Below are 72089 nucleotides of genomic sequence, written 5' to 3'. Positions count from 1 at the left end.
CCAGGATGGGATAATCCTCAATCCAGGCAGAAATGCAGAAACTCTGAAATAACCATGAGACAGGAAAAAGGTTTTGCTCAACAGTTGATGCTTATGAAATAGCTTAAAGTGCTGCTTTGTCCTGGTACGCATGCGTAACATATTTCACAGTGGATTTGAAGACCTGCATCAGTATGAATTCCTGACATTTTATTTAATTTACTGAAATCTCATGGGATAAATCTCGTAACAAATACCACATGGGTGCTCCTGGCTTGCTGAAGAAGTGCATTTCATAACTGAGCTGCTGGACAGCGGTGGCCTGTGGGTGCAGGGGGGGAGGGGGGGGGGGGGTGCGGGTCCAACTCGTCTACATTCATGCCAAACGAGACCACTGTGAGCCCAGACTCTGACAGGAGGCAAGGCACTCGACACGGCCGGGCAGGGGTAACAAACATGGCTGTGGTACGCACAGGGCAGCGCTGAATGGAGCCTGCTGTGCCTCCTTATGGTTAATGGTGGAAAAGCACTGGGGTCAAGTGTGACTCTCACCCAACAAGTGCGTTGCTGCAGCGTGCTTGTGTACTGTACTACTCAAGGTTTCAGCACAGCGTTCCACTTCACTGCGTTAGCGGAGATAATGTGGTCGGAGGCCTCAGCTGCAAATCATTGTTCTCTTTGCAGGAACTGCGATACCTGTTACGTAATAGTCCATGTTTGAAATGGCACTAGTTAAGTCACTGTCTACTCCTGGTATCCATAGTCACAATAAATCGGTTCATATAAATAAAAGTAATATAATACAACAACAGTGATAGTTTTCTTTACTTTTTGAAAGATAATAGATGTATTATTGTGTTCACTCAACTGCATATGATGGATTTGTGTAATTAAAGGCCTTTCTCTCTCTCTAGTTCTAGTTCATGCACTGACAAGAGTATTGCTGATTCAGGCCGGGTATTGACCTTGCGACCATTTTGAAAAAGGACAGACAAACACGAAGACAGCACCTCATATGACTCCAGAATGAAATGAAGGTCAAATATGTCTCTCTGTGAAGGAAAGGTATATTAAAAAAAACCCTGTGGCAATGCAGTACAAGCTCCTCTAAATGCTGAGTATCCTGAAACAGAACAGGCTAGATCTTTGTAAAAATATACACAATAGCCTGCGGCACAGTTCCACAACTTAGTCTGCAAATCTTTTCACCATTACGGTTCTTTGCAGCATGATGACGCAGGCACTGTTGCAGGTGATGATGTCCCATTTCACGCAATGGCTCACGTCAGGAAGTTGGAAAAGCCAAAAACATGTTTGCTAGGCTACTCAAAGCTCCAGGTTTAATTGTATGTGTGATTGCAAAATAAATCCGACCTAAATTGTTCCAGCTGTATAAATAGATAGGGGAGTCTGCCGACTAAAAATGCACAACCAAGCATGTTATGAAACATGTTACTATTATTCTGTGTGGAGCATTCAATTTACCTATATTATATAATTGGTATTGACCAAGATCACTGGATTTATAGGACTATGGAAAAATCCCAAAGCCTTTGGAAGCCAAAAGGTTTGAAAACCCGAATATATTTCCACATTTTTGTATAGGTGTTTATGTATTACTCAGCAGCTTGTATAACATGTGCACGCCATACACCTGTGAATAAAACAGTGTTTTACTGTGCAATATGTAGATATTATATGAGTGGTATTGCTAATGCTACAGGATCACTGTAGCTTTTCCAGAGGATACAAATGAAAATATTGACAGTAATATACTGTAGCATATCGAAGCTGTGCTGTGTGCTCCAGCCAGTAATGAGATGGGGATCAAGGGTCAGCCACAACCAATAATCTTCATTTTGAGCATGGAGGGGGACCTCATCCCAATATGCACTCAAATAAAGGGTTCATGAAATGAAATGGAAAAACAGTGGCACAGCATGTACAGGACTCAATAAATCATGAATATAAAAGCAAGGTGGTTTTGCACATGGTATGGTCGAGCCACCCTTTGCCTTCTGTGGAAGGGAAGGTTGCGTTTCTATGTCTTCTGAAGATTAAATGAGAGCTATAACTGAAGGGTCTGTGGGAACAGATGCTAAATGGCAATGAAGCCCTGCCCGCGACTGTTTCAGTCCACACTGTGCTGCACTCTCTGCTTGAATGTAATTTAGCAGAAAGCCCCTGGAGAGGAGCTCTTATATCAAAAGAAGAAGCCCCATGGTGTGAAGTGGTCTGAAAACCCTTCTCACGTGCACACACACACACACACACACACACACACACACGTGCAACAGTGGTGTAGTCATAATAAAAGTGGGTTTACTATAAATCTGGGCCAGCTGGCAAGCCTAGTCACCATAATGCAGGGATGGACAGGAAAAGTTAAATGTGGAAACAAAATGTTTGGAATATATGCAGACATCCATTTGGCCAAGTCCCTTATGAATAATGTTAGTTATTTGCATGTCAGAGGGCAGTCTCAACGTACCTCCAACCCATTGGTGGTGCTAGAGTGCTCGGGTGGAGACATCTTGGTGAAAAGACTCAATCAGTGTGTGAAATTTCTAAACTTTTTTCCATACGGTTCTAGTGGCTGCCATAGACACCCTAGCCAGAAGAGATGATGATGAATAATAATAATAATAATAAAAGAAGAAAAGGTAGAAACACACTGTATGGCTACGCAGCTTTGCTTCTTGGCCCCCAGTAAGAACACAATACTGCCGACTACTGGTGGGGCTGCAAAAAATGCACCTGCTGAATGAAGTGCATGATGAATATATTATATGAAGCCTAATTTAGTCTATGTTTTTATTCAGAAATTCTCTTTTTGAGCTTGGTGGTGTTCTGATCTTCAAACTTGCCACAGTATGACATCAAAGAAGCCTTTTTGGCTCATTTCTGCTTAGCAAAAGCTTTTGGCTCACTCTGATGCTGTGAGAAAGCTGCTACCGGTCCTTAAAATGACTCTCAGAGACTGCCAGCCAAGACTGAAATTAGGCGAAGGTTGATGTGTTTTTATACCTTCCTGTAGATATAAATCTTCATCAGGCATTGGGCTGCATCTCATGTCCTCTTGCCACTTGTAAATCCATCCAAGAAATGTTGCAGAGATCCATTCTCATCTTGGGCAGTGTTTGTCAGCTATGGCTTCTATAAGTGGCAGCATCCATGTGAATAGTTTTCTGTGGCTCTGAGCAGGTCACTGTTCAGAACCTACATGGACTATGAGACATTAGATCACTCCACAGACATTATACATGCTCGGTATATAGACACCTGAGTGGCAAGCTCATTTCACCTTGTTAGTTCTGAGTAATGAATTTTGAATTTGTCATTCACTCCCTGGCAAAACACACATTCCCTCTCCCTCCCCCACACCTTGCATCTCTTTCTATTTTTGCCACACATTTTCTATCAGAGAAAGCATTCCATTCTATTTGATATTTAGCAGACACTTATCTAGTATCTATCTTACACAAGGCCAACTGTATAGTGTGTGTGTCCGCACCCATGAGTCTGAGTGTGGGTGTGCGTGGTGTGTTTGTGTGTGTGTTTGTGTGAATATAGCATTTTCATAGCATATAGTATTTTTGGCTCATAGATGTTACAGTAAATTTCACCATGTGCCTGCTTCCTCACCATCATGTAAAATTCATAACCTGTTATTACATATTTTAATGCTGGGAACAAAATAATTATTTAGATTGATCTATGTGATTAGCAACTCCTGCGTTAAGATCTTCATGCAATATGCAGGAGACCATAAGAGCTAAATCTCATTAAATTTGACTTACAGTAAGAACAGTGAGGGAATAAAGCAGTCGGCTCGTGAGTGGCTCTGAATTCAGTGGGTTCTACGGGCCAGAATCACAACCTGACCATGCAGACAGGGGGCGCCACTGCCCAATGCATTATCAGCCATACTGGAGCATTGCAGCCAGTGAGGGTTTCAGTAGGGAGGATACTCTCAGGCTCAGTATTTATACCCCCGGTCCTTCAAACTGGTCCCTTGCTGTCTGCCTGCTTAAATGATGGATTCCTGCCAAACAGTACCTGCCCAAATCGACCAGAGAAGTGCAGAATTAAAGCAAACTACTAGTTGCAGAGAATGTTGTAATGTAATGTCTTAGCGCTAGCAATTAGCCACACTTTTGTACTGCATATATATATGTGGCAACACATTTCATTCCACCTAATAAGAAGTGTGATGGAGTTCTAGTCTGTGAGTCGTGAGACCCTTCCCACTGCTCAATGATAGGGGCAATGTCTGATCCACGTCTACCTAGCTCCATGAGCACTAATTTAACTGTACCTTGCACACCACTGAGTAAACCTGATGCTATTTCAGCTCAAGATTCCTGTTGAAAATAAATAACAGCTCAACAACTGCTTTGTTCACCAGTGAAACCATGCAGTGAAACAGTGCCAAACCCTTTGTACATGCTAGTGTGTAGCCGACTAAATGTATAATATTGCAGCACTGGGAAGGGCCTATAATTATTACAGGGCTTTTGTGGATAAAAAGTAGTTCCAAAACCATTCCACTACCAGAGCCCAGCAGAATATTGTTTTCTAACGGCATACAGTACATGCCCTTTCAGACACACATACAAATATACAAGAGAAAAAAGACTCACTAATAATTTATACGAAAGCAAATCATTTGTTGCCAGTAATTGTGCTATTATGAAATACATCAGTAGAGCAGACGTGTTACAAAACATTTATTTGGCACATCAACTATAAGCATTTCCATTAAAGTGCCAACGTGATCAAAGACACAAATGTTTCAACAACCGATTAAGCTCATTAAGTTAATTTTCTAGTTCATGAAACATATTCACAAACAATGACCTTTTTTTACCTCCAATTTGGAAAATGTTTCCTAATTCTGAAAAGGCATGTACTTGTACATCAGATACCCATTATATGTAAAAAAAAAACAAAAAAAAAACACACGTAAGCATACACACAAAAAAAACTGCTTTTAAACAATCCAGTAACATCTGTCGCCTCTATTTCTGTGTGTCCTTCAATGCACATCAAAATGCAATGGTAACTAAGCATGCTCTTCTGGTCTTTTAAATGCAATGACCTGCTGAATCTTAATGTGTGGTACGTTTCTGTCAGCGAGGAGCCAAACTGACACTTATCACAGTCATTTAATGACTGCTCATTAAAAGCTGAAAGAGTAAAACCAACAGGCAGGTGTTGCATGCTGTCAGCAATATGTGTGTTCCCATGCCAGTAAATACATGTCATTTGGATGACGCTTTTATCCAAAGGGACTTACAGTTGATTAGACTAAGCAGGAGACAATCCTCCCCTGGAGCAATGCAGGGTTAAGGGCCTTGCTCAAGGGCCCAATGGCTGTTATTATGGCCACGTACCTTAACCACTACACAACAGGCCGCCCCACAATAAGTAATACGACAACATAAGTTTACATAAATTGTTCTTTTTTGTCATAGTAATGGGGCAATATGTTGGATGTGGTGTTGTATACAAGTGCATCTGTCAGATCATTTTGACTTTTTTGTTTTATTTATTTATTTATTTTTCTGACATATTATACTCTAATGCTGGTGTATACTGCTTTATTTATTTTATTGGGTGTTTGTTAAATAGTGATATTTCTGTAAATGTCACCACACAGTATGTATATTCATATAGAAAACAACTTCATCACTAGTAATTAGTCTGCACTGCCTAAGTGAATACAGGTGGAAAATCCAGGTCCAATCCAAGTCCTCCACCTTTTTTGTTCCAATCACCTGAAGTACCACAATTTTTCAGCCAGGGGGTATAACTAATTAGTGAAATTGGCTGGCTGAGTTCATGGGTGGATGACCTCTGGACTGTCCACCTCTACTACAAACCCTTGAAAAGAGATTTAATTCAGGCCAGCCCCCAGGCCCTAGTCCTCCACATGCTCTGGTTCAGGGCCACTAATTGCTTTGGCACTCAGGAGGCGAGCAGTGACGGCCCGGTCTTTAAACAGGAGCTTTCCACTAGATCATCAGCACCTGCTTAACCCAGGGGTCCTTTGGGTTTGAGAGCATGTATACAGTATGTTCCAATGAAGTGCATTTCACCTCTGGGAAAACATTATGATTGAAAATGACGCTTTTTTACAGATTAAATGTTTTCTTTATTCATTTATAATTTTTTCCTGCTTGGAAATGTAAATGTCTTGGCTGTGTACTTTGCATCAAGACCTTGGCAGGCATTGATTTTCTTATTTTTATTTTTCTGAACACTGTCCAATGTTTTTTTAATTATTATTTTCTATATGTTTTCATCAATCATTATCCATTTCCTATCACACTACTTTATAGGCAATTACAAACTGTAAAAAGAAGATGTATTTCTATAGTTTATACAGTTTGAAGATTGTTCTAATTATCGTAATTGGGTGTTCTTTTAAGATAAATGCATATTCCCGGAAAATAGTTAGCACATAGTTAGCTCAAAAGGGGGTTAAAAGTTGTTAAATGACAACATACATTAATTTGCATGTTACAATGTCATCACAGACTAAATTTACATTATATTACATTACATTATAGTCATTTAGCAGACACTCTTATCCAGGGCGATGTACAATAAAATAAGATAAAAACTTGAACCCTTGCAGAGTAGCAATACCACTCTGTCCAGTCGATTTACATATGAAAACATGTGTTATATGAAGGAGGGAGATTTTCTGAAAACATACCTGGGGGCGACATGGCTCAGGCAGTAAGCGCAGTTGTCTGGCAGTCGGAGGGTTGCCGGTTCGATCCCCCGCCTGGGCTGTGCCGAAGTGTCCCTGAGCAAGACACCTAACCCCCAAATGCTACTGACGAGCTGGTAGGGGCCTTGCATGGCAGCCAGTTACCGTTGGTGTGTGTGTGAGTGTATGGATGAATGGATGAATGGATGAATGGGTGAATGGAGTAGCATCAATTGTACAGTGCTTTGGATAAAGGCGCTATATAAATTCCTGCCATTTGGAATAGAATATTTTTATTTTACTTTATACATTACAGATTATTACATTATTTTACATACTGTATGTTGCAAGAATTGTCGTTTGGTTCTTTTTTAAAGCAAAGTAGCTAAAGGGGTCTGATAAGTTGCTAAAACTACAAAGTCACCAACTTGGCAACAGTGCAAATGTCTTGGGACGCAGCACATTGGCTCAGACTGAATCATACTGAATCTTGACAAGTTTGCATATTTTCCATTTAAATATACTTATCAAAATAAGCATCAATATCGGGATAAAAAAAGATCACGTTAGCCTCATATTAATAACAATTAGAAGACAAAGTGTTTTTAAACGTGCTATATTTTTCCATCACACTAAACTTCAACTTCAACTTTTTTTACAGGAGCTGCCCATTCGTAGTCCATCGACCCTCAAGCCTTCTATCTCACAGGCTCCTAAGATTTATAATCCCCCATTTATTTCTGTAATGCGGCCCCCACATAACATAAGCACAATCATTCAGGCATGATGCCGTTTAATCAATAGCTTTTAATATTACTCTATTTCAAAGTGTGCCTCCTCCAGAGACCCTCCTGCAATGCAGTCCAGTCAGCATGAATCTCTTCCCTCTTGTCAGCAGAGACAGCCAAATAAAAAAAGTTTGAGTACTCTCTCCCCTTGCCTCTCTTTCTTTTTTTGATACCTGTAAATTATTTATAGCGTGTTTATAAATGATGCACAGTACAACTCCGGAGACTAAAATCTTCTCCCAGATAAGGAAGAGAAGCCGACTCTCATCTCTGTACAGTGTGTAGGCCTTAAGGCCTTCTGTCAGAAACCCCACAGACAACAGGGCAGCTCAACAGTGCTTACAGTATTCAGCTCTGCAAACCTGAATCCTGACTTCTTCCCCACCACACACACACTCCTGATAGTGATTTTACAGGTAAAACCTAATTACCCTACAAACTACCCCTGGTACTACTGCAACTACAGTGGGGGAAAGGGGGGTAGGTGCATCAGCACTAGCCTCCATCTGGGATACCTGATGTACAACACTGCTTTACTATATGCTTCTGCAGTGCAGAGAGGGGTTTGTCATTTGGCTGATCATTTGAGGATGATTCAATGGTGAGATTGAGACCACAATAATGATAGCCTATGCGAAGACTACAGACTACAGCCACCCAGGCTATAGACTGTTCTCACTGCTGCCGTCTGGCAGACGTTACCGGAGCATCCGGGCACGGACTACCAGACTCACAGACAGTTTTTTCCCCCAGGCCATCAACCAGCACATGTAGGATTCCTATGTACATTTAATATACATCACTACAATATAATATACATATCCATCACTTTATATTTATAATAGTTGATATTCTTATTCTTACTGCCCATATTCCCCATCTGTCTGCTATTCTTGCCATTGTTATGTACATTAAAAAATATATATATTTTTATGTCTACTACGTAGCTGTTGCCGGACATGTCCCAAGAATTTCATTGTTCAGAACGAACTTGTGTTATGCTGTGCACTTGATAAATAAAACACTTTGACTTTGACTTGGTAAGTCACCTGGACCTCATTAGGTTTGTCTTGAGATGTGTCTGGAATTTTCAATTTGAAGAACAAGAATTGGCTCTTCATGCAGTTTTCAATTATTGAAACTCTTTATTCACATGCTTGTGGGAGCCTGACTGTAAATAACTATAATGCAGGTGAAAGTTAAAGACTTATGGTTAAGTCATTGCCACGTGCTACAAGACATTATATTATATATGCTATATTATATACATTATATTATGTTATATATGGCATATTCATCGGACATAATGAGCTACGGACTGAATGGCAACCTGGGATTTGCTTACAATAATATTATTAGGGGTATTTCTATATATAACATCAATGCAGAACAAATTCCTTTCATTTTATCACTAAAAATGTGTTTTCTAACAAGCTGTTACGCACTTCAGAAACAAAAACCTCCAAAGCAACGATGAGCTCTGCAATCATGTGCAATAGGAGCAGTGCAGAGGACCACATTTATCACGGGAGGAAATACAAGCCATCTATGTAATTATTCACACAGCACAGAGCTGGCAAATCCCATTTTATTTTCAAGTGGATTTTAGAAAATGGATCTGAGTGGGTAGTTAACTCAAATTCCTAAAAAAGAGCAGCGTATGGCTGCTGAATTTCTAACCTTAACCATAAGGAGCTGTGTGCACATTCCAACATACCACGTAAGATCTTGTATATTTCATCTTTAAAAAAATTAATTAAATTTGGTCTTTGTGCATTGCTTTGAAAAGCATGTGCAATATATTTTGACATTTCTCAGAAAGGCAGTACAGTAGCCAAGAGCCGGAACAGGACCCCGAGGCAATACGGTTCTACTGTGAGGATAAGAGGGCGTGTGAGTAGAATACAATCCTGCAGCCATCTAGAACACAAGGCCTGTATCTCTGTCGCGCGAGATGTGCGCAGCCATTCTCTCCTGGGGTTAAGCACACCACAAACGCATGAGACTCTTCAGAACTGAGAGGTTCAGAGGTTGGATTATGAAATATTTTTCCAATTTAATTTTAGTCTGCATGTGGAAGACTGTTTTGTTTTTTCAGTAGAAAGAACTCATACATCATACATATACAACATCACATCATCTCTGGAGCTAGCTTTAGATGTCAAACATTGTCACTACAACACTATATCCAAATCCAGTTGCTTCATTTGGGATTTCTGAAAAATTAATAAAATACTTTAGTCTTTGGCACCTTCTTATTTTGAGAATCTCACCCAAAAATGTGTAGGCTAAAGGACGTAACAAAGAATGTAACTATATGTTTAGGCCTACAATAAACGCTTGCTCTCTCCATGACTCATTGCGATTGGCTCATTGTTCCAGGGTTCCTAGGTTGGCAGAGCGAGTTTATAACTAGAGTTATGACACCTGTCATCTGTGATTGCCATATTTAGGATTTGCCGACCCGCCTGTGTTGGATTTTGCTTGGCGGAGATACTTTTATGATACAGGCCCCTGGTCTTGTGTCTTCAGACATGAGAATATTTTGTCAATCCCCTCACATATGGAGATGCATGTGCCATTACACCACACATGCAGCAGAATTATTTATGTGGTAAGCACAGTGATATGCAATGCTGTGGGCCATTAACTTGCCAACTGCAGCACCGCTGTTAGTATTACCAAGTGTACAAACATTTATGAAAAATAAACACTTAATATGGTTATGGTTAAAATCCAAGCACAATGCAAATATTGCAATTGATAATATTGATTATATTGATTGATAAACAGAAATGGTATCTAGTTGAGAGCTATGTATATTAACAGCGAGCTTAATAAAGGGACTGTATTGAGAGCTGTCAGCGACAACTCCACTGACAAAAAAAAAATACAACAAATAAGCAATGCTGAAATGTATAAACGATCGCAAAATAAAGGAAACTGAATATGTAAAGGGCGAGATATTTGTCAATAGCTTTTTTACATTATGTGGTTTTACTGGGAGCAATTTTTCAGAAAACCAAAAATATTGTGGTAGTCTGACACCCGAATTTCAGTTGATCATTTCCCAACCACACGCGGCAAACTATAAGGAAGCAGGAAGGATCTCGCTGCTAGAACATAGGATCAGGAAACCAACAGGATGTGTAGGTTGCTGCCTCTCTTAAGCCCAAAAGAAAGGGTGTCGCCACACTCTGATTGGACAAGAAGGGAATGCACCAGGCTGCTTTCAATTACCAATTAAGAATCAGTGCTCACAACCTAAGCTACAGGTGAATCAAATCACCCTCCAATCAACCCAGTGGAAGTTGACCCTGCTGCAAATGAAAATCGAGGAAAAGAAATATCAAAATAAGCGCAAAAGTTAAACAACCCACTAACGCAGGGGTCGGCAACCCTGGCCCTGGAGAGCCGCAGGGTGTGCTGGCTTTCGTTGTTACTTGGCATTAATTGATCAATGAAAGCCGTTGATTACACAGTTAACTCACCTCACCTGGTTTCTTGGGTCTGAATCGGTTGCTTATTTTAAGGTGGAGACGAAAGCCAGCACACCCTGCGGCTCTCCAGGACCAGGGTTGCCGACCCCTGCACTAACGGAACTACTAGCCAGCATCAGCAAATGGGTGACTGCTACAATATAAGGACATTTCATTGTTCAGCAGGTAGAGTTAATAAACTTGTTTTAAACCTACTTACTTAATTTATAGATGAATCCAGCATGGGAAGGTTTTAGGAGCACTTATTTGTGTGCATGGACACATAGCAAACAATCGTACGATCACATTTAAGATCAATTCCAAGATTATATAAATCAGGCCCTAGGATCCTAATTAATTCACAAACCTGCTGAACCCAGTTCCATGCAATCTATCACACAGACATTTAATGAATTTTGCATCTCGGTATCGTAAGGATTTGTTCCAGAGGCTTTGTAAGAATGCAGGGACATCAAAGCAACCTGACAAATACAATGCAATACAAAAAAACACATACAAATCACACTCTCAATTTTGTGACACTGATTACATTTTTGGTGTGAAAAAGCTTTATTTTTTTAAATGACATCTGACCATGTTGTACTGACCACTTATAAATGGTAATACTGTATCTGTGTGCATGAAGGGCACAGTGGAATTTCTGTCTCTGAATTTGTTAATTCTTGAAACTTTTCAAGTAAAGTTAAACTCTTGTTATGTTTTTCTTCTACTCTACTTGAACTCACCCAGCTGATTTGACTAATTACTTCTACCTCCTGGCTGCAGAACTGTGCTAATGAGCAAATCCAGGTGATTGGAACAAAATAATGGGGAGGATTTTTATTTTCTGGACCAGGACTTTCCACCTTCTGGTTCAGCTGCCAAGCAGGTTGGCCCTCTGGTGTATGATTGTTGGGTTCTGTACTTTAACCTGTTTTTTGTTCAATTTAAAAACAAAACATTGGATGTGAATTAGCTGTGGCTGATTATTCAATCCCTTGTGCAGTAGTTTAGAGGTGCCTCTATCTGGAGATCGATCAGTTCCTCGATCTCAGGGGTCGGCAACCCTGGTCCTGGAGAGCCGCAGGGTGTGCTGGCTTTCGTTGTTACTTGGCATTAATTGATCAATGAAAGCCGTTGATTACACCGTTAACTCACCTCCCCTGGTTTCTTGGGTCTGAATCGGTTGCTTATTTTAAGGTGGAGACGAAAGCCAGCACACCCTGCGGCTCTCCAGGACCAGGGTTGCCGACCCCTGCTCTATCTGGAGATCGATCAGTTCCTATAAAGTAGTTTTTCTTTGATCTGATGCTTCTTTCATGTCCATTGATTATATGCTAATTCTATTCATGTACTCTATAAAAGGGTTTTGTCATATGACCAGACAGGTGACCATTTTGCACAGCTTAAATATTTGTGTTTCTTTTATTTGACAGTCAGTACATTTGGCACATGGGAGGATTTTGGCGTGTGTGGATTAATTTGCTATTCAGCTACAAAGCAGATCATAACCATGTGGCCCTTGTGGTGCTAACAGTGTAGAACAGGTCTCAAGTTGGATGTATAAGTCCTAGCAGAGGCCTGTGCACTTACAGGTTCCTCTGCCTATGACAGGGAGTTTGCAGCAGGGCATATTTGTCCATATCCCATTAGTTGGCAAGGTTTTTTAAATGCTAAAAACATAGAAATGTAATGATAGAATGTAAATGAACATGCTCCGTGCAGGTACTCTGCGTGGGGATGATATTCAGGTCCTGATGCGAAGGATACAGTGTCCTGATTCATGCTCATACAGTAACATACTAGTCTCATTGGTGGCTTGGCTTTCCTTCCCTTATATTTTTAATTAGAGAGAAACATTGGTACTTCAGAGAAGTATGTTGAATATATTAAGAACTTGCTGTATGTGTTCCACAATGCTCAGTGGACCCAGGGCGTTTAGGTACCGGCACTGGGGATAAACTGGGGTATATACTGACCCCTGGTGGTGAAACGGAGTAAGGTCTGTACCGCTAAATGCTCGAGAAGCAGGCACTGAATTATATAATTTAAAACGATGACAATTCTAAAATAGCCTAATGCAATGCAATAACCCACAGGTATGTGTGGGTCTGTGTGCACCTGTGCATGTGCATGGGTACGGACAGGAATGTTTTTTTTTTATGCCCAGCTCAAACAGTATGAGCAAAAGAAAATGTTGACATGATTAGATGGAGGAAAGATGAGTCAATGAGCTAACACCTTTATTTTGAACCTAGAATTTGATTGTCCTTTCAGTCACCACAGTGTTCTCAGTCTATCTCCAACAATTCCCTAGTCTGCTCTGAAGGCTGCTGATTCCTAGCCACATGCGGTATACAAATGCGAGCACTTCACTGGGCTTATGTACAGAGAGCTGTGCACCACAAAATGAACTGAGAATTTGTGAGTGTAGGGTTTATGTCGGTTTAACACATAATCCTTCAGCCATGCGCAACAATAAGAGAACAAATAAATAAGGAAAAAATAAATAAGATCTACTCATTCAACACATCTTTTGCATTGCATATCTAATTTTCATGTTTAAAAAATAAAAAAGACCATTCCTTTAACATTCTATTCCTTGAATCAAAATATTTCACTAGACACACACACACATGAGAGAAAAGCTTTGAAATGCAGACATTGATATAACCACATTTGCAATGGACTGCTTTGCCATGTGTACATTTTATTCCACAGGAGTGAAGATACTGTTTTCACACTGTATGCCACTTTCACTCCTATATACAGTGCAGTCCATAAGTATTTGGACAGTGGTTTATTTTGGTAAGCTTATTGTTTGGCCTATGTCTCTGACTATTTCTCTTTTTTTTTTCTCAGCCTCACAACGGCTTCCTTGACTGTCATTGGACAACTGCAGTCCACATGTTGACAAACAACGATAACTGGCAAAAGCCTAGAATCAAGTCTAGATACAGTACTGAAAGCTCTCTTATACTTGCAGCAAGGAACCGAGTGAATAAACTAATCAGAAATACCTGTGATTTTTACCCAAATATTACAGCACCGTGAAATGGGGGGACTATGTATAGAAAGGGCTGTAAATTCCTACACGGATAGCCCAATATGGATGTAAGTGCCCTCAAAATAAAAGTGACAATAAACACTTTAGCCACCTATTCATTGCCATTGCACATATTCAGTCAATGCAATGTGCTGGAGTACAGACCCCCAAAAAACAGAGATTGTACCACTGTCCAAATACTGGCAATTTGCACACAATTACAAGATAACAGTAGGTTTAAATAGTGCTTTGGCACATTTGCCAGTTGAGTCCTGCCAAGTAATGCATCATTAGGAGACAGTCTCATTCCTTTTCTTGTGGGTGCGAAACTCGACCATGTAGTTTCTTCTACTAACACTACAGCCAGCCTCACTATCACCTGACCTGATCACAGGTTTTCCTGCCTGTTTTAAACCCCCTCGCTCAGGTGATAGGCAGCTTTGCACCACCTTTAGGGATGACTATGCCGTGTTGGACAGGTTTCAGGTGACCCGGAGGTGTTGACCTTTTGACCTTTCAGGCAGTGTCTGAGTCATAGTCGCACGGATCGGAGGAGTCATACTCGTCTGCAGACTCTGTGAGAGCAGGGTAAGGGCGGGGTTGGTCCAGGTTGACGTAGGTGACCTTCAGGCTGATATAGTGTTCCCCCTCCAGGTTGGACAGAATAGACAGGACCTCCGACACCAGGGTGGCAAAAGAGGGCCTCAGCTCCGGCTCAGGGTCCCAGCACTGGAGCATGATAGCATATCTGCACAAGAAGAATAACCATCATGACCCATTCACACTACCTGCTGCTGCCACAACCACCAGCCAGAGACTAGATAAAATTTGTGCTATGAAACTACTGTAAAGAGAACCCTTGGTAGCTTTTCTGCATGGTGTCTTATAGCTCCAGTCATGATGCAGCAGACTAAAACAATCAGAGAACCCGAGACGACAAGGTAGGAGGTTATAAAAATATAAACAATGCAGAATGTGCTATGTATGTGTATGTATATACGTGAGTAAATTAATAATAAAGCAAAGGCTGTGGGCTGCAGAGGTTGGCCATAGTTCTCATAAACAGGGTTTAGCATTACAATCTCTCATTATGCCCTTCTTCACTAATTCATCACCAAGCACTTCCTGTGACCGCACATTTCCTTTGTTGACTTTTGCCCAGAGAACACTTAAGCGAGGCCACGTGAGACCCTAGGGTTTATCAGTAATGTCCATTTGCAGACACAGAGCAGGACACGCTGTCTTTATTTGGCAAGCTCTTTTCTCACGACATGCAGCATTAGTGCAGTTACCATTTTCTAGCCATGGGGTGCTCATTAACTCCTGCAGAGTGATGCCGATGGACGCCATCAACACCCGTGCTGGACACACACTAAATCATCCACCCACACCTTTTCTGGGTTCTATACTGTCTATGCACAGGAGCTGGCAGCCTGTAAATATCAGTGGTACAGATAGTCAGAGGGTCTTACAGAGGGTCAGGGCAGTACTGCGGTTGTTGGAGTCTCCGGCCCTTCATTAGGTAATGTGTGATGTCATAGGGGTCGACTTCCGGGTAGGGACTGGCTCCTCTGGTCAGCATCTCCCACATTAGGACCCCAAAGGACCACTAGAGAAGGACAATCAACAGTATCAGCCCAAAGGACCACTAGAGAAGGACAATCAACAGCATCAGGCAGGGAAATGCTCCTCAGGACATAGACCATTCCTACTGGCTGGATTCTGCCATATACTGTACTTCAAATTATATGTAGGGACAAAACCTGTTAAATAATGCAAAACCTCCTGGACAGTGATTTCATATTTTCCTCTAGGTTGGCCACTACCACTGAGTTGGCTACATGCCGGGCAATTGATGATTTGGCAAGCAAGCAAAATTATCCATGAAGGGTGTAACAAGGGTGTAAATTACATTTTCAAGAGTAAAGAAATCATAGCACTACAAAATACAACTTTTGAGTGACATACAGTTGCAATCCACCTGGCTATGCCAGCAATGTGGGGCAGTAGCCAGAGCACTGATTTCTGGGCATGTGGTCAAGCCACAGATAAGACCCTGCCTTCTGCATGATTACACAATATATCTGCTGCCCAAGTGAAATTCTAGTGGTATAAGTGGCCTGCTGAATATACATGTTGAAATACAAAGGCCTCTAGCAGAGGATGACGGGCACCTAAATAACATACACAGTAAAAATGGCATGCACTTTCCTGGAGTTATAAGTCCATATGATTTTGAGTGGGTCACAATGAAGGAAAATCTAGTTGGTTGTTCCTCTCTATTCAAACACTTACCACATCTGACTTGGTGGTGAACTTCTGTGTCTGTAGGCTCTCGATGGCCATCCATTTGACTGGCAGCTTGGCCTTCCTGTGGTCCTGCACGCTGTAGTACTCCTTGTCAAAGATGTCTCGCGCCATGCCGAAGTCTGCCACTTTCACAGTGTAAGACTCATCTAGCCTGCCAATGCAGTCATCCACAGAGAATAATGCGAATTACTGAAGCTACCAGAACACACAAAAAAAACTATTTCACAGTAGAGTCACATTAAGCCCCTGTCAGAAAAACATCCTTTCGCATTGGCGAATCTATTCAAATATCTGCTGTGTGTTTATCTATGTATCCATAGAAAGAAAGGAGATACATGAATTACCTGCTCACACAGCACAGCTGACATAAAGCTTGTGCTGTCACCTCCACAGGGCTGTAGTACTGTACCTGGCTGTGCCAGTGATACTGTGGTTGTGAGTGGGAGCAGGGGCTGTAGAGATGGACTGTATGTATGGATGTATTCTTTAGGTAATGAGGCACCACCTCTCTGCACTCCATGGACAGAGGTAGAGGAAGTTGACTCACATGCAGTTTCGTGCCGCCAGGTCTCTGTGCACAAACTTCTTCTGTGCCAAGTACTCCATTCCCTTGGCGACCTGAAGCCCGAAGCCAATCAGGTCCTTCACTGTGGGATTCTGGCATATGAGGTCACACAGTGAGATACAGACACACATTTGTACCAATAAAGAGAAGACAAGAATAACTGACACTGACCACGAGGCATGGTATGTATAATTGAAACTGATCTGTACTGCTGTGTTGGTGCTTAAACAAGCTATAATTGGCAAGTCTCCCTCATTATGTCTAATAATTAAATTGGGAATGGAGCCTGGCCAGTTTACAATATTTATTGTCATAGGATTCCAAATCTGATAAACTAGCTCTGTGATTAATTCTTCCTGATTTGCCTGAGGTGGGATTTGTGCCCAGGCCGCCCACTCGCCCGAAGACTCCAAAGACAAATGCATTACAGTCAGATCTGGGCAAAATCACCCCTGTATGAGGGCATTGCCCTTATTTTGAACCTGAGAGTTATGGCACCAGAGAGTATGTCACAGTAATCTGCTACAAGCTCTAGTGTAAGATCCAGCTATGATCATCTTGAAAAGCTACCAGCTATTTCGAAACATAGCTTGAGCTGGTTAAACCATGTTGAGTAAAACCTAGCTGTTTTTTTTTTTTGGGGGGGGGGGTTCAGCAGGGAGGCCTTCGCTGTACTGTTCATACCTGTTCTTACTAGTGAACTAGACAAGCTGCACCCCCTATACTATGCAACATTAGTTATGTTAATCTGAGTCTTGATGTTATGCTTAGAGAAACTGCTCACCCTGTTCTCACAGCGGATGAAGTGACGCAGGTCCCCATGCTTCATGTAGGGTAGCACCACCAGGGGGAGCCCTTCCTGGGGCAGCAGAATGCCCAGGAGGGACAGTACATTAGTGTGGTGGAAGCCCTTCATCAAGATGCCCTCTTTCAGAAACTGTTCCACCTCCTCCACATCTGTGATCCCTGAAAACACAACATACGTGCAGAGGAAATAAATCAGCACAGAGGAATCACAATCAGCCTTTCATCTGCATGTGGACCTACTACTGGAGGACTGTATCATTTCACTGTAAAGACAATGTCGTTTCATTGCCTAAAACACAGTGGTTGACAGGATTGGACACACTGCCCATTATGGGGGTGACATGGGCTCTCTTTATAACTGCCCCACAGTTATCCCCAGGAAGCACGTGTACAGAACAGATAGCTTGTGTCCACATTGCTGTATTAGTTCAGCATCTCACCTATACCTGCCTGGTGCTCTACGCAGTATGTCATTACATCCACACATGTTAAAAGAGCTACTCACTGTTTAATGACTTGACAGCGCAGTGGATTTCTCGGTCATTGTGGTCCTTAAGATAGCCGTGATAGACTGTCCCAAAGTGACCTAAGCAGGCAAAACAGAACGATAAACCCTTTGAGAAAGGAATAATCTTCTGCCAAGTATGCAGAGATGTTCATTTTAAAGGGTTAGGTGATTCCGTCAGTGGAATGTACTATAAGTATTTATGTATGCGTTGCCCCCACCTTTGCCGATGATTTTGTGATGATGCACATTGAGCATCTCCGCTGGGATGAGCACATCCTTAACCTCCTCTAGAAGCTCTGGCCGGAAGCTGGACATGGAGATCTTCTCCGGGGGCATGAGGGGGGTGAGAGTGCTGTCCAGGCTCCCAGCGTAGGCCAGGCCGGGGTACACCACCGGCCCCCCTGTGGCAGAGGTAAGGGGCAGCTCTGGGGATGGGGGCAGGGTGAGGTTACTTTAATGCCACACTGTATAGCTCTGTCCATCTGTCATTCTATCATTCTTTATTTATCTTATTTGATAGTGATTTATGGCAAAACATAATCAGCAACAATGAAAACGCTATACGAAACACCACTTTTATTTATTTTTTACAATAGAAACAAAATATTAGAATTTGTTTAGGTTTATTGTATGAAACAGCCAAGTAAAGTTATCACAATCAAACCTATCTCTCTCTCTCTCTCTCTCTCCCTCTCTCTGGCACAGAAGAAGAATTCCTCTGACAACCACTTCCTTTGGTACTTTATTGAGCAATAAGAACAAGTTTCCTCATGTGGAAATTTAATATTGTTGCTGCTTGCCATCCATTCCTTCCCTGTATCATTTAGATGTGATTACCACTGGTTTTACTCTATATTCAGCATTTTCCTGGGCTGTGATTGACTGACTGGCTGGCTCACCTCTTCTGTAGTCACCCACGGGAGACATGTCCGCATTGCTGTTAGCCCGAGTGTGACTATGGGAAAAATTGTTCAAGCGGTTCTCCGCCAAGAAAGCTGAAATTTCACAAGAGGAATAATGATTAGCCACTGGGGATGAAGCAACCAAATGAACAGCATACAAGGCAAAGTTGCACTGCTACACAATGTGTTTTCATTGAAACCTTGTAGTGTATCCAGCAACATAGTATTTCCCAGCTAGTAAGTCCCTGCCTACAGAGAGGCCATTGAAGCAGCTAAAGGTAAGAACATAGCCCTGCCCGTACCTTTCTTCTTCTTTCTCAAGTGCTTCATCACAACGAAGGCTAGTACGGCACCAGCCACCAGTGCACCCAGAATGCCCAACACGATGCCCACCATAGAGTGGTTACTGACAATGATCACACGGCCAACATCCTGCACCTGTCCATTTACCGAGATCTGGAGAAGGGGACACTCAGTCAGAACTCTGTTTATGTACTCCTCACTGTATTTAGAGTGTGTGTGTGTGTGTGTGTGTGTGTGCATGTGCATGTGTGAACTTGAAACCATAAATGTATAAACAGATCTCACACACATATGCACGCACACAGATAAACACAGACAAACACACACACTGTCATCCTTTCTATTTCCAGTCTAGTTGAGCCAGGGGTGAATCATTTACAAAGTGTTTGTGTTGCCTGGAAAATAAATTACATAAACATTGCATCATTCCGGTATTCTGTGTTTGCTCAGTCACATTCCTGGTAACCTCTGGCAACTACTGGTTTAAAATCCAAACTACTGGTGTAGAATATCCCTACTGATGTTGTTTTCTTCAGCAGTTTGAGCTTTGAGTCCTATAGGGTCTTTGCATTGGTGAAGAACTACTACTGCTACTACGAGGACAATGACTTTGATGACTACTACTAGGACTACTACTATTACTAATAATAATAATAATAAAAAATATTACCTTCACAGGTAAGCCTTCGCTGGGCACGGTGAGGTTTTTGGGAATCCTGCAGGTTATCTCATTGTCCAGTACTTTGGCATCACAGTCCACTCCCCCCACCGTCATGGTGATGGTCATACAGGAACTCACCAGGTTTAGCTTCTGGTGCTGTGAACATTTCCAGTTAATTAGCATTGCTGCAGCACCAACAGTTAAGTTCAGACCTTAACTAAATGTATCACCTAGCTCAGCATATTTCTGTGAGATTGTGCTGTTACAGCTAGGTGCTATGCTTAGCCAAGCCATTTTTCACAGGTTTTTTAATAGATTTTGCACTAGGGATTGCCAAATTCCCTGCAGATCTACTTTTTTTTATCAAGACCTTAAATTATCACTCGCTACATCAAAGAAACATTTCAACAGCCACGGTGCTGCCTGTTTGTGTTGCAGCAGCAGCATCCCAGTTTTACATAACTTACATGCAGGGAGACTTCATCCTGGCCGGTGAACAGTCGCAGAACATGGCCCTCGTTCTCGAAAGGGATGGGTTCGGCGTACGGGTGGTAGGAGAACTCCTTCCTCCAGAGCCCCGTAGCGCCATCCATATCAAAGGAGAGCTCCCCTTCCTCAGACTCGTCCCTGTGGAAAGCAGGGGCCAGGCACTCCATGTGTGTGGGGCTTACCTCGCCGGTGCACTCCTGGAACAGGCAGGAAAACAGACCTGGCTCAGCAGTGTCCTCTGAGAACCAACCCGTGAGTGAAAAGCAGTGCCCTCAGCAGCTCTTACCCTGTGCACAGGCTTCTGGTGGCTCTCGTTGGGCTTAAAGCGGACAATGGTCCTGTAGACTGAATCCAGGTGCTTGCCTCTGATGGTGATTTTGGATCCTCTGGAGTAGACAGAGAAATAACCAGTGTGCTGGTTAGTCAACAAATACAATTCTCAGTGAAATGCCCTAGAGAGGTCTGAAAGAGAACAGTTGCAGCTGGTTTTAGCAAACCTTTGGAATAGATACTGGTGAGTGCGGTCCTTAGGCTGTCAAACTCAGAGTCAACAGAGCTCTACACAGAGATGGGCTGTCCAACAGGATGTTTACTCTGCATTAGCATTGTGCACATCTCTCACTAAACTAACCTCACCAGAGAAGAATGCATTCATGTCTTGGCTGGGTGCAACTGGGGGGAGAGTGAGGCCACAAAATAGGTACTCCATGTGGCTGCTAGTGAAGTCAGGAGAAGTGTGCACCGAAGTGGACACTCTGGAATCTGCGTTAAAGTCCACGTGAGCCCTCTTGCGGTCGGACTTAACAGGAATACGCTCGTTGAGTCCGCCAGTCTGCAAGTGCAGGAGGGATCCAGCCATACTCTCAGTGGTGTGTGCTTACCTGTCAAAGCTGCAGTCAGGGAGGACCTCGGTGATCTCGGGTGTCTCTTTGAAGTGGAATTTCTTGGTGGAGAGACGGTGTTCATCAATATGCATTCTCAGAACCGCGTCTTTCACCTCGGACACACGTTGCGACAGGCAGACAATGGAGGAGATGTTTCCCTTCAATACTGAAACACTGGAGGCACAGAAAGCTATATTCAGACCCATACAATCATTAGTGCAAAGGGCACATTGAACCATTCTTTCCAGTTAACCTGAAAGTTATCTTTTTGACACTAGCAAAAATAGCAAAAATGAACAAATATTATTTAAGATGTAGAAAAATGTCTGTTTACTAGAGATTCTTTATGCCGGAATTATTAGACAGAAATAAAAAAAAGAAGTGTGAACAGAAAATATAATATGCTGCTCAAACTATTGTGTGTCTCATATAAACGTACGGTTCATGCAGATAATTATAGCTAAAACAATTAATTTGTTGAGCCAAGCTGCCTTGTAGGGCTCATCGGCATAGGACTTGACTGTTTATCAACAGGCTGCAGATTGAAAACCTAATAGGCCTTTTGCAGCTAGCAACATAATGATATGGAGAAACATCATTGGAAAAAGAAAGTTATATGCAACTCAATAAATATGTTCTCTATAACAATCCAGTTACAGTAATGTAGACCAGAATGTGGCCAAATCATATGGGGTCCCAGGTGCATTGTGCTGTATTACATTGTTCTAATCACAGAAATAAATATTTCCACAACTAATGATTATATGTGGATGGTGGGGCCAGCTCAGAGTTTGACGCGAGATTAATCATACTGTCAGCATACTTGCACATTATGCTGTTGTCTTTATTCTATTCTTTTTTTCTTTGTGTCTGTTTTCCATCCTCCATTGAAGTACTGCTAACACAACGGCCTTGGCAAATGAAATACAGTAGATACTCAGAAAGACAGAAAGGTATGTAAGATATCCGTGTGGACACAGGCACATGGGCACTGTCTGTGCTCCTTCACCTTTTGATCGGGCACGTAGCCTCACCCAGAGTGACTCCCCTGGTCGTCCCCGCATTCAGGTGAGGCCCGCTCATCGTGATGAGGGTGCCCCCATCCAGGGGCCCATAGTTTGGATGGATCTTCAAGATGTCTGGCACCTAGCAGGGGGGCAACAGACCATTACAACTCACATGGGTCCACTGCACAACTTCCATATTTAGAAATGAACTATGAAATGAACTATGTTGAGTTATATAGGTACTTTGCCTTTCTGTTATGACCTATGGTATGTTAGAGTAAATTATTTATGCCTGATTTCAGCACAAGGCTGCAGTACCAGGCAGGGTAACCCTGCACCTCTGGTCTGGAACAGTATAGATCTACATGTACTTACCACAAACGTGAACCCCTGAATCTCAGCTTTCCCGTCAATGGAGTACTGGCCCTGCACCTTCCCTTCATGCACCTCTGCCGTGATATTGACAGGCTGAAGGAGTTCCACAGCGCCCGCATGAATCTTACACACCAAGCTGGGGGACAGCAGAGCGGACATTTAACCCAAACCACACAAAGGTTTTCCTTTTAAAACAAATACTCCCCATATATTATCTATTATTTTGTATCTATACACATGCCCTAAATCCCGTAAATGCATTACAATTTGCGACTAATTTTCATTAATAATACTATTACTATGTTATTTATAATCATACAAAAATCAGATAATACTATGCACATCAGCATAGTAATAGTAGTAATACTAACATAACTGGCAAACACAGCTAAAGCTAATACTACAAACATATAATGTACATCATCAAATTACTGATATTTGCTAATCATATGAGGTTATTATAAGGAATATTAATTTCATAAGTAGTTTACTCGCTGTGCGGCTGGCTGTTACTCACTGTGTGCTGTTGCTCTTTTCGGGCATCACAGCGCAGGTAGTCTGTCCCACTCTCACCTGGTGGGTTTTGGGACTGATGGCAGGCCGCAGAGGCGACTGGAATTCCCAACCACACAGGGTCAACTCCGTCTGACCATCAGGGGGCGCTGTCTTGGGGAAGAACTGCGCCAATCAAGAGATCATATTAAGGGGTTAACAGCTGCTCTGTAAAACACTTCTCACCATTTTTCAATCTGGACGGGCATGGGATTAATATTACACCCATATAACAGCTATTGGGCGAAGATGAAAGAAGGTAATGACAACAATGCATGGCAATGGCATGGAGCACCCAGCGATGAGAGAAGAATAAGGAAGCTATCACTGAGGAAGGTAGGCGGATGGACAGGAAAATGCAGATTGGTTAAGCCATAAATGAGGAAGGACTACAAGTTCACAAACATGTTAATTTAGTTTGTGAACAATGAACACAAAAAGTCCTATAATCATTGTCTGCAGTATACAGCAGAAGAGCTATCCCATCATGGACCAGGGACCTCACCTCAGTGATGCTGGGTGGACAGGACTCGTTTCTCCAACGACCTCCGCACTCACCCTCCCAAGAACACACCCCCCCACACCAGCCACACCCCATGAACCTGGGAGCCCTCAGGCACATGGTACAGGTGAGGAAATGACGACAGCCTGGCCCCTTCTGCGGCACAAGAATCATCTGGAGGACAGAAAGGCCACTGTTACTGCCACAGTCATGGCCAGCAGAAGATGGGCTCCCCTTTTATATCTCGGCAACTTCTGAGATTTTATCCCACAAGGGAGCTTTTCCTCACCACTGTTTGAGTTCAGCTTTACTTCCCACTGGGGAGTTTACGGGGCGACATGGCTCAGGCAGTAAGAGCAGTTGTCTGGCAGTCGGAGGGTTGCTGGTTCGATCCCTGCCCGGGCTGTGTCGAAGTGTCCCTGAGCAAGACACCTAACCCCTAAATGCTCCTGACGAGCTGGTTGGTGCCTTGCATGGCAGCCAATCGCCGTTGGTGTGTGTGAGTGTGTGTATGAATGGGTGAATGAGAAGCATCAATTGTACAGCGCTTTGGATAAAGGCGCTATATAAATGCCAACCATTTACCATTTACTTCACTTATTTTGTTGTCCGTGTCAGAACTATTGTCCAATTGTTCTCATATAGAACATCTGCGTGACAGTGTTTACTGTATGTAAAAAGCAGTACTGAACTGAATTGAATGGTGTAGCTGTGTTATTGTTCATATTGTTTGCTCTGCAGCACAGCAGGCATAGCACACCATTAAAACCCCCAGGACTGGAATGTGCCCTTACCAAACTAGGTCTAATGCCATCCTGACTGCCACAATACCAGTAATTACACCAGAAATTATACAATAAATAATACATCAAAGATACCGTCAATATCTTATAATAATATAAATTAAGAAGACATTGATGAGGATGACTGTTCTTATTCTTTGTATTATTATAATTGTAATGTATGGAGTTGAGGATAAAATAATTCAAAGACAAATTAAATAAACATGAAAAATAAAAATAAAAAAACATTTTTGGTTTTGAATGCAACAGATAAAGCAAGAAATAAAACCATTATCTAGATTTATGTAATCTGAACACTGATACTGAAATAAAAGGAATAAAACCATGTAAGGAAACATTACTTAAGGAGTCAGTTTATCCATGGAATCCATTTTTCTCTGCTCCTGAAGTGCTGCCAAATGTATTAATATTGTTGGCTCTATGATAAAATCCCCTGCATAACCACCACATATGAAACGTAAGAAAATATGAGAAAGTAGGGAAAAAGACAGTTATATGCCAGTTATAAATAATGGCGTTACCTTGTTTCCAACTACAAAGAGTAAGGATTCTTCTGAGTACACAGAGGCAATGGAGGACACTCTCTGGTTCTCTGCCAAAGAGTAATTAGCAAAGATGATGGGGCTGGATCTTCTGAGGACCAGCTGCGGACAAAAACAAAGGATCACGAAAGTCAAACCCCTTTTCCCATAGCTTACAACCACTCACACTATACTGTCAGTAACATGGCTGTGCTTTGCTGCAAATCTCCAAAAGCCTGCCAGTGATAATACTAAGAACAAAAACAGAACTTAAAGTGAAATAAAAGAGCACTTTTGCCTCCAGCTTCAGAAATATGCTGACACAGCTTCTTTGGATAAGTGAGAAGCTAGCATGGAACGTACAGGGAGGCTATGCTACCAAAAACACAAAAATATTTCTCATTCCACACAGGCTCCGTTTAAAATATACATTAACAGAATTGATGCCACAAGTCAGTAACAAACAATGGGTATGTTTTGTAGATTTCATATGATTATTGACCCAGACAATGGCTTGCTGCTACTCCGGCTGATGTGTATTAATAAAGATCACATAAAACCAGTTCTCTATTTGAGTGCAGTGCTTTTCTGATTATTTAGCTTGTTAACAAGAACCAAGCAATAGTACTGAATAAATTAGGCACACTTCCTGGTAGTTGAGTATAATCGAAATGATGAGCTGAGAATGGTGAACTCTTAGTGTGGTCTCTGCACTGGGTAAAAAAATGATACTATAGTGGTGAAACAATAAATGGTGTTAAGCGTTTAAACATTGTTTTTACAGTATGTCGCATACTTTTAGCTGAAGAGCTGAGTAGTCACAGTAGGTATACGACATAGTATGTGTGGGTAAGCTCTCAGCTCTGATGTCATTAGTTTCCTGTGTTGTACCTGCAGCAGACGGCCATCAGAGGTGCCTATGTGCGCCACGGTCTTGTTCTCAATGGTGGTGACCAGCAGGGAGGTGAGGAGGACATTGCGCATCTGCCTGTTGAAGAGGTCCACTCTGTAGTACGGCTGGGACACCATGGTGGGCTGGTCCTTGCAGGTGGCATTATATTCCATGCTCTTCTCAGTGACACACGTGAAGATAAAAAAAATAATAATAATAATAATAAGCAAAGTGGGCAGGAGCGTGATGCAAGACCAGAGAGCACACCAGAGCCTTATAGGGCCACTGCAGCCCAAGTTAGGAGAATATTTAAGATTTCATAGCATTACTGCACATACAAAATGTATTTAAAATAACAATAAAGCACATCAGTCATCTGTGATAAATCCTGATCCAGGATATTGACAGTGTTATGCTCCTGAGTTACATAACTGAATACATTTTTTTATAAAAATCTAATTCATGGCAAGTCAACTCAGCTTTGATTACTTATAAGATAAACTCATAACATGTTTGGCTATGCATACCGAATACACACAATGTCATTGACTCCACAGGACAGGTCTGTGATTGCACAGAGCTAGACTGTCTGCCATTTTAACAAGCACAGAGGCACACAGGTCATTTAATGAGGATGTTAAGCACTTCTACATTTTAATTAATGTGCCATGAAGCTAAATAAAAATTAATGTGCTATGAAGCTAAAAAAACACATAAAACATATTTAGAACATGTTTTCATGGGTATTAAAAAACATGAGATGCTGTTTTCCCACATTGCTACATCAGTGAGATCACACCAAAATGCCATAGAAGAACAAACAAACAAAAAAAAAACACTTCCTACTATGTCAACACAATAACGGATATAAATATTGCAGGGCGCTGTCATTATTGTCTCAGTCAGTCATCTCCCTGTTACCAAACAACACAAGTAGATACTTGTGTTACTCTAATACCCAATAGCCAGTAGCATAGCTCACAATGTAGCTTTCCACTTTGCCAGTCTTTATTCAGTCTCTCTCAAGTATAATCCAGTGTCAGTCAGGTACATAATCTGATTTACACATCAAGCTGTATGCTGTAAGGAGAAGTGATGATGGTGAAATTAATACTAACACATAAGGCCAAGCTGCTCTATGACTTTTAGGGAGACATTTTTCTCAGCCTAACATTCATTTCAAATAAGTCCCTTTTTCACTTTCTTTTTGCACTTGGCTCAACTGCCAAACTTTGATACTCCTATATACAACAGGTAACATGGTCTTGTTCACATATCATCAACACTATAGATCTCCAAATAATTAACACATTTTGCAACTCTCATCACAATGTTTCCTTGTGGTCCACCCTCATTTATCTTTAATTGCATTTGCAAATATATCTAAGCCCAACTGAAAATCAGTTGTGGGGTGAGCAGCATTATATCAGTATGCACGTAATATAACATTTCAAATTCTGGATGGATTACACGAGCACAACAAAGAGTTTTTCTCCAGCTCTATGAACCCGCACTTAAATGCTTCGCAACGTGATTAAAAGCAAGCATTTATGAGGATGATTAATCCATGGCTAATTCTGCTGTAGTGCTTTCAGTACCACTCTTCTGCGAAGAGATAAATCAATTAAACTCCTCAAACCCACACCCACACTCTCACACGCACACTCACAGTTAGGAACGTGTACACAGAGATCCAGTTATGAAACTACAATCACATGCAAACAATTTAAAAGTGATCTAATTGTTTTATTACCACTTCCCATCTGTACCCAGACTCCCATCTTGAGCTGGGGGCCACCTAATCCTAATACAGCACTCTCAAAACTGACCAAATATTTCAGGAGGTGTTCATCAATTCATTACGCTGAAATGGCACAAAAAGTACTTAGCATAGTTATCCTCCCCGATGTTAGGGAACATGCCTGTTTATCAAGGCATCACATGTCAGGGGAAGACAATGGAGCTGAGTCTGTGTGTTGCTTGGTGATGATGTTCCAGCTCATGTTTGTGATGGCTGGCCATGATCCAGCTTCACCCATCCACCCGTCTCCTCGGACTTCCTGGAACTCTTCAACTAGGGGTTAAGGCTGTGTGTTTGTAGGCTCGGTGGGGTGGCTATTAGCGGCTCATATGTCCAGCTGCATTCATTGTGTTCATAGGGAGCCCTGGGGATTCACTGGTCACAATCACCTGAATCTGCACAACCCTGGTATTTTGAGACCGAAATAGAGGAACTTTATTGCCAGTTTCCTGTGTGAACTGAGGGTAGTTCCTCGCTTTAAAAGCTATGGTACACTGATGATTCAGTATTGTCATTACTGTTTCACTCAACTGGAATACCAAGTTTACATCCATAGCAGAAATCAGAAATAAACAAAATAGTGTGAAGACTATATTATTATTAAGGCCAATGTAGATATGCATGAAAGAATATTTACCTGATTAAACTTAGTCACTGGTGAATGCTTTACCTTTTTGTAATACTTAAAAGATGATATTGGTGGGCACGCACAAGCAGGCACGCATGTTTGCACACACACTTAAAGTGGAGAACAAAACATGGCTTTTACCGAAAGTTATAAAAGCTATTTTTGTGCTATAACTACCATGAAACACATAAAATATTTAGAATAGAATAAAATAATAGAATTAAATTAAAACAATGACCGTAGTATTCCTGTATTGTAGCTTTGGCTTAATGTTAGTTTAGTGTGTTGACTGTCTTGCACCTCTGTACACACTATTGTTGTTCTTACCTCCTCATTTAGCATCTTGTGTTGGTGGCTATGGATAAGTGCCTCTGTTGGTTGGAAAAGCAATCATTTTGGAAAGGTGCATTTAGAAGACGCTTGGTGAGAGCAAAATGGACATGCTGATGATTGATTTCAGGGGAGGAGGCGATGGTGATTGGGGATCTTCACTCCCTGGTGTCAATAACAGTAATCACAGAAGTGTGTTGAAGTCATTATTAAACTGTGGATATAATGATGTGAAAAGGCAATTATAGCCTCCCTTCTTTTAAGTGCATTTGCTGGTTGCATTGTGTAATGGAATGATGACATTAAGTTTCATGTTTATTTATTTTTGTGCCTCTTCCCCTTGTTCCACACAATTTGGAATGCTCAATCCCACTCATGCTGCGACAGTCATCACAACCACTGTTGACAATTTGGAAGAGCTCAGACCAGCAGGTACAGTGTGCACAGGCTTGCACAGTCTATGAAGCAGAGGACCTACATGGCAGAGTTGCGAGAAAGAACGACCTCAGCACAAAATTAAGCATCTGATGTATGCAAAAAAAACAACTGTGGAACATTTTTGGAACAATGTGCTTTGGGCTGACAAAACCTTATCGTATGTTTGGATAAAAAAGGGTGAGGCCTTTGTTGAGAAGAACACCTTGCCAACTGTGAAGCATGGATCCATTATGCTTTGGGGTTGTGTGGCAGCTGGCGGCACAGGAAATATTGTGTGAGTCCACCAAATGGATTCCAACAAATTTCAAGAAATTCTAGAGGCTAATGTTCAAAGGTCAGTCCAGACATTAAAGTTGAAGAGAGGTTGGGTATTCCAGCAAAACAATGCTCCAAAGCATACCTCAAAATGAACCATGAAGTACCTCCAGGAAAGAGAGGTGAAGGTTTTGGAATGGCCACCACAGTCCCCAGACTTGAATATTATTGAAAATCTCAAACATGCCATACATGCAAGGAGGCCGAAGAATATTTCTGAGCTAGAGGTGTTCTGCCAGGAAGAATGGGGAAAAACTGTAAAACATTTAAATAAAAAGTAATCTTGGTTTAAAAATTTAAGAAATGTGTCATGTTTAACGTTGTACCATTTAAAGGTCAGGTTTGCTTCTGTTCACTTAGATATTAATTGTAAAAGGCTTTTTGACCAGGGGTGCTCAATTTTTTGGACACTACTATATTTTGACTCAAACAATACAAGGAAAGGCATGGCCCAGGTGAGTGTGTTTCCAAGGGGTCTGTTCCAGTGGGGCTGAGGAAGGAAAGACTCATCAAAAGGCCCAGAATGTCAGACAGGAGCACATATGTCACAGGTCTCGCTGATAGCCCCCAAGAGAAACCAGCCCCAGCTTAATCTATGGTCAAATAAGGCTGCAGGAAGTGGCCATGGGATACACAGGAAACAGGAAGTAGTCTGAGTACTACATGCAGAGACTTCAGCCAGCAGGACTTTTTTCAGCTCAGGATGAAAGGAACAAGGCTAAATTAAAAACTGTAAAGACTGAGGTGGGCTGGCTGGAGATTAGGTGAGTGCTCCGCTACCAGCAGAAGAGCTCCAGATGTTATTCAGTTTATAGGCTATGTCTCAATATGCTGATACAGAGCATAACACCACACCTTCTTATTGTTATACTTCTTTCTGGTTTAACCAAAGAACATACTGGATAAGGCACACAAATTCTTTGCAAAATGTATGTGAAATTCTACATTAGCATATGTATTCACATGACCATCCCCACAGCAGCCAGACGTGCTAGTGGAAAACTGCAAAAATATTTCACCTCGCCTCTAAATACAGCGAAGAAACATGATGAAATAAAATGCAATGGATCATGTCTGATTTCTGGACATCTTCCGTAATCCTAAGAGAAAAATCGACAGTGTGGATGGTTATCATAACTACTTCACATGCAGAGGGCTAAAGCCCCAATGGAACAATGCTTGGCTGCAGTGCAGTGTTTCCCAGGCAACAACATTACCAGCATACTTACGTCAATGGCTTACTAGAGGGAATGTACTGCTCAGTCACCAGCTCATCAGACATGATTCTGCACCACTGCCCCCCACCCTCCAATGCACACACACACACACACAGGAAGACTACTTTGTTGCGTATGTGCAGAAAACCATTTTTAAGAGAGAATGTAGACGTACAGTAGTACAATTCTTTGTCACCCAGTGCTGGGGAGCAAGTAAATGTCATTACAAAAATCATACTAACATAAGAAAAAAAGTTAAAAAAAGTAAGCTCATCTGCTAAGAAAATAGGGAGTATAATATAATACCATTTGTTATTTTTTGGGCAGTAATGTGTAACAGTAGTTTGGAAATTCTTGATGGTAGTAGCAGGTTATACAGCGAAGACACATTCTGAGGGCATTGCCAATGTCCTCTTTGACAATACACTGTTGTTCACTGTAAATACGGAAGCTATTGCAGTTGTACTGGATAACAACAACCAACCACAACCAGTAGATTTAATAATTTCGTATCATATTTGTGACATTCGCTCCACTGTGTATATCCATCCATCCATCCATCCATCCATCCATTATCTGAACCCGCTTATCCTGAACAGGGTCGCAGGGGGGCTGGAGCCTATCCCAGCGTACATTGGGCGAAAGGCAGGAATACACCCCGGACAGGTCGCCAGTCCATCGCATGGCACACACACCATTCACTCACACACTCATACCTATGGGCAATTTAGACTCTCCAATCAGCCTAACCTGCATGTCTTTGGACTATGGGAGGAAACCGGAGTACCCGGAGGAAACCCACGCAAACACAGGGAGAACATGCAAACTCTGCACAGAGCGGCCCAGGCCGACGGGGATTCGAACCAAGGACCTCCTTGCTGTGAGGCGGCAGTGCTACCCACTGCACCATCCGTGCCGCCCACTGTAATTGAACACTATACAGTGACACAATCACTTACTGTATAACGCACCGGAAGAAAACATCATGCTGTGCCAAGTGATTAAAAAAACAGTAGTCCCCACTTTACAAAAAGTGGATTATATTCTCTAAATCCAGTATTTGTACACCATGTTCCAGGTTACAAGGCCCCCTACCAAAATTCTACTTCCTTTCTTTTTAGTGCTGCCTGATGATGGATAACTATCATTGAAGGGTGTAGTTTTCTATTCTCCATTTAAGGGAGTTGAGGGTTACATTAATTTAATTTAATGTAACCCATAATATAAAACTCCATCCTCTTTTGAACCTGTGCATTATTACAGTAAAATACACATATACTCTTAGCAAAGTCTTAGTTCAGGAAAAATAAGCAAAATCTTTGGTAAAAGCATTAGAGGACAAGGTAAAAAAAAGAAGATATCCTGCACAGTTTAGGAAATGGCAGCATGAGAGTGAGGCACAGAATGTTGCTTAAGGAGAGTTTAAGATGACTCAGCCTTAAGTAACGCTTTCTGGGAAACATGTCTACGCTGCCAACCTAATTATGAAGCCGATTGAGACTTGACTTGATTAAAACCTGGGTGGAATAGCTGGGGAAATCAATTGGTGGAGGTCGCTTTGGATGGCCGGTAGGAACATCTTTGCTCTGGACCAAACAGAAATAACTATGCCCCAGTAAAATCATTGGGACATTTGGTAAATTCTCCAGTGCATTGGAGGGTTGCATTAGGTGATGGCAGGAGTGCAGCAGTGAATTGAGTGGCACAATTCCAAAGGGAAAGAAAAATGGGAAAATAATACTCTAAGAAGAACAATGAACACACATCTATTTTCACCATAATTTCATCTGCTGCTGAGGAAACAGAAAGTTATAAGGGCAGAAAAGTGTGTCCATGCTGTGTATTAAAGTTTGAAGTGATAGCTAACACCTTGGATTGAGTCCATGTACTTTTTCATTAAACACAGATTCGCCTCATAAATCTGCCATGCCTGCATTCCACTGCCAATCCCACCTGTCTGTGAGAGCTGAGGGAGTATTTCTGAAAGCGCAATGCCCTCCATGACTGCTGCATGACCCCTGGATAAGGCAGCAGGAGTGACATAACTCATCACTGACATATCTCTTAGGTAAAATGTCATTCATTGCATACTTCTCAGTATACTTCATCATCACCCAAAAGGTAAAATTAATTATTATGTGCACAAAAATATTAGATTCACACAAATATAATCTGAAGAAGAATCTATTTCTTCTAATATTGCAGCAGTTAAGTAAGTAATTAATGAAATTCAACGTCTGCCAAGCAAATAAATAATAGGAATTGTTTGGATGTAGTTCCAACAGTAATATAGGTAGTCACAGTTATCTGAAAAACAAATTAAAATAAAGAAACATGGCTGGTGAATATTATAAATAGTGCCTACTATAGTTTATTTAAGGGATGCGCAACATTTGAAATGGTAGGTTGGCTGACTTTATAAACTTACAATTTCACACTTAAGTATAATAATGTGTGCCATGGCTATACCATTCCATAACAACACATAAGGCATACAATGATTACAACCATATGGTAATTTTAGCTAACGAAAGTTTCACTGGACACATTTCAGTGGGAAACGTACTCATTTACCATCCTACTGTATAGTTTGCAAAGGAAATAGGAATTGTCTTATTCTATACTTGCATGCTTGCTGCATATTTCAGTCACAGCCACTGCAGTGACATGCTCAGACTTGTACACTTTCCACTAATCACAGTCCCTGCCTGACATTCAGTAGCTTGCTGCCTCTAAAAAAAACCTCATATAAAAATAATCAGACAGTAATCTTGTTTCAATTAATATAAGTTTCTTATTTTCTGCATGGTCTGAGTATTTCCACCTTTGTTTACCAACCTACAAAATCCACAGTTTTAATCATACTTGTACTATTTGTAATTATTGTACTATATGAATCCTATATTTGTATGAAGTTATTTGTTTTCATCCCTTTTCTGATTTTGGTGATTAAATTGAGTAAAACACAGCTCCAGTGGCAGCATCAGCCAGGCTGGGGCTGGGGAGAGACATGCTGTGAGTGGGGTAACAGTGAGTGGGGTAACAGCTGGGCAGTGAGTGGGGTAACAGCTGGGCCTGTGTTGGGCTTACCTCGTGTGGGCAGTTTTCACACGGCTGAAAGTAGCAGAGTCCCCGGGAGAGCTGCTCTGGGCCAGACTTGCAGCAGGCGTCCACGCCCTCGTCGATGGCCGTGTCTACTGTGACCATGGGGAAGGCGCAAAGGGCCGAGTCATGGTCGGGCTCCCCGGAGTCGTCAGTCACGGCGAAGACGCCGTACAGGATGTCGTCCTTCTCCTCGGCGCCCAGTTCCTCCGCCAGCTCCTTCCCTGCCCTTCCGAAGTGCGCGGCCTGCAGCACGTTGTACACCACATCCCTCCAGTTCTGCCTCCTCCTCCTCCTCCTCCTCCTCCGCTTGGGCTCGAAGCGGCACTCCAGTACCACCTCGCGGTACCGCCGCATCTCCCACTCGTTCCGCGGGAGCCGGCCCAGCCGCGTTTGGAAGGGGGAGGAATCCAGGTCCGGACTCTCCCTCTGAACGGACAGGAAGTATACGTAGTCCTTGGTAAAGAAGCTGTAGATGTAGTCAATGCGGTACGACCCACGCAAGCTGGGCAGCACCGTGAGGCCCTGAACGTCGTTGTAGAACCCGTCCTCAGTCGACAGAGGCCGACGCACCGACACTGACTTCCTGCCGTACTTCTGGGCCACAGTATCGTTGACGGTTGCTGCTACAAAGAAGTAAACTGTCTGCCCCTCCTCCACCATGGTCACCTTGGTGCCCAGAGGGCTGGCCACGCAATCTGGGCAGTGAGATGGGGAGTTGAATTCCTTCCTAAATAAGCATTTGGAGTAAGAGGGAGGCCCGTTCTCCTCAAGCTGGTGGAAAGAGCAGACACCATACTGAGAGCTCCCGCAAGTGTACAAATACATGAAATATGAGTCGAACAGCAAGACCTCATTGTCCGTGTTCTCCAATGTGCCGGGAGTCCTTTCGATATCACACAGGTCACAGACCTTGCATTCAGGGCTCCCCACGGGACCTGTTCGTAGCACCCATCTCTCTCCCAGAGTAGCGTTCACCGCCTCAATCACATTCTGCGAGGCCACGTAGACCTCCTGGTAATCCGGATTAGTCACAATGTTCTGAATGAGACCGCGGGCCTGGAAGAAGGGCAGCTCGTAGGGCACAGAGAAATCCACCGCTGGGGGGGGCCTGGCAGGGCAGGAGTTGAGAGCGTGAACCGCAAACGTCTGCATCCAGACACATGTCACCAGCAGGGCGGCGCTGTGGACCATCTCCACTCCAGAGGGGAGGAGGACGAACGCACGGATGTCTTCGGTTACCTACCAGAGAGACGTCCCCTCCGGATCATCCTGAGAGGACTGGCAGGAGCTTTCTGGAGAAATACGAATGTCATTAATACATGTAACACTATTTTAAAAAGAAGTACACCTTGCAGTAGCGGCAGTAGTGGCAAGTTAACATGGGAGTCTGGTTCACTTACATTTGTGGATTGTGTTATGGACTCAGGTAATACTTCGTAATACTACCAGTAATATGAAACTGAAGGTAATACAGTATATTTTGCAATCACATGGGAAAGCTTCTGTAATACAATAGGAAAGTAACTAAAGGCTGTTGTGTCTGGCTCAGACTACAATCAAGATTCAAGACTGTGTGCTCATGGAGCCCATGTATGACAGGATCCTGAGTCATTGTTAAAGATACATCAACAAATTGTGACTGGCTAGAACATGGTTTAATTCTGTTCCTGTAATACAAATGCTAATGACAAATGCTAATGGTTAAAATGGAAACTGATAATATGTAAATAAAAAATACAGCAAAATGTGAGGCTATTAGGCGGCTAATTCTCTGAAAGAAGTGGTTCAGTGTAGTGAGGCAGACAAGGGGCTTGTGCTGTACTGAATGCTGTCAATTCCACAGCCAACTATGACCAGTAGCACCACTGCCGCTGTATGTGTCCTCTGGTTAATCAGTTGCCTATGCTCACAGAAGATGTAAAGTATACTCCTCTGACACAATGATGGTACAGCTCAGCTGGTGAACTACAGATATAAAGGCAGCAGAGGTTGACAGCATACATGCATGCTTCACTGTCCTTTCTGACATTTATGAGGGATATACAGTATATGTACTGTATATACCATTTTAAAAAACATTTTGGCATCAGGGAAATGCCTTGTTAATAACTAGACTGTTTCAACACAAAGTTGAATGACTAACTGTGCTGGTTGCATTCAGAATTTGAAAAGCTGTTGATTAATAAAACTTGCGAAAGTAAACAAAATGAGTTAGTGTTTAATTCATTAAGATTTGCCCAGCTTCATGCAAAAATTCTGACCCTTTGATTGTTGTGTCTTTACAGTCTTTGCCACAGTCAATGGTGGTATGTTAACCACATAATGATACATAATTTTATACAAAACAAAACAAAGAACAAAATCAAAATGGCACCTGATTTCCACTTATGCAAGTTTTAAGTCAATTAGGGTTACATCCAATTTTATTTCAGTTCAGTCAGTTGTGAAACTTAATTGACAAATATGAAATTATTTTTGTAATTAAATTTCCATAATGATTTTTCAATCAATAAGCTGCATTTAAATTAATTTCCTGAATTGTCTGAATTAAAATTTTATTAATAACTAGATATGATAATGAAAATAATCCATCTGTTATTGAAATATTACTGATCCAAAATTGTTGCTAATCAATGACAACATGAGCTGTTGATCTCTATGAAACAACATCCATCTCCTGGTTTATTACAGGGCTTTTGCCAACCTTTCACAGTTTCAACTATGTACAACCATTTCTACTATATTCAACCTGCTTGTTGCTAAATTTGTTCAAATTAGCAATAACATGAACAGAACTTTATGTGTTTTCAGGAAAGCAGTTAAGGTTATTGTAACCCCAAATGTACTTCAAGAAGTGATAAAACACTCATTGCTTATTTATTAGCAATTGCATCATTCATCAAAACAATGTGCAAGCCTTTTCTAGCCAAAGCCAAAGTATTTAGCATGTGAGCCAGAACTCATGGGTCAATGATTAACTGGAAATGTCACAGTTTGGTTGTCAGACCAGGCCTGGAACACTCCACTTTGCATTCTTGTCACAATCCGACGTGCCTTTTAAAGTAAAAGATGAGCACGGACTGATGGTTGTACAATATGTACCTTCAAACAACAGGTAACATGAGCTGATGGTTATTCAAATACATGCCATGGCATTTTAATGGCTGGAATAAATAAGGGTGAGGTAAATGGGCGCTGCTCAGACACACGTGTGTAGTCCCGTGATGTGTATTCTAAATAAAAACAAACATTGGTTTTTGAGTTCAGAGAAATTAACCGCATGGCAGAATTTTGAATCATGTAAATCAATCATTTAAGGATTAATACATTAACACTTGTCACTTTGGCACTTGTCAAATGTTAATGTGTATTGCTCTACCCAGAAATGACTCAGGCCAAGGGCTAACCATTGGGGAACATGAGCATACATATTAATTGCAGGAGCATGCTTTTTGTAGCTGCTTGGTTAATACATCAAAGGTCGGACAAGTTTCCATTCTCTTTCACGGTGCCAGAACTGTGTGCCCCTGCTTTGCATATCATTTTCATCCCTCATTTACCCCAGTGCCTACGTCTTTTTTACAGCATATTGCTGTCATAAGGAAGAGCAAAATCTCTTAATCTTGTTTGCAAAATGTGACAGTGTTTACTAAAATTAATCAACTGTCAGAACTGCAGTAAATCGAGAATGTATATTGATGTCCCCTCACAACAAACACCTACTGTGAATGATGGTTTCTGTTTGGGGTGTCAAGTCAATGTCAAGTTCTATACTACACTGCGCTGAAGTGTACAGTGTACTGGATGGACATTTTCATTAAATACATAATTATTTATATATTTATTACTTATTCATGTGCTTGCTTTATTGGTGGTGATAGGGGAGAGAAAAATGTCTCTAAAACCATTCTTTCACTACCCTCAAACAGAAATGGATCATTGTGATCTTATTCCTGTAAACCACCCTGATAAACCAGAAAGGTGAGCTCACGGCACACCCTAAAGGAGCCTGTTGAAGTCTGTATTGCAATACTAATACTAGCACTCTACCATCTAAACCTGGATTGCAGTGCCAAGGAAATGTATAAGACGTCAACTGTCTTCCAGCAGATTGTCCAGTCAAAAATTCCAACATAGCCTCAAGGGCATTATTGTCACTCATAGAAAGCTGCCCTGGCTCCCCACCCCTTCCAACCCACATAAACACTACTTTGATTGACTTCTGTGTCCTTTCGAAGACTGGCCGTCTTAAACTTCCTGTGTGCAATATCACTGAGAGCAAACAGTTATACCTCAGGTCATAACATCCAAACGGGCTCTGCTTTATTTTTATTGTAATCTATGTTGATGTTTTACTCATTCATAAAAACGTTATTTCGTAGTTCGCCAGTTTGCGGATTCCATTGTTTGGATTATTGTAGAAAAAGTCAAATCAGCACCCACTTGAGGATTAATTTCGTTTAGGCTACTTAAATTAGGCTAAAGCCAACGTGTGTTTCAGCGATATGTTATTTATCTCGTAAAATATAATAATATGCAAATAAATAGCATTTTTCTGAAATATATCGTGGACTAATAATTTTAATTTTCAATAAATACTTACGCAGCAAAGTCTAATTCCCGCAATGCCTTAATAAACCCGTAACCTGGCAGTTTGCCTACTTGTACCTAAAGTGACCTGTACAGTAGGCTACTGCATAAAATGAGTACATTCAACTTCAACATAACCAACATGCGTCTTTCTACCGGCATGTAATAGCTACACAAATAGTCTAACGCGATAAACCATTGAATAGTGAAACTGCACTCCTCAAGACTACATCATAGAAACACAGTTGGACTTTCAGACATAACACAACACACCTGCGGGTTTTGGTTTCTGTCCTGCGATAAACCGAAAATAAAAGATGTTTGTCAACGGTCTACTTGCGTTTTAAGTACGTACCTGTATGAGGAAAATGAGCTCTGGTTCACTGCATGGCAAACTTTTCCAACTGAGACGCAAAGTTATCCAACGGAGACGCTCCGGTAAATATTGTTATGCGTCAGGTATTTGATGGTTGATATCGCGTATGGACGTTTTAAATCCCAGACTTTTATAACAATATCAGGTAATCTCTTTATTGATTTGTTTTGCAATTTTAGAATCTCATGCAATTAGATGAACCGTAGCCTACACAGTGTAACGTTTTGGTCACAAACTGGTTCGTAGCGCTGTCCGCTTCGATGAGCACACGCTCCTCCCTTCCATGGGGATACACGAGATTACACAATTCTGTACAGACTAACAGCACATCTCCGCTATCCCATCACCACTTTTATCGGAAGTTTCTAAAGAAACAAGGAAAGGATGAAAGGATGTAGGAGGAAGGAACAACCGCTTTCGTATTTTGTGTTTAACAGACGTGTAGCATTTGTAGACTATTAGAATTTTACGATCACGTGTGAGTCACGAAAAGTGATTGAACTTAACTTTCATTTCTTTGTCATAACACGTAATTTATGTGATACGTCACTACCACGTCTACGGACACGTAATTAATATATTAATATAAAATGACACTGTAGCTTATCATACTTCAACATTAGGGGAGACATTGGCTCAGGCGGTAAGGCAGTCTGGCAGTCGGAGCCTTGTCGGGTCGATCCCGCCCTGGGGAAGTGTCCCAGAGCAAGACACCTAACCCCTAAATCCTCCTGACGAGCTGGTTGGTGCCTTGCATGGCAGCCAATCGCTGTTTGTGTGTGAATGGGTGTTAGAAGCATCAATTGTACAGCGCATTGGCTAAAGGAGCTATATAAATGCCAACCATTTACCACTTTCATAAAAGCACAGGACTAAGAATTCAGCACGTTTCAGCAGACGTTTTCAGTTATGAAGAATAAAATGCAGTTATTCAAACCTGAATGTTGAACCCAGATGTTTTATTCCCACATAACATCCATCCCTGATTTAATGACGCATGACGTTAAGGTTTATTGCCACAACCTTAACAACTGCCTGAGCAAGTCAGGGAGCACTTCTCTAACCATTTTCATACTGCCAGTGGTAGGCCTATATGCTTCAAGGCTTCCTCTGAGTGACACAGATTAAATTAAGAAATTAAGTAATATTCTGAACTAAATAAATCTAATTGTTTGCATAAATATATTTGTTGCATTTAATATATTTGAATCCATTTTGCTAAAAGTCTCATAATGCAGGATAAATTCAGGCAAAACATTTAAATTCCAGTTACTTCAGATAAATATTTATGGTCGTGACAGAACTGTCTCTGGACAAGGGATTTTGCTTAAAGAGAATGCTCAATCTGTGTGAGGGTAATGTGTCTTAAAACAGGAATTCATATGCCTGTCAGATTTTGGAATTGGGCTGAAGCATAAAATGAAAAATAAAAATTAAATTATCATTCACAAAACATCAGCCAGACTTGAAATTAGTGCTAGCCTGATGTCACTGATAGAATGTTACTATTCTGCCCAACCAGCCAATCCTTGCACAGCTAAACAAATACACTATTTATTGAAGTCTGCAACAATGCTGAATAAAGCAAACCGCAAAGACAACCTTTCGGAAAATCTGCGTGCATGCACGTTTGCTCATTCTGCCCACAGGAAGTCAAATGTATTAATAGCCAATATTGTCAGTATAGTATGAATAGCATAATAACATTTGTTCACCTTTGAACGAGTAGCTGCATAAATATGTGCATTGCAATACAGTATGCATACTTCCTCCCTTGAGCACCAAAACAGCTTTGTTCTAAGACTTCTTTTTGTATGTACCTGGTTAAATATTGACCAGGTACACGCTTGTGTAGGACATGTTCTGTTGTACAGTAATAGGTTATTGCACCACAGTTAAAAAGAGTTACTGTCTCTTATGACATAACCATTCAATAAAGTTCCAAGCAGTGCAATCTTTCCATATGACAAGGTGAGAAATGTATTAGAATTTTATTAAAAGTTGTACTGACATGTATTAAAATTTTACTGAAAATGCGTACGTGCACTTTTCAAGCAAGTGGTAAAATATCGGAAAAGGAAAACCATAAATGACGCGTAATTACATATTTAATCATTTTATTCCGATTATTAAGACCTCAAAAACAGTCCTTTATGCTAGATCTCACAAATAATCACAAAGTGCAGAGGCGGTGAGATAGGGAAGGAGAGCTCTCCTGGCGTGAAGCCCTTTCAGCGGTCTCTGGTGCCACAGGAAGCAGCACAGGGGAGGTGTGGCTTCCACTGAGGATATAGAACTCTAGCTGTACGCTTGTAGCATGACCTAGAATGGCTCAACCCCACATAGGTTAAGGATGCTGCTGCCATTTCTACTAATGTCCATATGCGTACAGTTTCATGACAGACTTGCAAGCTTACAAGTCCTAAATCAGTCACTACAACACAAGTGGCCACTGCAATAACTGCTGTCTGAGAGCACAGCGAAGGGGAGATAAGAAGGGTGATGAGGAAAAGATGAACAAATAATGTCAAATTACTCATTTATTACTCCATAAAATAATTAAGCGCTCCGTTTCAAAATAAAAGGCTTGTTGTTGAGTGCTACAGCTACTAAGATTAATATTTGCAGTAAGACATACAGATAGTCATTGGTCTGCTGAACTACACGTGGAAGGGGGCAGAGATTCACTGTATAGTAATAAATAACAGTATTGCTTGCGTGTATCCTCTATGAAGACTAATCCATGACACAGGTGCACATTTTAAAGGCCCCATTCAACCCCTTGATAACAAGTCCCACACCGCAACAGAAAATTCAAAATAACTGGAAACAAGAAAAAATAAAAACAAAAAAACCCCACAATTTTCATGTCCACTCTAAAAGCATAAAATAAAAACAAGACTGGAATGGAGAGGCACACAACGTGTGTGCATAGTAAAAAATGTTAATAAAGTTCCCATCACAGTTGTAAAGGTCCTGGTGAGATGAGATTCTCAGTTATTGTTCTCAAGTAGCTACATTCTTTGGAACATATTCATAAGCACATTACTTGGTCATTCTGATTCCAGCAAGTCTTTAAAACTGCTCCCCATGGTGCCTGCTTGTTTGCTTTGCTTTCCTTGTTCTCGCCCAAAATAACCAGCGGGGTATTTCTGATATGTTTGCATGGTAGCCTGTTACAGTGACGGGTCACAACTTAAAGGCAAAACTTGTTCAGCCCTCAAAATGTGGGCACAGCAATGATAACTACTTAAACTATTATACATCATTAAGAATTTTCAATATCGTTATTCTTTTTATATTTTATTAAATTCATTTTAATTTAGACATTAGCGATACTTCTCTCCCATACCCTGATCATTGAGAAGCTGAAATGGTTGACTATTAGCTAGGAAGCAGATTAAATCTAAACACTGACCCAGCCTGCAACCGTAACCAACGGTGAGCCGTGATTGAGTCGGCACACACAGACCAAAAAACGGCATGAATGCCCATGATCAGCAGGTGCGCAATCGAGCCAGTCTATAGAGCTTGTTTTGATTGGACCTCAGCTCCAGTTGGGTCGCGCTCAAGGCTGTAGTTTTGCAGCTTGAACAGCATTGGGTGTGCGTTTCCTAACATGGCGGGAGGATGGTTCGGAGCTCAGTATGTCTGCGGATTGAGGATGAAGAGACGGTCTTCCTCTTTCCTGATCCACTTCAGCAGCTTATTGATGGTGGACACAGCCAGAGCCTTCGTCCCCAGAGGGCTGAAGCAGAGGTAGAGCTCAAAGCCACTCGTTACCTGGGGGAAAAGAACAATCAAAGCTGATTTAGCCCTCTAAGGAAACCTAGTCAGTGAGAGAGGTTCAGTAAATACTGCCCATCTGTTTGCACTTCCTCAACATGCGGTCATACATCTTTTAAAAGGAATACACTAACATTTGGGGAAATATATACCTCTTTTTCCCCAACTTACCAAGAGGAGATGTTCAATTTAATTTTCATTTTTGTGCACGCACTGGCTCAGTTTCTATGTTAGCACAAGTGCTAGCTTAGCATAAAGACTTGAAGCCTATAGGAGTCAGTAACCTACCTCACTAATAATGATGAAATAGACCTTACAGCAACTCTGAAGCCGTCTTATTTACACAAGGTATCATGTGTATTTGAAATACATGCGCGGGAAAAAAATAGCAAGAACGAGAGACGTTGTTTTCGCAGAAGTTAGACGGTTGGAACTAACCGCTGAACACACATGCATCCTCCATTCTTCCGCTGGTTGAGCGCAGTGATCCGCGCATTTTCTGAAGCTAGAGCTACTACATTCTTCACTACACTGGGCCATTTCGGATCACAAAGGACTCTCCCAGAAACAATCTCTCCACTCTGAGTAAATTGGTTTCACCCAGGAGTTTAGTCCCCAACCACCCCGCCCCCCCCCACCCAATTCTCAGTGCAATGGGCTCACCAAGGCCAGCAGGTTCTCCTTGTCAGCACAACGGTAGATGGAGCGTAGCGGGCGTGTCGGGTGATGCATTCTACTGTGCAAATACTGGTACAGTCTCATGAGCCTCTCCTGCTCCTCCTCACACTGGTATGGAATGGGAATCTCAGGGCTGAGGAAAGAGCAAACGTAAAGCAGAGCAAACGTAAAGCAAAGCAAACAAAAAAGAGAGAAAAAAGTGTGGAAAGCAGGGAAATAATATATATATAAATAATATAGTTAAGAGTGAGAGAGTGAAAGAGAGAGAGAGAAAGACAAAGAGAGAATGCATAAACACTCACCTGGTGTAAAGCCCGGAGCTCTTGCTCTTGTACACAAAGTGGCGCAGTTCGGGGATGCCCACCTGGGCCACGGGGTAGCTGGGGGCCTGCAGCGCCTCCTGCAGGGCCTGGTAGGCGCTACGGCGACGCAGGCGCTCCAGGAAGCGGCGCTTGCAGTCGGACAGGTTGAAGAAGTCCTCCCGGTCCGTGGACACCAGGATGAGGCAGAGCTCCGAGGCGGGCTCCAGGTAGGAGATGTGGGCGTGGAAGAAGCCGGCCGTGTTGAACTTGGGCAGGCAGATGGGCGTCCAGCCCTCGCCCTCGCGGAAGGACGAGGACGAGCCCACCAGGTTGAAGAGCAGGTGCAGGTCCATGTGGTGCAGGACCTGGTCCTTCTTGCGTACCAGCGTCACCAGCCTGCTGCCCGCCAGCAGGATGGAGAACACCAGGCTCTTGGCCTTGGCCGCCTGCAGGCTGGAGGAGATGGTGTCTCGGGTGGAGCTGGGGAGCGGGAGGCAGGTGACGGCGCTCAGGAGCAGGCCCGGGTCCCGGTCCAGAAGCCGGAGCAGGTTGTCGGTCAGGTGCTCGGAGCCGGCCAGCAGCCGGCGGAGGTCGTAGTTCTGCTTGAGCTGGAAGACGTGGGTGAGCTGGGTGAGAGTGAGCAGGCTGATGATCTGGTAGTAGATGTACAGCAGCTCGCGCGTCAGCTCCCGCTCAGACTGGCGGGTTCGAGATACTCCCACCAGGACCAGGGGGCTCTTGCGCAGGAACACCACTTTATAGCCCTCTGTGAGGAAAGGTAGAATTTCAGGTCAAGACTGTTTTTCCTCAAAGAAATTAAATAACAACCAGGGAAGGTGCCTGGAAATGCTAGGCAGTGCTATAAAACATCGATATTTACTGTATTTCCAGCTCAGAGTTCCAGCTTGAGTCCCATTTTTCAAGTGAAATTCTGATTAAAAAAAAAAAAAGCATTCTGCATCTACACCTGCAGTGGTCTTCCATGACCGATGTCCTTGTTTTCATTAATGGAACATAAATTACTGAAAAGTGAAACCAGAAGCTACTAAAAATGATGGGCAGCTGGTTTTCTGATTTTAGATTTAGGCAGTGTTTGTTTTTTTTATATGCAGAAAATATGCAATAAATCTGCATCAAGCGATGACATTACCCTCTAGAGATTATGATAAGATCTATGTTTACCCCGCAACTGCCTGCCAAATACACAGTTTATTCAAGAGACAAAGAGAATGTGGAGATAAACAGAATCTGGTGACAAAGAGAAGCCTGGAATAAGTCTGGTGCTCTGACCGTGACCCCCAGGAACAGATACTTCACAGCCTTGGAGAATGCACTGTCATTCATTTTGAGAACTGATGTAGCCTAATCAGCATATTTAACTGAATTCATGGCAACCTACCACTGCAGAAAACAACTGAAATTTAGAGAACTGAGAGCCTACATGGTCCGCTTACAAGCCAAAATATCAGCAGGTCAAATCCCATTAAGGCAATAAAATGAAATGGACATTCCGAGGCCAGCACTGATGGCTGATTTATCCCCTTCTCTTCCACAGTAACTCCCAACAGTCTAACAGCCATCTCATTATCACAAGCTGAGGGGTTGCTACAGCATACTGTTCACTGGTGTACTGAGGCAGACAGACTAAATCCCTCTCACCCCAATCTATCATATCAGAACCGGTCTGCTCCTTGGCCCCGCCCCTCACCTGCGTGGATGGAGCGGATGATGTTTTTTCCCGCCTCCACGAAGGAGACCAGCGCCATCATGACGCCCATGGTGCTGGAGAGCGCCTCCTCTGTGCCGTAGCGGGAGTAGATGGGCTTCCCCGCCTCACTCAGCACAAACACGTGTTTCCTGTGACTCCTCCACCCCTCGCTGTTAATGTCCTCCTCCTTCACCCTGCCCCCGCCTGGCTGCACCTCCTCCTCCTGCTGTCCCTGCGTCTCCTCGCGCTCTTCTCCTTCGGCCCTGGGCTTCTCCACCTCCAGGCCTCTTTCTGAGCCGTCTCCCCCCTCCTGCACCTGCACCTCCTCCTCCTCTTGCTCCCCATCTGCAGTCAGGTCCTCAAAAGACTGCGCGTGGACAAACATGGCGCTGTCTAGTCCGGCTCCTGAAGAAGGGAGGACACACAATCACAGTGTAAGAGAACCCTAATCTAACACACAGGAACCCTGACAGAACCCAGACACAACACTGACAAAATGCTACAAATGTATTTGTATTTACTAAAGTATTTGCTGTAATGCTGTGAAAGAGATACTGTGGCAGCAGCTTGCTGTAGAATATGAGGCCACGTGCATACCACTTACTACCAGTGCTAAAGTACTAGACAGATAGATAGATAGATACTTTATTCATCCCAAGGGAAATTTTAGGCATTCAGTAGCTTATACATACACATATATACACACATATCTCACACATAAAGATCAAAAGTTAAAAAATCTGAAATAAGGTGCTATGTTAAGTTAAATAAATGTGCAATCAAATAAATGTGCAATCGTGGTAGTGCAAAAAGTACAAAGTAAACAGTAAACAGTAGACAGCATGATGTGGCGGAAGGAGCAGAAAGAGACTCATGGTGAAATCCAGTTATCTCCTCCCGGTTTGTGTATTGTATAAATGAATGGCCCATGGAACAAAGGACCTTCTTGACCTGTCTGTTGAGCATGTCAGAGACAGGAGTCAGTACTACATTATGAATTGAGGAAGCAGCCATAGAAATGACTGTTTCACACTCGCTCACAAGAACAGCTTTCTAAGAAATGAAAGGTGGTAATCATTTTTTTCTGTTGAAGAGCAAAGGGGTAAGAACGGCCGTTACAACCACTAAACTTTTGTATCTTCCGGAACGGTGAATATATCCCCGATGCAGCCAGAACACTCTAAAGGACAACACTCTTCTCTGTGCCAGCAACCACAGGGGGAAAGATATAAACACAGCTGGGTCACGATGCCTTCGTTTCATGACTAAGATATCTTGGCTGAAGCATTTGACAGGGTTATGGAGGTTCATGGTTATTCTGTTTCCAGCCACAGAGTGAGAAAGTAAAGAGCAGTGACATCCTATTAGTCATCTCCAGTAATATTCCATGGCTGCCTTTTGCATCCTGTTTTGACAATTCATTTCAATGACATTTTTAATTTGAATCTGACACGTTGGAAATCCCTTTAGCAGCCAAGCCAGCCGAAGAATACAATAATTATGACATATATGCCACTTTGAATACTGTATGACATGGTGTGTAGCATCCACTACAGCAAGCATGACAAAGTGCCAAAGCCGTTTTGGCAAAAGCACGTCTAGCCTAGAACATACAGGAACCATGTCAACAGGGAAAACCCAGCAGGAACAGCTCTGGATGACAGAGCGCATTCCTGAGGATGACGATGCAAACCGCAGCCGACAGCTACTGAGCAGCTGAAATGGACCGAGGCAGCCAACGCCAGGCTGCATCTCCTCTTGAAAAACATTCCTGTTAACAGCCTTCACTGTCCAATGTGCTCTCATTACCAACTGTGGTTTCCACAATTCCACCAGCGTCATATCGGTTAGCTCTTGCGTCTCTGAACTTCCTCAGTCCTGCCACTTCCTCCTCCTCCAGTGGGGATTTGTCCTGGCTAACCGTGTGTCATTTGTAATGCATAAAAGCCGTAGAAAGACCTTGTCCAAAGGGCGTCATGCTTTCGAGCCAGAGTACACTGGCTTGAAATATGTCATTCATTATGGTAACCAGAAAATAACAATCTGGTCAGAAATATTTGTGTGTGTGTGTGTGTGTGTGTGTGTGTGTGTGTGTGTGTGTTTACTGACAAACGTATCGCTCAATACATACAGTGCAGCTGTAACTATACCACTATACCCATTGATATTCACTTCAGTTATTATTTGGGTTATTGGAGCATTACGAGCATATATACAGTTATTCGGAGCAGCCGTCTCAGGGTTCACGGCAGTTTGCAACACGAACACCCTTAGGGTGTAGCTTACGGTCAGCGCTTTTGCATGTAAACGGGAATATTTAAAGAACATTTGTTTCTAAATAGCCATGTAAACAGCTTATTCGAAAAGTATCTCATTCAGAAAATGGCAATAACCTGAATATTGTGTGCATGTAAACATAGTCAGTGTTACTACAAAGGGTAAATTAACACCAATGACAACATTTACATGCACACAATATTCCAGTTATTGCCATTATTCCAAATAAGCCATTATTCGGTTAACATGGCTACTGAGGAATGAATGTTCTTTTAATATTCCTGTTTAAATGCAGCCACGCATAATCCAATTAAACATAAAATTGCCACTGCCAAGGCAATGTCCCTCCCTCTTTATTACCATTCAACATTTTTGAAAGTAGTATAATTTCTCTCTCCATCCAAAAATAGTCTTTTTTGCAGGGCCTTCCATCCTTGTGCCCTGTAAACTGCTAACTGTTTAGCTCATCGTAAAACATGCCACACACATAGTAAAAGAAGCAATGTAAACATAGTAAAACAAGGAATGTGTAGCCTTGTACAGCAGTATTGACCGTAAACAAGCCTTATGCGTTGCAAACTGTTGTGAAAACCCTGACTGAGAAGGACATTCCGAATAAGCTATATACTCTATATACGTGCCAAAACAGCACTACAATAACCCAAATAATATTGGTATATGCCATGTCTTAAACTGAATATGACATTTGGAATATTCTTGCCATTTCATCCGAATATGCCATTTCCATGACCCATGTTGTAGTCGGGATATTGTCCTATTCTCAATAATGTGAGAATATGAGAGTGCATGTAAACACAGCCATTGATGAATGACTATTTCCTGTAAAGAAGAGGTATGTGCGAAACCTTTATTTATTTATAAAAAAAAATTAATCAGATGCTTTTTTTTTTCTATTTCAAAACAATAAAGAAAATGCAGTTATGAAAAATGATCAGTGTACTATGGAGCATTGGCAAGTTGAGGTAAGCACATGTAAAATAACCTGGCTTTGCCAGGTGAACACCAACAGGCAGATTCTGCTCTTTGGTTACTGCTGGAAAACAGGCATCAGGCAGTACTCACTATTTGGGATTTAGCCTGACTTCCCTTATTAGTTCTATTAGCATCTTCGGATGACATCTTTTGTGAGTAGTGAGTTAGATTGATCTCAGCTGCTGCTTTCTAGTATGTGTACTTACAAAGAGGCAACTCTTTTTTTCCCATTTCAACCTCATTAATGGAAGTTATGTTTAAGTTTCCATAAACGCCGGAGGGAAAGTTCATAGATCTTGTGACAGAATTTAGTGAGAGACAGATTGACGTCAACGAAATCTGAAGAGTATGATTTTGCCATTTGCTTAGTTTCTCTGAGCTGTGCGGCGCTGCCAGTTCAGTTTCGCATTGGTGTGGAAACTTAGACTTTAAGGCAGCTTGCGTGCCAGTACCACAGCACAGACAGCAAGAGCCCCGTAGTGTAACATCCAACGAGTCACAGCTAGCCAGGCGCTGGATGAGTCAGTCACCATTCACATCTCATTTGATGAACAGTCAAATAAGGTGAACATCTCTCTCATAATAATCCCAGAGCAATAGGACATTCACACATATAAAAAAACTGCAATTATGACAGCCTTAAACCTTAAACCCACATGCACTTAAATATGAATATAAAATGACAAGTGGAAACTGAATATTTAATATGTAAACCTTCCAATACATAACTGTCCTAAAAACAATTAATTGCATTTGATGTATACATATATGGCTTGTATAACTGAAATTATATATGAATTTATAGACTTTAGATATCTTATGAGTGTCATGATTATCGGGTTATGGGCCAGCAGCCAAGCTAAGAAAGCTAGTTTATACTTTCCAGTTATGTATACTAAAACACAGTCTGCAGGAGTTTTTTAACATTAAAAGCTTTCCTCAATAGTACAGCAGTAGGGGTTAATTTGCAATTCAATCTACCACTCTCCAGAATCGCAATAGCTTCTTTTTTATCTTGTAGCTGCAGAGAAGTCTTTACATCATTCCATGTTTCATACTTGTTGATGGAATGATGGAAGTATGGGCTGAAATTATCGAAATACATTCAGCTAGATATGACTTATAAACCAGTTCCCCTGTGACACAGTAAGGCTGCAAGTAGCGAACAAAATCTTTGTGTAGAGACTAGCCATTCCTAAGTAATGTAGACACTGCATTTCCTTAAATATGATAATATCTGTCATATCTGACCTCACCTGCACCTTACTGCCCATAAGCTGTCGTGTATATGGCACCTTGTCCTGGAACATCCAAGGCTGAGGTGTTGGTGAGGTTCCCCAACACCTCAGTGAACCTCATTTTAGTTGGCAACGTGTTTGCATATTAAAAACGTCCCTGTAAAACCCACCTGGTTCTGTCCCCTCCACTAGACCTGGCGTAGGACTGTCTGACCTGTCACGGCGCAGACGGTCAACAGGGGCTAGGCTGCCGTTCTCCAACGGCACACTGTTATTGTGCACGTCGGCCTCCATCACTGTATCTGGCTTCAGAGGCAAACACCTGGGAGAACAGAATCATGTACCAATAATATTAAAACTTCGCAGTGGTCTGAATGCCTAGAAATAGCTATGTTTTCTCCTTGAACCAAGAGGACATTGTGAGGTTAGTCAGTTATGCTCATTTGCGCGACATATGCATGAATTTGTAGTTGGACAGCCAGTTAGTTAACGTTGGCGACAAACCGTAGTAAGGCAGCTTACTTTTCTTACTCTGCTTCAGAGGTGTCAACGTTAAAAACAGCTAACATGAGTGACTTAAACGACTACTGTATACTACGTTATACTGTTCACTGTAAATTATACTGATAACGTTACTAGCGTGAGCTATGTTAATGGCAAGTTGTTAAATTAAAACGCAAAATAGATGGCTTGAGATTGCCCATTACAGTAAGTATTTGGTGGCCACCGTATGTGCTGACGTTAGGCTTTATGGCGAGTTAACTTGGTTTGCTATTTAACGTTACATGCAGCGCTTGTGTAGAAAATATGTCCGCTAACTAGCTACGTAGCTAATCCTGGACGAAGTTCACTCGCAAATGAATCAAATCCCGTGACAAGCGTCGCTAGCTTGCTAGCTATCAACATTTCGGCAACAGATTTAGCTAGCTAGCTAACTTACGTTTGTTCTTTGCAAGAATTCATTTTGAAATTGCGCTTCTACGACGATTTTGAAAGCATCACTGATAACTCTTCGTTATAGCAGAATTATTTTTGTTTACGAACCTTTCAATGATCCAAGCCTAAGAAGAGCATGTTCAGATTTTTTTTTTTTTTTACTTGCCCTGGTTGTAAAGAGGAACCCGATCCCTGTCACAGAGGTCACCTCAGTGAAATAAAGAAGGCATGGAATTGTGGGACGTAGAGTTTTCCCTCCATGGCATTCAATGCCTTGTCACTCACTCGTGTTCCTTCTCTTTTTGCATTCCTGGTCCTGGCAATACTCGGGTCAGCTCATGCTCAAGCGCATAATGTTGTTATAAAGTCTTTGTGCTGCACATACGCTCAGTGAGTCATGTATTAGGTAGACCTGTAGACCAGCGTGTTAATTCAAATATTTAATCAGCCAATCATGTGGCAGCTACTAAATGTATAAAAGCATACGGACGTGATCAAGAGGTTCAGCTGTTGTTCAGAACAAATGTCAGAATTGGGAGGAAATGTGATCTAAGTGAATTTGTCCATGGAATGATTGTTGGTGCCAGACAGGGTGGTTTGAGTATCTCAGAAACTGCTGATCATCTGTGATTTGATAATGAGAGAGGTCAGAGGAGAAGGGCTAGACTGGTCGAAGCTAACAGGAAGGTGACAGTAACGCAAATAGCCACACATTACAACAGTGGTGTGCAGAAGAGCATCTTTGAACACACAATGCATCAAACCTCCAAGTGGAGGCTACAGCAGCAGAAGAAAAAGAAAAAAAATAACCCTAAGAAATACCTAATAAAGTGCTACCTGAGTGTATATCTTAATAAATAGCGCTTATGTCTATTTCAGTGAAAATGCAAGGCCATAAATCAGAACCACAGCGCTGCCAACCAGCACAGTACAACAAGAAAATACCTAGATCAGTGGTTCTCAAACTCGGTCCTGGGTATGATTTCATTCCAGCCACAATTGCAATCCTAGAATTATAAATTATAAATGATAAATGGTTAATTTGTCTTAATTACTCTCAATGCTTTGAGGGATTATTTACCCACTTTAGTTGCGTTACGTCAGAAATATCTATTCATGCCATAAAGAATAAAAAATCTGCTTTCTTTTAATAAGATTGACTAAAAATGAGATAATTTAAACCCATGTGTTCAACCGCCTTAATCAATCAAGATATTGTCTGCACCAAGAAGCCAAAAAAATATATATTTTTAAAGAAGGGCATTGTTCACATTCAAGCTAAATACTGCCGTACTTCCATAACATAAGCGTTGCAGCTAGCTCGGTCAGAAAATATACGACGTTATATCTCTCATTTTCCTCAGTCTCCAAGAAGCGAATTTTGGTCCCTCCAGGCCCCCGTCGTTGTATAAATTGTACGCGATTACGTTTGAACTGAGCGCGGCACAGCAAAGCTCTTACCAAAACAGCTAGGATAGGTTTTGTATATAGCTAGTTATTTGTGCAAAAACAAAACTACGATATTAACGTGGGAAGACATGAAGGGGAGATTTGAAGAGCAAAGTTAAAACCCAAAGAGTCATCTGTGCGTATATAGTAACATTTGTAGTATTGCTAACAAGCTGTCTTTCAATCGTGTAACGTAGCTAATCAGTTAGCTTGCTCGCTACAATAGAGAGATTGCACATTATTCGTTAGATAACTAACCGGTTATGTTTCGCACTGCTAATAATGCTTTTCCCTGATCAGGTGTGTTCACGAACAATGCCAATTCGAGCCTACTGCACAATCTGTTCGGATTTCTTCGATCACTCTAAAGATGTGGCAGCCATTCACTGTGGCCATACCTTCCATTATGAATGGTAAGTGGATGCTTTCACACCTGCATTGTTTCGTCTTAACGCTTTTTTGAGCTAATTTTGGATTTTTTTTTACTGTGTAAAAGATGTGAAAGTTGGTGTGTGAGTTGAGCACTCCAATTTTGTATATTACGAACATCCAAAACCGTAGCCTCATTGGATTAGTCATTCGAGAGATACTGATTTGGAGCATCATACCTTTAGCATTAAAGCAGGGGAAAAACCTGCGGGCATGTAGTCTGGCACAATGTTCTGTCAAATGTCCAGTAGCAACTGTCAACTTATCTGATTCACTGACATGAATCAGCAATTAAATTATTGAAACTTTTAGACAATTGATTGAGTACTATTTCTCACAACTTGCTGTTGCCTCTGGTCCGTCAGTACTTTTTGCAAATACAAGAATAGCTACTCTTTCTATGTCTAGCAATATAGGGATGAGTTAAATGTCCATATTGCTAAATGTTTTTCGTTGTTGGTGTTTCAGTCTTCTCCAGTGGTTCCAGACAGCCCCTAATAAAACCTGTCCACAGTGCCGAAAACAGGTATTCAACTGAATTTCATGTTCTCCTTAATTTTTTTATGCTGTTTGTGATCGCGCGTTCACCCTCATATGTGTGTGGTATTCTTTTGTGATCCCCAAACACCCATTCATAGGTCAGCACCAGGCATATCATCAACAAGCTGTTCTTTGACTTGGGAGGAGAGGAGGAGAGTTCGGCTGTGGACCCAGAGAGTTTGCAGGTATTGCTGGCGTTTTCATTCTTCTTAAAGGGGCAGTTCACCCAAAGATTTTAAAGTATGATTCAATTTGCCCGGTGTACTATCTCTCTATCCATCCAGATAACTTGTCAAATCTCAGAGAAAAGTTCTGTTTTGTGTTGCTGTGCTGTAGATTGTGAAACTGCAGTCCTACATCCGCATCTAAGCCGTGCACTTCATTGGAATCCCCTGCTCACTCCCCACACCAGTAATTTTTTAAATTTATGTTTATCTTGTTCTGTTTTTCAGAATGAACTTGATAGACTGAAAGTGCTCCTTAGTGCCAAAGGTAAGACAAAGTACAGCTTTTAACACATTTACTGGATGAAAAGTATGCTGAAGCCAAGTTCCCTTCAGATGTGTTTAAGGAATGCAGTGTCTGTGCGTTTACCTTCATTCTCTGTTTCAGAAAAAGACTGGCGGGAACAACATAAGCTTGTAAAGGCCTTGAAGGAGACTGTGGACAGGCAGAAAGTGGATCTGGTGACTGTGAAGAAGGAGATAATAGACAAGGAGACCATCTGCTCAGCATTGCGGGTAACCACTGTCACCTGCAGTCAGGCTGAAATAGAAATGCTCTTTCTCTGCTGTATCATAACGATGGGGATAGAGATGGTATAGAATTTGTCAGGGGTTGGACTTGATCTTGGTGTGTGTGCTATTTACGCCTTTCAGAAGCAGATGAAGTTCATGCAAAACCAGCAGGATGAGGTGCAGTCTGCTAAGGAAGAGGCCCAACGCATGAGGACCAAGTTGAAAACCTACGAGAGGTACAGATACTTTGTACATTTAAAGGAGGTTTGAGGTCTGGCCTTGAACAATCGCTATTTTTTAAAGCCTACTATTATGATAGCCCTGCTTTGACAAAGCCATGACAATTTCATTCTGTTGCTGACCCATCGCAGACCACTAAAAGCACCATAATCCATAGTAATATATTTGAAGATTTGTGTGGTAGCAGTGTGAAAGTGTATGGTGTAATTTGAGGTCCTGCTCCTGAAGTCCTTTACTGCATGTCACTCATGCGGTCACAAGTTTGAGGCTCACGGTCAAAATGTTGCAGCCTTATGTGCCTGTGTAGTTTCTCATTCTGTTTTGTTATTGGCTTGTGTGTGTCCAGTCTGAACCTGGTTCTGCAGGGACACCGTGAAGAGGTGGAGGCTATGATCACAGACATGGGGGTGGGCCATTCTGCTGTGGAGCAGCTCTCCATCTACTGCATCTCTCTGAAGAAGTAAGAGCTGCAGGCCCTTTACTGCCATCGCTACTCCAGATGCGGGCCCAGATACCTGGTTCCTCCTCTGATTCGCTCATGCGCTTTCAAACTTCAAATCACTTCTTTCTTTTTTTTTTTTTTTTTTTGCTATCTTTTCACCAAACCCTGTAGGACGATGAATATGTGTACTTTTCTCCTTGTTAATGAAAGAAGTAGTGTTGCTCATTATATCGTTTTTTTTCTTTGTTCCCTTCAGGGAGTATGAGAACCTGAAAACCAGCCACAGGTCCTCCAATGACATCTGTGAGAAGCTCAGGAGGGAGTTATTTGCATCCACCAGCAAGGTAAGGCACTCTCAGCTGAGATGGCTGTGCTCTGGCCTGACTGTTTGAAGGGGATGTTTCAGTTACGTGATAGTGTAGAATCTTTCTGAACTTCTCAGTGTTAGTGGTGCTCTTCCTGTGTTAGACGATCATATGTGCTCACTGATTTTGTGCTCTCTCCAGTTGCAGAAAGCCACAGTGGAAATGAGCAGGATGAAAGAGGAGATAAAGGCCATGCAGGAAGACCTGAGTAACTCTGATAAAGAGATCACTGTGAGCTTTTAGTGAAGAGCTCCCAAAGCATGCGCATGGGGACATTTTTAATGGTTTATTTTAATGTAATTCATTCAACAGTAGTGAACAGTTTCAATCCTCAATGGGATTGGAGCTTGTACAGAATGTCATTTCAAAATATATCAGTAAAAGACAATTGTTTTGAAACTGTTACATTTTTACAGACCCAACAAAGGCTTGTTCGTATTGATAGACCTGTCTCTAGTGAATGTAACCAGTTCCTGCTGTGTAAATCTTCTCATATTCTTGCCCATAGTATGGTAGTGTGTTATATGGTAGTTTGTTGTTTTCTGACAGAGCCTAAAGAAGAAGGTGGAGATATTGCAGAAAACGCTGAGCACACCCACTCGCACCAATGAGGCTTTTAGTAGGCTGTTCACTGAGAGGTCTGTGACATTTTAATACAGTGCATCTCTCCACCATGAACAGCTCAGCTTTGCATTATTGGGGGTTTACATAACTGGTGATTAATGTTAGCTAATTATTATTACAGGGGTCTTGTATTTTTTCTATGCACTTTTGTCTCAGGTAAGGTTTGCCATATCCCAGAAAAAAATGTCTGGGCAAGTATGTTTCTTACCAGCTTGCCTGACTGGGCAAATGTAAACCAACTGTAACACTGAGCCCTTTATAAATACCAGTGCAGTAGTTGTGGCATTTCTGAGTGAAAACTGTAAAGTTGGGGTCTGTATTTGGATTTGGGATTCTGCAGGTCAGCAGTGAATGCTGTCCATGATTTTGGTGTGTTAATCAGTCTTGTTCATTCATTAGTAGCTTTCCGATAGCATTGTTGTATAGTGAGCGCTCTCATTGGCTGTCGCTGACCTGCTGAACGTGCGTCTTCCTGGACAGCCCTGTGGCTGTGGAGCTGAGGCAGCCTCGACTTCACCAGCCCCAGGGGAGCGGGGACATCGACCTCAACGTCACCTTCGACGTGTCCACCCCTGAACTGAACAGAAAGCCCAGGAATGTCCCTTCCAAGAAGATGCGGCTGGACCCTGCGGAGTGAGTCTCTTTCAGCAGCCTCTCTGTGTGTGTCGCTTTGTGTGTTCTCTTCTGAGGAGTGTGCTCCATCCGATTTTGTGTGTTTCCTCCAGCTCCTCGTCTTCAGCGCACACCGACCGCTCCTCTGCAGGAAGCAAGGTACAGATTCACTCTGAATCCGGGGAGTAAACACCGGGCAAGGAATGCTATAATATCCCAAATGAATAGTATCAAATCCAACTTCAAACTTGTTTAGTTTTTCATTATTTATTCTTAAACATAGTCCTTGTGTTTTGGGGCTCTCATCTTGTGCTGTTTGACAAATTCACAAAAATTTGACACTGCTTCAAATTCTAACACGGACTTGGTGCTGTGTGATTGTAATTGTGTGTGTGCACCTATCGGCCTGTCTGTCTGTCTGTCCGTTTGTCTGCAGAGCCGTGCCCTGGAAGAGGATGTCCCCATGCAGCCCTTCCTGTGCAACTCCATCCTGTTCAGGAAGAAGACTTTTGGGAGCATGCTGGATCCCCAGCGCAGCAGAGTAGGCGCTGTGAGTCACACTTCCTTTGCTTTCTCCCTCCTGTTCTCCTTCAGGGGTCTGATAAGGGGCACACTTCTGTAAACCTCCCTCCTCCAGGGACATGTCTCTGTCTCCCCCCCGGCTGTCTGTATGGCCCTAATAATTCTTGGAATCTTACAGGTGAGAACTGGCTACGATGGTCTAGGAGGAAGAACCAAATTCATTCAGCCTGTATCCTTATCTGTGACTGTGACATTTGACAACACGTACCTATTTCACCCGCATGGCAATGTGATGGTGCAGGTAGGGACACCCAGCTGCGATGGGACAACAGTGATGCTAAACCTGAATGTTCACAAAGAACTGAAAAGTAACATCTGAAATGTGTGCATAAATAATGGTATTAGGAACTGTAGAACAGTGTGTCTAATTGGTTGGTCTGTGAATTTTGAATGGAGAAATCCTGAGTGGTTTCAGGCCCCTGCTCTGAATGCAGTGTGTTCATATCTGCATTACCCTCATTTCTGGGGAGAGGGCTGTCCGTTTGGTCCTTGACTCTGCTGCTCCTCCAGTCTCCCCTGGCAGAAATCCGGCCTCTGGTGATGAAGGGGAAGAGGAAGAAGGTGACCCGGCCGCCCACTGGCAAGCTGCCTGCCTGTGTCACCACCCTGGACAGCTTCCTGGAGGGAACAGGCCTCGACCATCAGGCCATCAACCACCTCAAGTCTTCAGCTGTGCTAGAGGACAAATCCTAAACAGTCTTGACAAGGGACAGCCCACTGTAGTGATAAAAACAGTGCTCCTCACTCCTGGTCCTGGAGAGCTGCAGGGTGTGCTGGTGTTTGTTCTCGCCTCAATGTCAGCAACCAATTCAGACCCAAGAAGCCAGGTGAGGTGAGTTAACTGTAATTAACTGCTTTAATTGATCAATTAAGTGCTGAGTAATTAAGTAGCCAGTGCACTCTGCGGCTGTCCAGGACTGGGAATGAGGTCTGTCCACTGTGATGGAGGAATAAGGGAGGGGGCAAATCGTGGCTTCCAACAGTGGCCACTAGAAGCCACTCTTTAGCCACGCACAGTTCCTTTGAGATCTGCATTCATCCTGTAGCAGACTGAGGTGAACAAGTGGGGCTTACCCTTAAATTTGTGCACTTGCAGTTTGTCTTTTTTAATGTAGCTGGAAAGTCTTCTGCCTTTAGTGGAAAGAGAGTTTCTCCCACAACACTCAAGCCAGGCACGGTAAGGGAGCTAGGGTGGCCGTTATGGGCTTTAAAGTTGGGGAAGTAGGGAGATGGACATTTTTAGAGCTGTTGTCATGTTCCATAAAAATATATTTTCATCAGGCATTTCATTCTGTGTTACTGTCTGTTACTGCATGCAGTGAGTCAGTGTGCAGGCCAGGCTTGCTCCTAATGTGCTGTGTCACCTTTTTGTATCATCACAGTCCATTTCAATTGCATGAAGTGTAACCGCAATCTGTCTGAATGAATGACGGCTTAGTTCTGCAGGGGATTTACACCATGCTATACACAACTGGTTATTTATTTGTGATTTATAAGAATGTTTTTCCATGTCATTTTAATTTGTGTCTGTCCCTGTAAGAAATCTTGTCTTTATATGTGTGAATTTGAAGATGTGTATGGTCCTTTATGTAATAAACTACAATTTCCACTTCATTGTATGGTGCGCATAGTCTGGGGTTTTGGGTGTTTATACCCGTAGCAAAGCGCATTAATTTCGATTTAGAAGTTTATGTTCATGGAAAGCCTTTAAATCGGTTCACCCAGGGAATCTCGCAATGAATGCGCTGACAGATTGCCCAAGTGTCCTACAGAGGGCATTGTATGTAAAGCAATTGCAGTAGAGTACAGCCTTTCATCATGGGTGTACTTGTATAAAGTGGCCAGTAGGGGAGGCCATCTGCACAGCTGTGCTGTGTTTTCTGAAAGTGCCACATCTGGGCACAGTTCAGATAGCAATTTGGTGTGTTGGTAATGAGACAGGAAATGCTTCTGAGTCAGGTGGTATTTCCTGTTGATGTTTTGGTCCAGGGTGTGACTAGTGACCTCTGCATTGATGGCGTGTTATTTTGAGTTTCTATTGATTATCACTAGATCTTATATTCTAGCTCATTGTGATGGTTGCAAGCCAAGTCTTCAGTCTAAGCAGTTTCACTGCTAGAGATGAAGTATTTACCGGACCTCCAACCATTTTAAGACACGGCTTGAACGTGAACTGAAGTGATGGAATACGAAGGCTGTAAAAATGCATGTACTTTATTTTATGCTGCGTCACCACAAGCTTTGGATGACGAATGCATGCTTATTTACATTTTTAGGCCGGGTCTTGACCGAACCAAAATGCTAAACTTTGAACCATGGCATGTATGAGGAGCTGCAAAACTTATTAAAATATTTTGTAGCCTTCCCAAGGCAAATCTCCCAAGTGTTTATTTTTATTCTCTGTGGCCATACATCCCAGTAAGGATGGAGAGCTGTGGATTCCTGTGTATTCTGCAGTATCCTGAAGGAATCGTCAGGCTGTGCCTTGTGCTTTATATCGGCTAGTTAAGTGAATGGGTGAAAGGTCATTGATAATGGTCAGTGGACAGCAGCGTTTCCCTGCTGTCTCAGGTTGTAAAGAGTGGCCATTTAAAGTGGACACTGACCCATGACTTAGCTAAATTACAGAGGCCTGAATTTTATGGCCGGGTCTGCTGGCCATGTGTGTTGTTTTTGGAAAGCAAAAGCCTTCAATCGTTTTATGGGCAATAGCGCTCCATCCTCTCCTTGCAACTGCTCCCTGATGCCTTGTAAAAAAATGCCCTGTGTATTAATTGCACCATATGTCTCATTCTGATTCTGATTAAATTTAATTTTATAAGGATTTTATCATAAATGTGAATTAAGTGCATGATTAAGTAATGTCAAGCTTGCGACAGATACACTTCTTTAGCGTAGTGCAGAGGGTTCGTGACCTGCCGGACCGGGCTTTGGTGTGGGTCTGTTGGCTGCAGAGCCCTGGGGGCTGGCGGGCTTTGGGTTGCCCTGACACAGGAGATGAGACCGCAGGGGAGGCTGTCATCTGGAGGCTCAGGCTGGACTTGAGGATCCCTCTCTCCACATGGCTCCAGTCCTGCTCCCCTCGCTCTGATGCTGCCTAAACAACAGGCCTTTCCTCTGAAGGATGGGTTTTTGGAAGGACAGCTTCTTGATGCTTTGTTTTTTATTTTTATTTTTTTATTTATTAAATGTATTCATTATTTTTCAAATGCAATATCTTGTAAGTAATGAAACAATATTTCCTAAGCCATAGATTTGATATATATGCATGAACCTTTGATTGGCTAAACTAGGTGTGATTTAGGGATAGTTCAGTTACTCAGGCCCTCTTCCTTTTGGGTCATGCCATGAGTGGGGCAGTTATTCCCTCACCCATGATTTACATTTTTTAGGTGGGGAAATTCTGGCAATATGATGTGATGCAATCAGCTATGATTGACATTGGAATAATGAACATTTCTGTCATTGGGGCAGAAGTGCATTTCAGTTTCTCCCTCCCCTGACCTGTAGCATTCCGTTCTGGACCTCTCCCCAGGCATGTTGTTCTGGAGCGCCACTTGTTTTGAGGGCTTAGTGGAAAAGAATCATTTTATTAATGATTATACTGACTGTGTTCTCTGTCCTAGTATTTCATTCTGGTGCGGAAGGCTTTATTAACACTGAAATTCAATTTGTAATAAAGAACACTTCATCAGAACAAGGCAGGAGGTTATTTGCCTATCTAATCCTTCAGGTAGTGTGGTAGTGTAATCTGCATAGAAAGTCGTATTTTTGACCCGCAGGGTGTTTTTCCTTCAGGTAAGGTATGAAATGGGAGATTGCAGATTCACGTTAATCACACTTGAGCTTCAGTGTGGACCTGTCTACCCAAAGGATTGCTGGGGGGAATCTATCTGATGTGTCATGGAAAGTGACTAAGATCAAAGCATCTCATGTCAATCCTCCACTCACCCCCTGCTGAATGTATTCAAATTCCCCTTGAGAAGAACAGGTCCTACTGGAAAATCCCATCTCATGTTGTGATGCTTGTCATGTGACTAAAGCTGATTTCTGATTTAAAATTAAGTGTTTCTCTGAATTTCGCTCCAGGTGAGACACCTCCAGAATGTTGTGATTCATCCATCCATCAATTATCTTAACCAGCTTATCCTGAACAGAGTCGCAGGGGGGCTGGAGCCTATCCCAGCATACATTGGGCGAAAGGCAGGAATACACCCAGGACAGGTCGGCAGTCCATCGCAGGGCACGCACACCATGTTGTGATTCATTTTCCTGTAATTACAGCATGACAAGGACTATCGTGCTGCAATGGCTAGTTCTCTTTCTGTTGTCTTTTCCTTCATTATCCTGAAAAATTACTCTTGGATTGTTTCTTTAAGATAAGATTTTCACGGTCGCGTATTTGAATAATAGGTATTCTTTGTGTCCATACTTGAGACCAGGACAGTATACACTCAGTGAGCACTTTTAGGTATTTATTTGACTTATTGAGTTAAGTCTTCTGCTGCTGTAGCATATCCACTGTTGTAATGTGTGGTTATTTGCATTACTCTCACCTTCCTGTCAGCTTTGTCCAGTCTGGCCCTTCTGCACTGACCTCTTTCATTAACAAGGCATTTCTGTCTGCAGAACTGCTGCTCGCTGGATATTTTTTGTTTTTTGTTGTGTGTGAAACCACCCTCTCTGGCACCAACAATCATTCCATGGTCAAAGTCACTGAGATACATTTTTTTCCCCCCATTCTGATGGTTGATGTGAACATTAACTGAATCTACTGACCCGTATCTGCATGATTTTATGCATTGCACTGCTGCCACACGTTTGGCTGATTAGATAATCGCATGGATAAGTAGGTGTACAGGGGATATACCTAATAAAGTGAGAGTATGTAATGTATTATGAGTGCTTATTGGGTCTTTTTTCATGAATGTGTTTATTGCTTTGATCTCTCACCTTAAACTCTTTAACAATGAACAAGTCAATGTAGGGCTAAAACATACCACCACCATACACTGCAATCTAGGTTGTTACTCTGATACTGCACTGTATCTTAGACCCACATACTGCTCTGTACCATATCACTCTCATGCTGCAGTGTAGCCGTCCATTACAAACTCCTCAATATCCCACTATGGAAACACAGAACCCTGTGCCAGAGAACATAAGTTGTTATTGTGTTCTGGCTGTGTGCTGCTAACCAAGGATCTGTCTCCTGGCTTCTTCTAACTCATGTCTGTGCAGACATAGCTTGTGGGCTGTAGTGTGAAAAGAAGCAGATGGTGACATGAAATGCTTTGGATGAGGGTGCGTACTTCCCACAGACAATGTGAACACGACTATGCGATTGGGCATTTCCAATTATGGAAAGAACTCCAAGCAGTGTTGTGTCTAAGATGTTCTGGCTGGCTTGGTCCTTACGTGATGGCACATACTTCCATGTAGAAGGCCAGATCCTCTGTGATTTTCTAGAGGGGGGAAATGTACTGGGTGTTTTATGTAAGAGAACAGTATGTACCACAGCTGGAACATCCGGGGGGCAAAAACAGTTAAAAAACGAAGCAGTGACCATGGCAGGTTAACTATGGAAAAGGTCTGTGAGCACATAGATCCTGATAGCACTAGTGCATTCACCTGGGGTGCCATGGCAACAGGAAAAAAGGCTTTATTATTTGAGACTCTCCAAATGGACTGGGCTGCGTGCTATCTATATTTAGAGATGGAGTAGGAAAACTCCCCATCCGCTTACATCGGCCCTCTGGTTTGATTCATGGCCTGTAATTGTTTTTCTAAGCACAATAAATCTTCACAAGATTAAGTTTGAGCCCCTTAAAAGGGATCTGAGAGTGTGCTCACTGGGGAGTGGGGATGTGGGGGACATTGAGTCCCACGGGCTCATCTGATATCCACGTTTCCCAGGGATGGCCAGGCTGCTGATTCATTCAGGCTGTGCTATTACCCCATGTCTCTGTCCCTTACCCCATTGCAAGATAATGCTGAACCCCTCTAATACTCCTCCCATCGCTCTCCAAAAACCATATTTCAGCCTGCAGTTTTATGGTCTATCCAGCAAAGAAATTCTTTGATCTTCATTTTGTATATCGCCATTGTTGTCACACAATATTTTAGAGGGAATTAAAAAAACAGGAAAGTCTTTTATGTGTGGAAAAGCTGGCAATTGTTCCCTGGTCCATTAAAAGCCCATTGAGCTGAATTGAGAAATGATTTTTACCATATAAGTCTCCCATTAGAGGATGGCTCATTAGTTTTCATTGTCAAGTGGAAATGACTTCCATTGTATTCCATTCAGTTCTCCCAATTAGCAAGCCAGTTGTCAAAAAAGCTATTTCTGACAATGGCAACGTGTATGTTTGGGGGATGGGAAAAGTGAGGCGTCTTGTAATGAGCTGTGGCTGATGGGGACGTATACCTCCAGGCTATCGGGTCATGGAGTGTTGCTATTTTCCAGACTCAAGGCTGCTTCCTGTTTTGGGCCCCCGAGTGTAAACATCTGCAGCTGATTTTTCTCTCTTTTTTTGCTTTTGGTACGGCACTGTTTAAAATACGGGCCGGGGTGTTTACAGCGGCCCTGCCAGGGAATCTCTGAACGCAGGCAGGAACCAGAGGGGGCGTGTGAAGGGGACAGATACAGCCCAGGGCACTGTACCCATGACCCCAGCAAACCAGACCCTGAAAAAGGAATTCAAATACAGCTTTGAATGGAGCGAAAATGCACATCGACCTGCAAGGTACAAATATTCTTTCCTGGGAAACCCTTTTTAAATATCTTAATATGAGATTTTATTAAGATACTAATATTAATATTAAGCATTAAATGTCTTAAATATTTTAGCATTGTGTTCAAACTGGGCACTTGGTTTAAGTCTCATGGTGAGAAGTGTGGAGCTGGCTGCGATTGTGTGTCACTGAAATCTCAGAGAAGGGTAGTGGTCCACATCCTGCCGGATGGCTATATACAGTCAGGTCCATAAATATTGGGACATCGACACAATTCTCCTCTTTTTGGCTCTATACATCACCACAATGGATTTGAAATGAAATGAACAAGATATGCTTTTACTGCAGACTTTCAGCTTTAATTTGAGGGTATTTACATCCAAATCAGGTGAACGGTGTAGGAATTACAACAGTTTCTATATGTGCCTCCCACTTTTTAAGGGACCAAAAGTAATGGGACAATTGGCTGCTCAGCTGTTCCATGGCCAGGTGTGTGTTATTCCCTCATTATCTCATTTACAAGGAGCAGATAAAAGGTTTAGAGTTCATTTCAAGTGTGCTATTTGCATTTGGAATCTGTTGCTGTCAATTCTCAATATGAGATCCAAAGAGCTGTCACTATGAGTGAAGCAAGCCATCATTAGGCTGAAAAATCAAAACAAACCCATCAGAGAGATAGCAAAAACATTAGGTGTGGCCAAATCAACTCTTTGGAACATTCTTAAAAAGAAAGAATGCACCGGTGAGCTCAGCAACACCAAAAGACCCGGAAGACCACAGAAAACAACTGTGGTGGATGACAGAAGAATTCTTTCCCCGGTGAAGAAAAACCCCTTAACAAGAGTTGGCCAGATCAAGAACACTCTCCAGGAGGTAGGTGTATGTGTGTCAAAGTCAACAATCAAGAGAGGACTTCACCAGAGTGAATACAGAGGGTTCACCACAAGATGTAAACCATTGGTGAGCCTCAAAAACAGGAAGACCAGATTAGAGTTTGCCAAACAACATCTAAAAAAGCCTTTACAGTTCTGGAACAACATCCTATGGACAGATGAGACAAAGATCAACTTGTACCAGAATGATGGGAAGAGAAGAGTATGGAGAAGGAAAGGAACTGATCCAAAACATACCACCTCCTCAGTGAAGCATGGTGGTGGTAGTGTCATGGCGTGGGCATGTATGGCTGCCAATGGAACTGGTTCCCTTGTATTTATTGATGATGTGACTGCTGACAAAAGCAGCAGGATGAATTCTGAAGTGTTTCGGGCAATATTATCTGCTCATATTCAGCCAAATGCTTCAGAACTCATTGGACGGCGCTTCACAGTGCAGATGGACAATGACCCGAAGCATACTGCAAAAGCAACCAAAGAGTTTTTTAAGGCAAAGAAGTGGAATGTTATGCAATGGCCAAGTCAATCACCTGACCTGAATCCGATTGAACATGCATTTCACTTGCTGAAGACAAAACTGAAGCGAAAATGCCCCAAGAACAAGCAGGAACTGAAGACCGTTGCAGTAGAGGCCTGGCAGAGCATTACCAGGGATGAAACCCAGCGTCTGGTGATGTCTATGCGTTCCAGACTTCAGGTTGTAATTGACTGCAAAGGATTTGCAACCAAGTATTAAAAAGTGAAAGTTTGATTTATGATTGTTAGTTTGTCCCATTACTTTTGGTCCCTTTAAAAGTGGGAGGCACATATACAAACTGTTGTAATTCCTACACTGTTCACCTGATTTAGATGTAAATACCCTCAAATTAAAGCTGAAAGTCTGCAGTTAAAGCACATCTTGTTCGTTTCATTTCAAATCCCGCTTCTCATTGGCCCGCACTGGCTTCCTATTGCCGCACGCATCCGTTTCAAGGCCCTAGTGTTGGCATTTCAGGCTGCTAACTGCCCCACCTTACATACAATCCCTGATCACTCCCTACTCCCCAGCTAGACCACTCCGGTCTGCCAGCTCTGGTCGCCTTATGGTTCCCTCTCTACGTACACCTGGCGGTCGAGCTGCACGTTCACGCCTGTTTTCCGTTCTGGTTCCTCAGTGGTGGAATGACTTGCCTACCACTGTCAGAACAGCAGAATCCCTCCCCCTATTTCGACGCAGACTCAAAACCCACCTTTTCAAACTCTACCTTAGTCCTCCCTCCTGATTTCCCCTGCCCCTCCTTTCTGATATCCCTATCCTTGTCTAACCCCCCCCCCCCCCGCCAAAAAAAAAAAGAATTGCACTTATGATGACAACTATGTTTAGAACAGCATTTCATGTGTATTTTGCTAGTTTCTGGATGTGATGCTTTGACTTATGGTAGAACCTATGCACTTGTAAATCGCTTTGGATTAAAAGCGTCTGCCAAATGACTAAAATGTAAATGTAAATGTAAATCCATTGTGGTGGTGTATAGAGCCAAAAAGATGAGAATTGTGTCGATGTCCCAATATTTATGGACCTGACTGTATAAAATGATAAGCCATTTTCTGTTAAAGTTTGATAGTGTCTAAATGTACTGGAGATTAAAACATGCTCAACTCCACCTTCAATGCCTTGCCTCTGCGGCCATTTTATAATTATTCTCATTTTGATAACATTTTCTCTTCGTGTGTAAATATAGGTCATCTTTCTGCATTGTGGTATAAATATACTAATTATGTTCTTTTCACTCAAAACCTTTGAGAATGAGGTGACATGTGGCTCTCAGGCACATATTTTGTTGCACATGTTTTTTTCTTTCTTTTTTTTATGGTGGAGTGGTCAGTGACGACATCCATTAAGCTGTTTGTGTTACAACATTTCTCCTTTCTGTATTAATGGTAGATTTACCTTTAATCTGGTCATCTCTGTCTCACTAGCACAGACAGTTTGTTACTCTGTCATGGTTCTCTGGTCTCTGTTTATCAGGAGGGTTGTGACTCAGGCAACTCCAGTGCTCACCACAGAGACACTGCCATATAAGAAGGTAAACCATGCTCAGGAGTTAGCCTGTACTATAATATCATTTCAGCTCAGAGAAACTGTCTCACAGGATGGCAGATTGCACTGGTACTCAGGTTCAAGGGTACCCATGTAGCTGGGAAAACATCTGAGCATTATTCCTTTTAAGAAAACTGCCCTGCCTTTCTGAACAATGCTATCAATGCTAATTCAAAACGTCAGTTTGAATTGTCGCGCCACCGCCGCACCCTTCAAATTCCTCCCCACCCTGCTCCAAGTCCAGACCTGTCAGCCATGTGACACCGCAGGAAGTGGGGCAATGGCTTATGGGAATCGCTGTGACTGATCAGCACACGCAGGGTGGTTAAATTAAGGCTGCTTCCCTTGCCCTTGTTCTGTTGTGGGCGTAAGGCTGAATTACTCAGACCAGTAAGTCACATCCACCTCAGCAGCCATTTCATTGTAATGCTATCTCGGGAACATGGCTGGTTTAAGCACGCTTTCTATAGTATATGCAGTGTATAATATTATTCCAAATATACTATGCCTGTTGAAGGTAGGTTCGTCCATTGCAGCAATGCCTTGTTGTATAGATGACATACTGAATTATGATGCCGATCCGCTCCATTTACCCTTCCCCCACTCATCCCATCTATCATGCTACAAATGACCATGCCAGGCCAGACCAGAGCAGAGAACTCCTCTAAAGAGCGTGCAGGTTCCTGAAATGTCCCTACGGCCACTCTCTCCTCATAGATCTCCCCGGCTCTTGAGCTCATGTGCCCGCGCTGAGCCTGCAGGACATGGAGTCCCATTGTGCCCGTGTCCCCCCAGAATACGGCTCTCAGGACTCTGGGCCAATGAGAGTGAGAGAGGAGTCAGTGAAAGGGGATGAGGTCAGTGGGCTCTGTATCCAGGGGTCCCCAGGATATGGGTGGGGCAGTGGGGGGATGGGTTGGGTCAAACCCACTGGGGACATACAGTACTCCTTACCTATGGGGCCCACTCTATGATTGATAGGCCACATTGCGATGAAATTCCTCAGGTGTCAGGTTGCCCACATTGGGTTTCCAGTCTTGCCCCCTGGCACCTCATAATGACAGTAACTTCCTGAGTCGTAGACGGTCTGTATCACTGAAGTGTGAGTTCACATTCTTTGCCTAGATAAATCTGAACAAAAGCCATGCTGTGATGTAATGGTCAGATAATAACTGCACCTTTAAAAATGCACCTGGGAATTCAGTTAATTTTATTTTTAAAGATTTGCTTACCCCTGCAAAATTGTTATTGAATACATTTGATGTTTGAAATCCAGCTGTTTAGATGTTTGATAAAGATTTAGATCTTATGTTTTATGTTATTCAGATTATAACCTCTAAAGTAGTGGTAGCAAATGGGGCTGGCCAGAGCTTGCAGTGTAATAATGCATTCTATATAATGACTGTATATAGAATCCTGGCCATGCTGGTTCCTAACCAACATGAAGGGTGATCAGGCAACAACAATCCACCCACATCTGCACAGAAGCAATGACTGCACAGCTCACCTGCAGAGTGAGAAAAGAAGCACCAACACAGGGTAGAGATACTGACACACATCTGTGAGCAATAAGGGCTTCTAGTTAGAATTATACCCCAACTTTCTGTAGCATGCCTGTCAAAGTTCCCTTGAAGACTTCTTAGTTACAGACAAATCCATCACATCTATTGGCAATATTACAGCAGCCAACTGACAACAAAATGGGAATATGGCACCATTACCCAGAAGCCTTTGAGACATTGCCCACGTAAGGCTTTTCTGAGACCAGCTGTAGCATGGAGTTGCACAAGACAAACTTGCTCAAGCAAGCTTTGGAATTTATCCAAAGACAATTGCAGTGAAATCTTGAAAAGAAATCTGTAAATACAGGAGTGCAACCAAGGCCACAATTTACAGCCAATAGCCCGAAGAGACTGCTCCAGTCGGCTTGTGTCCAAAATTGCGTCCACTCCAGTAATAAATCCCCTCAGAGGAGGTGGAAGCTGCTGACAGAATGACTGTAGGTTATCCACGCCCTATACCTGCCTGTGTTTGTTTACCCACCCACACCTGCTCACACACCTGCCCTGCAGACACACTGTTCTGCAGGGTGGAGCAGCAGACCCCAATCTTTTATCTGCCGTCAGCATGGAGCACGGCACTTCACCTGTCCTTGGGGCTTGCGGAGATTTGCAGAATGTTTAGAGAGATTAAACGGGGGATTCTGTGTCAATACGCTGAGGACGGGTGTTGTTGGAGTGAGCAGGGTGTATTAGAGTAAGGGGTTGATTTGAGGGTGTATGTATGTCTGTGTTTGTTCTTTTGTACAGTATATGTGTGTCTGTGTGCATGTATGTGAGTGTGTGCATGTGTGTGCTTGAGCACGTGTGTGTGTGTGTGTGTGTGTGCATGTGTACATGCTGTGTGTGAGTGTGTTTGTGTCTGTTTGTGTGTGCCTGTGTACATACTGTATGTGTGTTTGTGTCTGTTTGTGTGTGCGTGTGTGCCTGTGTACATACTGTATGTGTGTGTGTGTGTTTGTGTGTGTGTGTGTGTGTGTGTGTGTTTGTGTGTGGCACACATGCAGAACGTGCCCTTCGCGTGTCTGAGTGGGCTGTGTTGGCAGGGGTTAGTAGACTGATACCTCCAGCATCAGGGTTTCACTCGCTGTGTCTGAACTTGTCTGAGGCAAAACCACCACCTGCCTTTTTTTTTTTACATTTTATTGTCTTGCCTTAGTAACCGGTTGCCTGTGTTTTTTGGGGGGTGGTTTTTGGATGGAAGGAGGCCATGCTTAAACATTCTTTATTTGTATAGTGACCTGTTTGCCTATTAGAGCCCCATACCCCCCATTCACTGTACAGTATGCATGCAGGCTGCCTGTGTAGTGAGAAGAGTCCCCCAGCAGCACAGACGTGCCGACACATTCCCTGACCCTGTGCACACTGCCACACTTCCTCCTGTGGCCTTCCAGTATCCCTGTCCTGTGTTCAGAACTAACAGTTCTAATGTGTTCAGTGTGAACAAAATGTGCCATATTTAGTTGCCTGTTTTAAATAGACATCAGCATCAGTGAGGTGAAGCCAAATGCATCATTATCCAGCTATACTGTAAATTACCCTTTGAGGTAATGTGATATATGCCTGACCAAAAAACCAAGTGCAGTGAAGCAAAGTAGTCCCCCTTTAGAAGCACATATTCTATGTATGAGTGTATTGTAATGAGATGATCATGGTCTCTATAGATGTGTGATACTTGCAAAAATAGGCTAACAAACATGATATTATTTTAGACTGCACCGAAAATATTTAAACCATCCACAAACGACCCCTTTAACCTTCAAATTGGTGAGTGAATTTTGTTTGAAATTAACACATGTCCAGTTTAATTTGTGTACTTCTTCAGAACTGTGCTTGCATGTATGCTCTCCATGGTGTGTATAGCACATACTGTATGCATGTAACTACTTCATCTGTGAGTGTGGAAGTGTGCCCTATAGATATCAGAGCAGAAGTGGTGGGAGTGTGTGCTAATGGGAGAGGGGAGTCCACATCTCCTTGAGAGAGGCAATAACTTCCCGTCCACCTGGTCCCCCCCCCCACCCCCCATATTAAACTTTTAAACCCGGTCTGTCTGCAGGCTGATGATGGGGTGGCGCTGGGCCAGTGGTGGGCCGTCTGTCTGACCCCCAAGTCTGGCACCCATCACCACAGAGCGGAAACAGGGGCAGGGCTTCACATTAAACACACAGGAAATGCAGTCTGAACTCTGCTAACCCAGCTCCCTGGAGGACAGCCAGCCCAGGCTCTGCAGCACAGCCGGCAGCTCATCCAACTTCACACAAAGTCCTCCTCCACCCCTACCCTATGTGAGTGCAGCTTTACAGGGCCTCACCCGTACTGTCACCCTGAGAAACCACCCTATCACACTCTGTGCAATCTCCACTTCTTATGTCATTATAGCCCCTCACTTACATTTCAGTTATTTGCATAAACCAACCACTGATATTTTCATATAGCAATAGCTATGGTTTATAATGAATACCTTTGGCAAGGAGATACTAGAACAGCTTTTGCCAATTGTGTTTCTGCCAACAAATTAAAAGTATCGGTTTTCAAAATTGCACATACATCTTTACAACTTTACAATAGATTAAAACAGTAGTGGAGGAAGATGTTTGATTTCCTATTGGAAGACAATCTTCTTGATTCATGTGAACCATGTATTTTTCTGAAAAATAAGTAACACACACAGCGCCCACCAACCAGCCCATGTGAAGAACATGTCACTGTGTGAGAGTTGCCATGTCTGCACAGTGACATATAGAGTTAATATTCATGAGAATATGTCTTACAGAGGAAATGAGGTGATCTATCACACAGGATGGGGGATTATTTTGAGAGATGCGTATGCATTGCCCACTTGCTTGTTTCTGATTCATTACTGCAATTATTTATCTGGGCCCAACTAGACATTATATTTCATCCTGTCTCATCTTTTTTGGGACCTAATCTTTTTTTCATAATTTAAATTGCATTCAAATCATCTGGATACATTAATGCTGTGAAAAATATTTCAAATGGATTGAATTTAGTTTCATTATTTAGTTGCCAACTACAGAGTTTCTACAATGATAGAAAGCTGAGGTCTGTCTCACTGAAAATATGTCATATCTTGTTGTCGTGGTTATTAAATACATTTCTCTTTTTCATTGTCATGATAAGATTGCATTTTCACAAATGTTCAAGTATTTATGTTTTGTAAAAAAGAACTAGGCCATCAGTCCTGAAAAAAGCTTCCCTCTGTGTAACTTGAGCCAAACAGTAAAAGTAAAGGTTGTGTATCTTCTGAAAGACACACCAGAGACTTCATAACTGCTCAAATACTGAGTTATTAAATAACAACTATGCCCTGAGGAACACTGCATTTCTTTTGGCAGCCTCCTGTCACAACCCATGTTTATGTCTACATCTTTAAAGTCTACACAGGGCAAAGTGTTTCAGACGATTGCCTTCAGGGAGGGAAGGGCAAAGGTGGATCATGAACAACTTCAAATTGGGTCTCAGGTCGGCCATTTTAGCCCAGCAGCGGGCTGTGTGTGGATTTAGACGTGGTGAAAAGGGGTTGCTGACCAATACCCTGAGCCTCTTTTATTGCGCAGTCTTCATCAGTGCTTGAGGGAGGTGAGAGCCCACTCTCCAAAGATCCTGCAACACCAGGATCCATGGAGAAGAGAAAAAGGGGCGGCCTGTAGCGTAGTGGTTAAGGTGAATGACTGGGACACGCAAGGTTGGTGGTTCTAATCCCGGTGTAGCCACAATAAGATCCGCACAGCCGTTGGGCCCTTGAGCAAGGCCCTTAACCCTGCATTGCTCCAGGGGAGGATTGTCTCCTGCTTAGTCTAATCAACTGTATGTCGCTCTGGATAAGAGCATCTGCCAAATGCCAATAATGTAGTCTAATAAAAAAAAAAAAAATAAAAAAAAAAGAAGAATAGTGACAAAAGGAGTGGAGCCAGTTGAACAAATGGATCAAAAGAAACATGAAGGACTAGAGTGACAAAAGTGAGA

The 72089-nt window shown here is 42.5% G+C and overlaps 3 protein-coding genes across 5 annotated transcripts; 1 reads left to right on the top strand and 2 right to left on the bottom strand.

Moving 5' to 3' along the window:
• Nucleotides 1-13193: 13193 nt before the first annotated feature.
• mst1rb (macrophage stimulating 1 receptor b) lies at nt 13194-39097 on the bottom strand. Its single transcript, XM_061220969.1, has 21 exons — nt 38874-39097; nt 33914-35220; nt 26094-26270; nt 25203-25325; nt 23882-24052; nt 23342-23502; nt 22825-22960; nt 22452-22588; nt 21440-21616; nt 20845-20944; nt 20537-20755; nt 20079-20225; nt 19408-19561; nt 19103-19198; nt 18422-18628; nt 18201-18281; nt 17673-17854; nt 16871-16980; nt 16309-16474; nt 15486-15622; nt 13194-14761 (listed from the first exon to the last, which is right to left on the bottom strand). The coding sequence occupies exons 2-21, from the start codon at nt 35117-35119 to the stop codon at nt 14530-14532; spliced, it is 4119 nt and encodes a 1372-aa protein (XP_061076953.1). The 5' UTR covers nt 35120-35220; nt 38874-39097; the 3' UTR covers nt 13194-14529.
• A 1897-nt stretch (nt 39098-40994) lies between these two features.
• On the bottom strand, nt 40995-51227 carry mon1a (MON1 secretory trafficking family member A). Of its 3 annotated transcripts, none has more exons than XM_061219888.1 (6): nt 51098-51227; nt 50047-50198; nt 45369-45773; nt 43661-44426; nt 43344-43491; nt 40995-42677 (listed from the first exon to the last, which is right to left on the bottom strand). In XM_061219888.1, the coding sequence occupies exons 1-6, from the start codon at nt 51118-51120 to the stop codon at nt 42537-42539; spliced, it is 1635 nt and encodes a 544-aa protein (XP_061075872.1). In that variant the 5' UTR covers nt 51121-51227; the 3' UTR covers nt 40995-42536. The 3 variants fall into 3 exon arrangements, with proteins under 3 accessions (XP_061075872.1, XP_061075873.1, XP_061075871.1); XM_061219889.1 differs by lacking the exon at nt 51098-51227 and adding an exon at nt 50921-51040; XM_061219887.1 differs by lacking the exon at nt 51098-51227 and adding an exon at nt 50817-50955.
• Nucleotides 51228-52237: 1010 nt separating this feature from the next.
• Nucleotides 52238-58446, top strand: traip (TRAF-interacting protein). The gene is made up of 16 exons (XM_061220171.1): nt 52238-52397; nt 52562-52674; nt 53159-53216; nt 53329-53415; nt 53683-53722; nt 53843-53970; nt 54109-54203; nt 54554-54667; nt 54906-54993; nt 55156-55245; nt 55564-55652; nt 56119-56271; nt 56364-56409; nt 56687-56800; nt 56951-57001; nt 57343-58446. Exons 2-16 carry the CDS (start codon nt 52577-52579, stop codon nt 57523-57525), a joined length of 1434 nt encoding a protein of 477 aa, XP_061076155.1. The 5' UTR covers nt 52238-52397; nt 52562-52576; the 3' UTR covers nt 57526-58446.
• Nucleotides 58447-72089: the final 13643 nt, after the last annotated feature.

Source organism: Conger conger, chromosome 14 (assembly GCF_963514075.1).
Source record: "Conger conger chromosome 14, fConCon1.1, whole genome shotgun sequence".
Lineage (NCBI taxonomy): Eukaryota > Metazoa > Chordata > Actinopteri > Anguilliformes > Congridae > Conger > Conger conger.
Note: the sequence above shows the minus strand (reverse complement) of the source record. Positions and strands in the feature narration are given on the sequence as shown.

Bases quoted from the DNA above. Each gene is read 5' to 3' on its own strand.
- mst1rb (XM_061220969.1), bottom strand. From the start codon at position 35,119: ATGGTCCACAGCGCCGCCCTGCTGGTGACATGTGTCTGGATGCAGACG. The intron at 22,961-23,341 runs GTGAGTAACAGC...GCTGTCCCCCAG, and splicing joins GAAAAGAGCAACAGCACACA to CTTGGTGTGTAAGATTCATG. The intron at 22,589-22,824 runs GTAAGTACATGT...CCCCCCTGCTAG, and splicing joins TTCAGGGGTTCACGTTTGTG to GTGCCAGACATCTTGAAGAT.
- mon1a (XM_061219888.1), bottom strand. From the start codon at position 51,120: ATGCAAAAAGAGAAGGAACACGA. The intron at 50,199-51,097 runs GTGAGTGACAAG...CTGTTCTCCCAG, and splicing joins CAAAAAGAGAAGGAACACGA to GTGTTTGCCTCTGAAGCCAG. The intron at 43,492-43,660 runs GTGAGTGTTTAT...CTCTTTCCTCAG, and splicing joins AGCTCCGGGCTTTACACCAG to CCCTGAGATTCCCATTCCAT.
- traip (XM_061220171.1), top strand. From the start codon at position 52,577: ATGCCAATTCGAGCCTACTGCACAATCTGTTCGGATTTCTTCGATCAC. The intron at 52,675-53,158 runs GTAAGTGGATGC...TTGGTGTTTCAG, and splicing joins CATACCTTCCATTATGAATG to TCTTCTCCAGTGGTTCCAGA. The intron at 56,801-56,950 runs GTGAGTCACACT...GGAATCTTACAG, and splicing joins AGCGCAGCAGAGTAGGCGCT to GTGAGAACTGGCTACGATGG.